The sequence below is a fragment of the Procambarus clarkii genome, chromosome 32, assembly GCF_040958095.1.
Source record: "Procambarus clarkii isolate CNS0578487 chromosome 32, FALCON_Pclarkii_2.0, whole genome shotgun sequence".
NCBI classification, from domain to species: domain Eukaryota; kingdom Metazoa; phylum Arthropoda; class Malacostraca; order Decapoda; family Cambaridae; genus Procambarus; species Procambarus clarkii.
In genome coordinates, this window is record NC_091181.1 from 16,396,430 (window position 1) to 16,463,163 (window position 66,734).

General features: G+C 38.7%; 1 protein-coding gene across 1 annotated transcript; it reads left to right on the forward strand.

Moving 5' to 3' along the window:
• Window positions 1-10,371: 10,371 nt before the first annotated feature.
• On the forward strand, window positions 10,372-59,112 carry LOC138370448 (NADH-ubiquinone oxidoreductase chain 5-like). Its single transcript, XM_069334817.1, has 28 exons — window positions 10,372-10,401; window positions 11,420-11,597; window positions 43,995-44,064; window positions 44,481-44,733; window positions 45,215-45,373; window positions 45,611-45,817; window positions 45,962-46,153; window positions 46,282-46,392; window positions 47,266-47,473; window positions 48,404-48,546; window positions 48,738-48,864; window positions 49,795-49,937; window positions 50,129-50,255; window positions 50,549-50,685; window positions 51,154-51,461; window positions 51,606-51,671; window positions 51,864-52,103; window positions 52,307-52,423; window positions 52,525-52,762; window positions 53,105-53,211; window positions 54,930-55,136; window positions 55,494-55,687; window positions 56,030-56,103; window positions 56,623-56,781; window positions 56,979-57,132; window positions 57,444-57,539; window positions 58,411-58,499; window positions 58,732-59,112. The coding sequence occupies exons 1-28, from the start codon at window positions 10,372-10,374 to the stop codon at window positions 59,110-59,112; spliced, it is 4,515 nt and encodes a 1,504-aa protein (XP_069190918.1).
• The last annotated feature ends 7,622 nt before the right edge of the window (window positions 59,113-66,734 follow it).

Here is a 66,734-nt window from a genome sequence, read left to right on the forward strand (position 1 = left end):
CTTTTGTTGACTCTGAGATTGACTATGGTGTCTTAGAGAACAACTTTGGATGACTTAGAGAATAACTTTAATGAACGAAAGTGAGTTAGAGATTACCATTGATGACTCTGAGAATACATTTAAGGACTCTGAGAATACCTTTGAGGACGTGAGAATACCTTTTGATGACATAGAGAATAACTTTTTTTGTCTTAGATAATACCTTTACATGTCTCTGAGAATACCGTTTGATAACTCTGAGAATAACTTTTGATGACTCTGAGAATACCTTTGATGAACGAACATATCTTACAGAAAAACTTTGATGACTGATATTAATTTTTGAGGACTGAGATTAACTTTTTGATAGCTCTGAGATTAATTTTTAATGTCTCTGGGATTAACTTTTATGACTTAGAGAATAACTTTGATGAACGAAAGTGACTTAGAAATTACCTTTCATGTCTTAGAGAACATTTATTGATGACTTTGAGAATGACTTCGATGAACGAAGGTGAGTTAGAGATTACCTCTCATAACTCTGAGAATAACTTTGATGAAAGAAGATGTCTATGAAAACAACATTGATGTCTCCGAGATTAACTTTGGTGACTTAGAGATTCACTTTTGAGGACACGAGAATACCATATGATGACTATGAGAATGACTTTGATGTCTTAGAGAACAAATTTTGGTGACTTTGAGAATAATTTTGATTACTGAGATTACCTTTGATGACTCTGAGAATGACTTTGATGAACAAAGATGTCTTAGAAAGCATCTCTGATGAACGAAAGGTTACTTAGAGAATAACTTTGATGATTGAGATTAACTTTTTGATAGCTCTGAGAATAACTTTTGTGAACATGAGTACTATTTGGACGTTTTTGAGTGTGTCTTTGATGTCTCGAAGAACATTTTTTTTGTCTTTGAGTGCATCTTTGATGTCTTTGAGTATGTCCTTGATGTCTCAAAAAGTGTCTTTGACTATACTTCTTACTTAACGACAAATAATTTTTGTTACGAAAGTGCTGAAAGAAGTTACATTTAACTATTTTTTAGCGAAGTGAAAGGTTACTTTAGTTAAGAACAGTGTTGGAAGGAGGCTACACTTGACTATTTTCAGTTGAGAGAAGTGATATTATCGTTAAGAAAAAGCAAGAAAATATGATGAACAAGGCTATTTCAATTGATTGACGATGGATAAAGTTAGTTATGAATAGTATTGGAACGTTTCTTTTGACATTTTTTTTAGCTGAGAGAAAGGTTAAGAACAGTGTTGAACGAGGCTAATCCTGACTATTTTTAGTTGATTGGATAATAAGTTTATTTGAGAAATGAAGAAAATGACTATTTCAGATGATTGACGCATACTTTTAGTTAAAAACGAGAAAAGTTTGTCTTGGTACATTTGATCCTAAAGAACATGTAAGAGAATATGTTGAATGCAATAAACTTGTGGGGAATATGAACTTGCAGAGAACATGAAAACATGACAACGAATATTGGGAGTACAAAGAATGAACAATGAATTTGTGAAGAATATGCTAAGAACATGAGGGGAATTTGTAGAGAACATGAACGAGAGTGAGATGAACACAGTGAATATGTGAGGAATGTGAACTTGTGAAGAACATGCTGAGAATATGACAAAGATCACTGAAAAAATGGAGAAACTGGTGATAATTATGAGCTGAACATTCTGTGAACATTTGGAGAACATGGAGTGAGCAAACAAAATATAGAAGAGAATGGGAAGAACACAGTGAAGAACACTGTGTGAAGGGCGTGGGAAATAAGGACAAATAGGAGTTGGGGAAGGTAAGAGATGAGAAGGTAGGAGTAAGGTTTGATTTTTGACCGTGTGATTATTGCTTCTTTGAGCAAATGAAGGGTATTGAAGGTAAGGTGCGATCTCACAGCGTGAATATTAGCACGTTGGTGATTATTTACATAGCTGAGTAAAAAAAGGTATTAAAGGACATGATGTTTACATTTGATAGACCTCTTACCATTTTCAGATCACTTGATCTGAAAATAATTTTGATGAACATTGAACTAAGGCAAGGAACATGAGTTGGAACTCCGTAATTTGCTTTTTTATTTATTTTACAGGGAGGTCTGAAGTGTAGTTGAGTTTTAAAATCTCAGGGGAATAGGTCGGGTATTGACAGAGTTGTAACAGTAAAGTAGGCGGAGGACAGGAGCTGGAGCTCCGCAATTGTTTAGATCTTACTTACTCGGTTAGAAGTACGGTGGGTTTAATTTTTAGAAAAATTTATTGGTTATTAACGAACATACGAGAGAGAACTATGGCTGAAGACAGGAGCTAGAGTTCGATATCTGCTTTGATTTTTATTTCCTACGTTTAAAATATGACTGTTTAAAATTTCAGGGAAATAGAACAGTTGATATTGAATCTACGTGAGAGAACTATGGTAGGGACAGAAGCTGGAGCTGTATAACTGACTTAATCTTGTTTACTGTGTCTGAAATACAGCGTGTTTAAATTTCAGGGACATTGGACTGTTAGTAAATGAATGAATCTATGACAGGAGACTAAGGCAGGAACAATAGCTAGACCTCGGTAATTGTTCGGATCTTATTTACTACGTCTGAAATATGACTGTTTAAAATTGGGCTATTAGTAGCGAAAATGTGGTCTCTGACAAATTTGGGTTATCAATTGAACTCTGATGAAAATTGGTCTGAAAATGGTCTCTGAATATTTGAGCTCAAACTGGACTCTGTAAATTTTTAGGTGTTTACTACTGTGACAATATTTTAATTTCCTCCATAAGAACTCTTTTAAGAACTCAGGTGTAAGTAAAACTCTGCATTATTTCGGTCTGAAATTGGGCTCTGACTAATTTTAGGCCTTTACGGGACTCTGATTATTTTAAGGCATAAATTGGACTCTGACGATTTCTGTCTACATCTGGACTCTGATGAATTTATGTCTACAACTGGACTCTGACGAATTTTCGGTGGTCTCAGGACTCTGACTATTTCTCTATCGTTAATTGGACTCTGACGAATTTCTGTCTACAACTTGACTCTGATGAATTTTGGGGCAAACACTGGACTCTGATTATTTTCTTTCATAAATTAGTCTCTGGTTATTTTTGGGTATAAACTGGACTCTGACAAATTTGGGGCCTAAACTGGACTCTGATGAAATTTGAGCTTAAACTGGTCTCTGACTAATTTTCGGCCTACAACTGGACTCTGATTAATTTTGGGTGTTTACGGGTCTTTGTTAGATATCAGTTTTACAGCTGAACTCTGTCTTATTTTGGTCTGCAACTGGTCTATGAAGAATTTCTGTCTACAACTGGACTCTGGCGAATTTTCGGTCTTTTTACAGGTGAAAGACACGGCTAAAATGTCTATTTTCTTTAACAAAACTTCTATGACAATATTCTCTGATAATGGTCTTTTTCCAAATATCGTTCATAAACTCTGAAAAATTTTAATTTCTCCTATAAGAACTCTTATCAAACTTTTATGAAAATATTTAACTCATAAGAACTCTTAATAAACTTCTATGAAATTATTTTCCTCATTAGAACTCTTAATAAACTCCTGTGATTACACGAACTCTGAAATATTTTCTTAAAACTGAACTCTGAAAAATTTTGAATTTTCCCCATAAGAACTGTTAACAAACTTCTATGAACATATTTTCCCCTTAGGAACTCTTAACAAACTTCTGAGATTGCTTTATCTGAAAATAGTCTTTGAATAATATATGCGATTTTAAAAACAAACAAAAATTGTCCGTAGAGTTTACCTTGAACCCCCGGCATCTCACAGATGATTTTTACCCCCCCCCCCCCGAAAAAAATGCACTTCCTACTACTGTCATGCTCTCTCCCTTGGGGTCCGTGCTCATGCTCCCGTGGTAGCAGGGTAGGACTGGGTGAGAGATTTGATTGTTGTGGAATAAATATTTCTTCATTTATTGAGTTTTCTCCTCACGTAGTCTATCATGTCTTGTATAGATTATTCTCATGAGTTCTGTTTCCATGTTATTCCATATTATACTTATTTGACTTTCAGTAGTCTCCGTTCCAGTACGTTAGTGATATTCCCCCCCTTTATTTCTATTTACATAGCCTTGATTGTTAATATATATTCGAAGAAAATAGTGATTGGTGCTCATCTTACCATTTCATGGACAATGTTTTAAGGAGTTCCAGGTAAACTCTACGGACAATTTTTGTTTGTTTTCAAAATCGCATATTTTTCAAAGACTATTTTCAGATAAAGCAATCTCAGAAGTTTGTTAAGAGTTCTTAAGGGGAAAATATGTTCATAGAAGTTTGTTAACAGTTCTTATAGGGAAAATTCAAAATTTTTCAGAGTTCAGTTTTAAGAAAATATTTCAGAGTTCGTGTAATCACAGGAGTTTGTTAAGAGTTCTAATAAGGAAAATAATTTCATAGAAGTTTATTAAGAGTTCTTATGAGTTAAATATTTTCATAGAAGTTTGATAAGAGTTCTTATAGGAGAAATTAAAATTTTTCAGAGTTTATGACCGATATTTGGAAAAAGACCATTTTCGGAGAATATTGTCATAAAAGTTCTGTTACAGAAAATAGACATTTTAGCCGTGTCTTTCACCTGTAAAAAGACCGAAAATTCGCCAGAGTCCAGTTGTAGACAGAAATTCTTCATAGACCAGTTGCAGACCAAAATAAGACAGAGTTCAGGTGTAAAAGTGATATTTAACAAAGACCCGTAAACACCCATAATTAATCAGAGTCCAATTGTAGGCCGAAAATTAGTCAGAGACCAGTTTAAGCTCAAATTTCATCAGAGTCCAGTTTTGGCCCCAAATTTGTCAGAGTCCAGTTTATACCCAAAAATAAACAGAGACTAATTTATGAAAGAAAATAATCAGAGTCCAGTGTTTTCCCAAAAATTCATCCGAGTCAAGTTGTAGACAGAAATTCGTCATAGTCCAATTAACGACAGAGAAATAGTCAGAGTCCCGAGAAGACCGAAAATTCATCAGAGTCCGGTTGTAGACATAAATTCATCAAAGTCCAGTTGTAGGCAGAAATTCGTCAGAGTCCAATTTATGCCTTAAAATAATCAGAGTCCCGTAAAGGCCTAAAATTAGTCAGAGCCCAATTTGAGACCGAAATAATGCAGAGTTTTACTTACACCTGAGTTCTTAAAAGAGTTCTTATGGAGGAAATTAAACTATTGTCAGAGTAGTAAACACCTAAAAATTAACAGAGTCTAGTTTGAGCTCAAATATTCAGAGACCATTTTCAGACCAATTTTCATTAGAGTTCAATTGATAACCCAAATATGTCAGAGACCACATTTTCGCTACTAACAGCCCAATTTTAAACAGTCATATTTCAGACGTAGTAAATAAGATCTGAACAATTACCGAGGTCTAGCTCCTGTTCCTGCCTTAGTCTCCTGTCATAGATTCATTCATTTACTAACAGTCCAATGTCCCGGAAATTTAAACACGCTGTATTTCAGACACAGTATTTAAGATCTAGTCAGTTATGCAGCTCCAGCTTCTGTCCCTACCATAGTTCTCTCTCGTAGATTCAATATCAACTGTTCTATTTCCCTGAAATTTTAAACAGTCATATTTCAAACGTAGTAAATAAAAATCAAAGCAGATATCGAACTCTAGCTCCTGTCTTCAGCCATAGTTCTCTCTCGTATCTTCGTTAATAACCAATCAATTTTCCTAAAAATTAAACCCACCGTACTTCTAACCGAGTAAGTAAGATTTAAACAATTGCGGAGCTCCAGCTCCTGTCCTCCGCCTACTTTACTGTTACAACTCTGTCAATACCCGACCTATTCCCCTGAGATTTTAAAACTCAACTACACTTCAGACCTCCCTGTAAAATAAATAAAAAAGCAAATTACGGAGTTCCAACTCATGTTCCTTGCCTTAGTTCAATGTTCATCAAAATTATTTACAGATCAAGTGATCTGAAAATGGGAAGAGGTCTATCAAATGTAAACATTATGTCTTTTAATACCTTTTTTTACTCAGCTATGTAAATAATCACCAACGTGCTAATATTCACGCTGTGAGATCGCACCTTACCTTCAATACCCTTCATTTGCTCAAAGAAGCAATAATCACACGGTCAAAAATCAAACCTTACTCCTACCTTCTCATCTCTTACCTTCCCCAACTCGTATTTGTCCTTATTTCCCACAGTGTTCTTCACTGTGTTCTTCCCATTCTCTTCTATATTTTCTTTGTTCAATCCATGTTCTGCAAATGTTCACAGAATGTTCAGCTCATAATTTTCACCAGTTTCTCCATTTTTTCAGTGATCTTTGTCATATTCTCAGCATGTTCTTCACAAGTTCACATTCCCCACATATTCGCTGTGTTCATCTCACTCTCGTTCATGTTCTCTACAAATTCCCCTCATGTTCTTAGCATATTCTTCACAAATTACTTGTTCATTCTTTGTACTCACAATATTCGTTGTCATGTTTTCATGTTCTCTGCAAGTTCATATTCCCCACAAGTTCATTGCATTCAATATATTCTCTTACATGTTCTTTAGGATCAAATATACCAAGACAAACTTTTCTCGTTTTTAACTAAAAGTATGCGTCAATCATCTGAAATAGTCATATTCATCATTTCTCAAATAAACTTATTATCCAATCAACTAAAAATAGTCAGGATTAGCCTCGTTCAACACTGTTCTTAACCTTTCTCTCAGCTAAAAAATGTCAAAAGAAACGTTCCAATACTATTCATAACTAACTTTATCCATCGTCAATCAATTGAAATAGCCATGTTCATCATATTTTCTTGCTTTTTCTTAACGATAATATCACTTCTCTCAACTGAAAATAGTCAAGTGTAGCCTTCTTCCAACACTGTTCTTAACTAAAGTAACCTTTCACATCGCTAAAAAATAGTTAAATGTAACTTCTTTCAGCACTTTCGTAACTAAAATTATTTGTCATTAAGTAAGAAGTATAGTCAAAGACACTTTTTGAGACATCAAGGACATACTCAAAGACATCAAAGATGCACTCAAAGACAACAAAAATGTTCTTCGAGACATCAAAGACACATTCAAAAACGTCCTAATACTACTCATGTTCACAAAAGTTATTCTCAGAGCTATCAAAAAGGTAATCTCAATCATCAAAGTTATTCTCTAAGTAACCTTTCGTTCATCAGAGATGCTTTCTAAGACATCTTTGTTCATCAAAGTCATTCTCAGAGTCATCAAAGGTAATCTCAGTCATCAAAATTATTCTCTAAGTCACCAGAATTTGTTCTCTAAGACATCAAAGTCATTCTCATAGTCATCATATGGTATTCTTGTGTCTTCAAAAGTTAATCTCTAAGTCACCAAAGTTAATCTCGGAGACATCAATGTTGTTTTCATAGACATCTTCTTTCATCAAAGTTATTCTCCGAGTTATGAAAGGTAATCTCTAACTCACCTTCGTTCATCGAAGTCATTCTCAAAGTCATCAATAAATGTTCTCTAAGACATGAAAGGTAATTTCTAAGTCACTTTCGTTCATCAAAGTTATTCTCTAAGTCATAAAAGTTAATCCCAGAGACATTAAAAATTAATCTCAGAGCTATCAACAAGTTAATCTCAGTCCTAAAAAATTAATATCAGTCATCCAAGTTTTTCTGTAAGATATGTTCGTTCATCAAAGGTATTCTCAGAGTCATCAAAAGTTATTCTCAGAGTTATCAAACGGTATTCTCAGAGACATGTAAAGGTATTATCTAAGACATAAAAAGTTATTCTCTATGTCATCAAAAGGTATTCTCACGTCCTCAAAGGTATTCTCAGAGTCCTTAAAGGTATTCTCAGAGTCATCAATGGTATCTCTAACTCACTTTCGTTCATTAAAGTTATTCTCTAAGTCATCCAAAGTTTTTCTCTAAGACATCATAGTCAATCTCACAGTCAACAAAAGGTATTCTCATGTCCTCAAAAGTTATTCTCTAAGTCATCAAAGTTAATCTCTAAGTCATCAAAGTTAATCTCTAAGTCATCAAAGTTAATCTCAGAACTATCAAAGTTGTTCTGTAAGATATCTTCGTTCATCAAAGTTATTCTCAGAGTCACCAAAGGTAATCTCTAATTCAACTTTGTTTATCAAAGTGGTTCTCTAAGACTTCTTCATACAAAACATTTCTCTCCAAAATGTAACTAGTTCAGCTTTTCATATCAAACTTGCACTTCTGTTAAAATATATATCTAACCTAATCCATTCTAACCTATTCCTCCCCTAACTGATGTTACTTACCTAACTTAAGCTAACTAACCTATCCCAACCTAAGCTAACTAACCTATCCCAACCTAAGCTAACTAACCTATCTTAACCTAATGTAATTTACCAAACTTAACCTAACCTAACTTAACCTACCTAATCTAACTTAACCTAACCTAAGCTAACTTAACAAACCTAACCCAACCTATCCTAACCTAACTTGCATAACCTAACCTAACTTAACCCAACCCAATCTAACTTAACCTACCCTAATCTAACTTACCCAACCTAACCTAACCTATCTTAACCTAATTTAAGCTAGCTTAACTAACCTAACCAAACCCAACATATCCTAACCTAACTTGCAAAACCTAACCTAACTTAACCCAACCCAACCTAACTTTACCTAACACAACCTAAACCTAACCTAACTTAACTAACCTAACCTATCCAAACTTAACCCAAACTAACCTAACTTAAATTGCATAACCTAACATAAATTACCTAATCTATCCTAACCTAACTTAACTTAACAGAACCTAACGTAACCTAACTTAACTTAATGTAACCTAATGTAACTTACCTAACCTAACCTAGCTTAACTTAACTAAATGTAACTTACTTAACCTAACTTAACTTGCATAACCTAACCTAACCTAACTTAACATATCATAACCTAACCTAACTTGCATAACCTAACAAATTACCTAACCTAACCTAACTTAACCTAATCCAACCTAACCTAACTTAACCTAACCTAAGCTAACTTAACTAACCTAACCTAACCCAACCTAACTTGCATAGCCTAACCTAACTTAACCCAACCCAATCTAACTTAACCAACCCTAATCTAACTTACCCAACCTAACCTAACCTAACTTAACTAACCTAACCTAACCCAACATAACCTAACCTAACTTAACCCAACCCAACCTAACTTTACCTAACACAACCTAAACCTAACTTAACTTAACTAACCTAACCTATCCTAACATAACCCAACCTAACCTAACTTAATTTGCATAACCTAACCTAACCAAACTTAACTTGCATAATCTAACAATAATTACCTAACCTATCCTAACTTAACTTGCATAACCTAACTTAACTTAACCTAACCTATCTTAACTTAACCTAACCTAATGTAACTTACCTAACCTAACTTAATAAAACATACCTAATCTAACTTAACTTGCATAACCTAACCTAACTTAACTTGCATAACCTAACTTATCTTATTCTAACCTAACTTAACCTATCATAACCTAACCTAACTTGCATAACCTAACCTATCCTAACCTAACCTAACTTAACCTAACCTAACCCAACCTAACTTAACCTAACCAAACTTAACCTAACCTTACTTACATAGTCCAACTTACATAAATATTCCTGCTTGTTTTTTTGTGTTTCGCCAATCAATGTCTCATATTCATTTCTTCGTTTCAGTGGTTATTTTTCTCAAATGGTCATTTATGCATTTCAAGCGCTATTTGTTAGAGATTGGGTGTTTAAGCATTTCAAATAATATTTGTTATATATAGGCCTTTACTCTTTTCAAGGGTTAATTTCTCAAATGGTCATTTATGCAATTCATGGGTTATTTGTTAAAGTTAGGGTATTTTAGCATTTAAAAGGATATTTGTTGGAAATGTCAGTTTATGCACTTTGTATCCTTTTTACTTAAAATTCGTCATGTTGCTCATAGGTTGTATTTATTATGTTTGTTATAATTGTTCTTATTCTTTCCCCATTTAACCTAGCCTCTTGTGATCTTAGTGTATTTATTAGGTTTTTTATAATATGTTCTTATTTTTTGTCCTTTAACCTAAACTTTCAGATATAGTTTATCGTATTGGACATATTTGTTGAATATGTTATCCTTATCCTAACCTTTCAGATGTAGTTTTGTTTCTCCTTTTTGTATATTTTACCCAAACCCACCTTCCCACTTAACCTTCCCTCCTTCTTTTACTTTGTTTTCACATATAAGATCATTTATTATCTTAGTAATAATATAAGTACAGTAAAAAAGAGACAGATCTACTAAGACTTGAAACTGAGAAAAAGAAAACAAGAGAGAGAGAAAGGGGGAAGGAAGGAAGAAGGGGAAGGGGAAGAGAAGGATGAATAGAGATGGAGGAAGATGAGAGAAGAGGAGGAAGAGTAAACAAAGTAAAAGGAGGGAAGGATAAGTGGGAAGGTGGGTTTGGATATAATACACATAAAGGAGAAACAAAACTACATCTGAAAGGTTATGCAAGTTAAGTTAGGTTAGGTAAGTTACATTAGGTTAGGTTAAGTTAGGTTAGGTTGGGTTAGGTTAGGTAAGTTACATTAGGTTAGGTTAAGTTAGTTTAGGTTAAGTTAGGATAGGTTAGGTAATTTATGTTAGGTTATGCAAGTTAAGTTAGGTTAGGCTAGGTTAAGTTAGGTTAGGTTAGGTTATGCAAGTTAGGTTAGGTTAGTTACATTAGGTTAAGTTGGGTTAAGTTAGGTTAAGTTAGAGCTAGGTTTAGGTTAGGTTGGGTTAAGTTAGGTTATGCAAGTTAGGTTAGGATAGGTTAGGTTAGTTAAGTTAGCTTAGGTCAAGTTAGGTTAGGTTGGGTAAGTTAGGTTAGGTTAAGTTAGGTTGGGTTAAGTTATGTTAGGTTATGCAAGTTAGGTTAGGATATGTTAGGTTAGTTCAGTTAGCTTAGGTTAGGTTAAGTTAGGTTAAGTTAGGTTAGGTAGGTTACGTTAGGTTAAGTTAGGCAATTTACGTTAGGTTAGGTTAGGATAGGTTAGTTAGCTTAGGTTGGGATAGTTTAGGATTGGTTAGTTAGCTTAGGTTAGGTAAGTTACATCAGTTAGGGGAAGAATAGGTTAGAATAGATTAGGTGAGATATATATTTTAACAGAAGTGCAAGTTTGATATGAAAAGCTGAACTAGTTACATTTTGGAGAGAAATGTTTTGCATGAAGAAGTCTTAGAGAACCACTTTGATAAACGAAGTTGAATTAGAGATTATCTTTGGTGACTCTGAGAATAACTTTGATGAACGAAGATATCTTACAGAACAACTTTGATAGCTCTGAGATTAACTTTGATGACTTTGAGATTAACTTTTGAGGACATGAGAATACCTTTTGTTGACTCTGAGGTTGACTTTGATGTCTTAGAGAACAACTTTTGATAACTTAGAGAATACCTTTAATGAACGAAAGTGAGTTAGAGACTACAATTGATGACTCTGAGAATACCTTTGAGGACTCTGAGAATATCTTTGATGAATCTGAGATTACCTTTGAGGACTCTGAGAATACCTTTGATGACGTGAGAATACCTTTTGATGACATAGAGAATAACTTTTATGTCTTAGGTAATAACTTTTGATGTTTCTGAGAGTACCGTCTGATAACTCTAAGAATAACTTTTGATGACTCTGAGAATACCTTTGATGAACGAAGATATCTTACAGAAAAACTTTGATGACTGATATTAATTTTTGAGGAGTGAGTTTAACTCTTTGATTGCTCTGAGATTAATTTTTAATGTTTCTGGGAATAACTTTTATGACTTAGAGAATAACTATGATGAACAAAAGTGACTTAGAAATTACCTTTGATGTCTTAGAGAAACACTTATGATGACTTTGAAAAATGACTTTCATGAACGAAGGTGAGTTAGAGATTACCTTTGATGACTCTGAGAATAACTTTCATTAAAGAAGATGTCTATGAAAACAACATTGATGTCTCAGAGAATAACATTGATGTCTTAGAGATTAACTTTGATGAACGAAAGTGACTTAGAAATTACCTTTGATGACTGAGATAAACTTTTGATGACTCTGAGAATGACTTTGATGTCTTACAGAACAACTTTTATAGCTCTGAGAATAACTTTTAGTGACTTAGAGATTAACTTTGATGACTTGGAGATTAACTCTGATGACTTAGAGATTAACTTTTCAGGACATGAGAATACCTCTTGATGACTCTGAGAATGACTTTGATGTCTTAGAAAACAACTTTTAGTGACTTAGAGAATAATTTTGATGACTGAGATTACCTTTGATGACTCTGAGAATGACTTTGATGAACGAAGATGTCTTAGAAAGTATCTCTGATGAACGAAAGGTTACTTAGAGAATAACTTTGATGATTGAGATTAACTTTTTGATAGCTCTGAGAATAACTTTTGTGGACATGAGTAGTATTTTGACGTTTCTCAGTGTGTCTTTGATGTTTCAAAGAATATTTTTGTTTTTGTTGTCGAGACATCTATGATGTCTCGAAGAATATTTTTGTTGTTTTTGAGTGCATCTTTGATGTCTTTGAGTAAGTTCTTGATGTCTCAAAAAGTGTCTTTGACTATATTTCATACTTAACGAAAATAATTTTAGTTTCGAAAGTGCTGAAAGAAGTTACATTTGACTATTTTTTAGCGAAGTGAAATGTAACTTTAGTTAAGAACAGTGTTGGAAGGAGGCTACACTTCACTATTTTCAGTTGAGAGAAGTGATATTTTCGTTAAGAAAAGGCAAGAAAATATGATGAACATGGCTATTTCAATTGATTGACGATGGATAAAGTTAGTTATGAATAGTATTGAAAAGTTTCCTATGACAATTTTTTAGCTAAGAGAAAGGTCATTTTAGTTAAGAACAGTGTTGAACGAGACTAATCCTTAATATTTTTAGTTGATTGGATAATAAGTTTATTTGACAAATGATGAAAATGACTATTTCAGTTGATTGACGAATACTTTTAGTTAAAAACGAGAAAAGTTTGTCTTGGTACATTTGATCTTAAAGAACATGTAAGAGAATATGTTGAATGCAATGAACTTGTGGGGAATATGAACTTGCAGAGAACATGAAAACATGACAACGAATATTGTGAGTACAAAGAATGAACAAGTAATTTGTGAAGAATATGCTAAGAACATGAGGGGAATTTGTAGAGAACATGAACGAGAATGAGATGAACACAGTGAATATGTGGGGAATATGAACTTGTGAAGAACATGCTGAGAACATGACAAAGATCACTGAAGAATGGAGAAACTGGTGAAAATTATGAGCTGAACATTCTGTAAACATTTGCAGAACATGGAGTGAACAAAGAAAATATAGAAGAGAATGCGGAGAACACAGAAAATATACAAATACATTAGGATTATTGAAGGTTTGGATAAGTTGGGAAATGGGCGAGATGAAGTGGGAGACAAGGGATGAGAAGGTTAGGGGGAAGTGAAGGGCGTGGGAAAATAAGGGCAAATAGGAGTTGGGGAAGGAAAGAGATGAGAAGGTAAGAGTAAGGTGTGATTTTTGACCGTGTGATTATTGCTTCTTTGAGCAAATGAAGGGTATTGAAGGTAAGGTGCGATCTGACAGTGTGAATATTAGCACGTTGGTGATTATTTACATAGCTGAGTACAAAAAAGATATTAAAGAACATGATGTTTACTTTTGATAGACTGGAGAGGGACTTGATCTGAAAATAATTTTTATGAACATTGAACTAAGGCGGGGAACATGAGTTAGAACTCTTTAATTTGCTTTTTGATTTATTTTACATGGGGGTCTGAAGTGTAGTTGGGTTTTAAAATCTCAGGGAAATTGTTCGGGTATTGGCAGAGTTGTAACAGTAAAGTAGGCGGAGGACAGAAGCTGGAACTCATTAATTGTTTGGATCTTATTTACTCGGTAAGAAGTACGGTGGGTTTAATTTTTAGGAAAATTGATTAGTTATTAACGAAGATACGAGAGAGAACTATGGCTGAGGACAGGAGCTAGAGTTCGATAACTGCTTTGATTTGATTTACTACGTTTGAAATATGACTGTTTAAAATTTCAGGGAAATAGGACTTTTGGTATTGAATCTACGAGACAGAACTATGGTTGGGATAGGAGCTGGAACTGTGTAACTGATATGATCTTATTTACTGTGTCTGAAATACAGCGGGTTTAAATTTCAGGGAGATTGGACTGTAAGTAAATGAATGAATCTATGACAGGGGACTAAGGCGGGAACAGAAGCTAGAACTCGGTAATTATTCGGATTTTATTTGCTACATCTGAAATATGACTGTTTAAAATTGGGCTATTAGTAGCGAAAATGTGGTCTCTGACAAATTTGGGTTATCAATTGGACTCTGATGAAAATTGATCTGAAAATGGTCTCTGAATATTTGAGCTCAAACTGGACTCTGTTAATTTTTAGGTGTTTACTACTCTGACAATATTTTAATTTCCTCCATAAGAACTTTTAAAAACTCCAGTTTAAGTAAAACTCTGCATTATTTCGGTCTCAAAGTGGACTCTAACTAATGTTAGGCCTTTACGGGACTCTGATTATTTTAGGGCATAAATTGGACTCTGACAAATTTCTGTCTACAACTGGACTCTGACGAACTTTTGGTCTTCACAGGACCCTGACTATTTTTCTGTCGTTAATTGGACTCAGACGAATTTCTGTCAACAACTGGACTCTGATGAATTTTTCGGCAAGAACTGGACTATGATTATTTTCGGGCATAAATTGGTCTCTGATTAGTTTTCGGTATAACCTGGACTCTGACGAATTTATGGGTCTAAACTGGACTCTGATGAAATTTGAGCTTAAACTGGTCTCTGACTAATTTTTGGCCTACAGCTGAACTCTGACTAATTTTGGGTGTTTATGAGTCTGTTAAATTTCAGTCTTACAGCTGAACTCTATCTTATTTTGGTCTGCAACTGGTCACTGATGAATTTCTGTCTACAACTGGACTCTGGCGAATTTTCGGTCTTTTTACAGGTGAAAGACACGACTAAAATGTTTGTTTTCTTTAACAAAACTTCTATGACAATTTTCTCTGAAAATGGTCTTTTTCCAAATATCGGTCATAAACTCTGAAAATTTTGAATTTCTACTGTAAGAAACATACTCTTATACACATACTAGTATAGTATATCTTAACATATACTAGATATGTTAAGAAATTACTGTTTTGCCTCTTATAGAAAAAAAAAGATGGTTTAAATCTCCTTTCTTATCTCATGTGCATGAACTGACGAGTTTTAATTTATGAACTAGAAGACAGCCTCTTTCTGAGTACTGCTACATACTGTTGTTAAATGAGGAGGGCTCCCGGATGGAGCCCTCAATATGTAACATATCTGTGTTACGAGGATGAGGAGGAAATTCCTGACAAAGCCCTCAGAATACTACAGATATTATAAATACTAAATACTATAAATACAAAAGCCACAAGCTCCTGCTACTTCCTCTGACACTATACTATGGCAGGTCACTAACTGAAGGTCACTAACTAACCTGTCGGAAAACCTGAAACCATTTAATAATATTACATGCAATAGTTAGATAATGTTGCTGGTGTTGTATAAACAAGTTACCCATAGAAAATATAGCTTGTAGTGTAATTTTCCGTCAATAAAAAAAGGAATATCATTGCCAAGTAGTACTATAAATTCACCACCTATTCTGTTGGGAATTATTCTTAAATAAATCAGTCTTTGGACTTTTACCTTCATAAAAACATCACATATAAATTTACTTAATTATCAGTATCAAAATAAAGTAAATGTGACCCTTCTATCACTTATTGACATTGGACAAGGATAGCCAGTGGTGAGGAAGAGGTCAGCCATTGTTAAGACCAGAGTCGTTGGAGCGAGTACAGCTCCTATAATTTCTCTTGGACGAAGTGTTATGGAGATCAGAGTAGTGTTCTGCCATCATCAACATGCTGTCAACAACCACAAGGGAAGTGTCTTTCCGAAAATCGTTTATCTGATCACTTTTGGCCATTAATGTTAGGTAGATATTGGGCGAACCGGTGGGAACACAAATAATCGACTCAATAAAGGTAATTAAGCCTTGGTCCTTATCTTATCTATTATACAGTGTTTTCTCTGATATAGCTGTCATATAATAGGATTCCGGCTTTACAGCTAGCGCCCTTTAACAGGAACAAGAAGAGGAAGCAAGACTTGATACATCAATTACTGGGTGATGGAAGCTAGCCTTAAACGAGGATAATTTGGTGTCTACATCCTAGTTATATCTGGTGGACTAAGCCTGCTGTACAGTAAGATAAGGCACCTCCAATGTATACTAATATATGTAGTTAATACTGTAGTTTGATTGGCTGCATATATATAAATTTAATATAACCCCCCCCCCCAATGTGTAAGGATCGAGTTGTGAGATTATTGCAGAAATACAGACCACTTAACATCATACCAATTGCTATCAAAATATATAAATTAACGTAAACATAAATTCTATATAAATTCATATAAATTAAATATATATAAATCCCACAGGTCGGTTCCCACATTATTTGGTCCTTCGAACCTAGATTATTTGTTCATCTTCGAGCCGGATGACAGATTATTTGGTCATCTCTGTATGGGATGAACCAGTTAACCAGTGGTTCATTAAATACACTGGTACTAGTGCAGTGTGATTTATACAATAACAATACAAAGCCAGTCAAAGACCGGCGGCGTAGCCTCCAACGAGTTCAAGAGCCCCTCAGCTCAGTTCAGCCTTACTCAGCGGTTTCATGGTCAACCACCGATTTGGTGGGTTGTTACTCCGTGAGATGACAGCGCCTATGTTAAAGCCAGCCAAATTAGTGGCTGTGTCCTCACAAGATTATTCACGGATTTTGTGGTGTTAATTTCGCGAAAGATTTGCCACGAATTTTGTGATGTTAATTTTGCGAGGTCACTAATAATATTTAATACTTCTTGATAATATTAGAAGTTTCATAGAGGCTAATTAAGAGGCTATCATCAATAGTTGTGTATATTATTTTTCTTAAATAGAGAATTATTTGATATATATTGCACTAGTGTTCACAATATAATATTTACCAATTGCCAACCCAAAACAGGGTAGGATATTACTATTGACTAGTTGAACTATTTATTGTTCATCCTAGTCCCATTATTACCATAGTCTAGTTGTACTATATTGAACAACCTAGCACCATTATTGAATGGTGCAAACCCTATTTTGGGTGTAATTTTTATCATCTCGAGTTGAGTGGTGTATATATAATTATTTACTTATGATCATTACACCTTTGAGTGATTAATTGGTGTTTATACAATTCTAGGGTGATAATTGAGGAGCTAACCTAAAGGTACTTCCAGTGACACTAGTTTATCACTCAAATCATTAGTGTGTATTATTGTATATATATATATATATATATATATATATATATATATATATATATATATATATATATATATATATATATATATATATATATATATATATATATATATATATATATATATATAATGTGTATTAATTTTAAGTGCTAACCTCTACTAGAGTTAGGATTATAGCCTAGTGATGGAAGAATTTAAACCTAGGCTACCATCAGTACTTCCTCACAATTTATGAGCCAGTGGTGTCCAACAAGTGACCATGACTAATCCAAAGAAAGCAAAGCTTGCTTTATAAGCACGTAAACGTCAACTGACAAGAGATCTCGACCAATATGAACAGTTGTTATATGAGCCTGTAATTAATTATCGTCGGTTGAAAATACCACTATTACAGATTCAAACTCAATTGCATATATTGAAAGTAAATAAGAAACCTTACCAAAATCAAGTCCACGACGACGACGACATAGTAGTTGAAGATGTGGAACCATTCTTGTCTGACCTAGCACAATATGAAGAAGAAACTCAAGCCAGGTTGGAACATTTACACAGGATAATTGAATCAGAACAAATAGCCAGTACATCAAATAAAGTAGATTATGTTATGGATGATCTGGATCTTTTTGAAAATAAATGTCAAGCCAGATTAGATCCTTTAATCAACGAGGATAAAGCTTCACCCAATATTATACCACCAGAAATTAAGCAGTTCTCAGACAATTTATCCAGTCTCTGTGGATTCTGAAAACCCAATACCTGAGGCTAGTAAATTAACATGCCTCCAAACTGAAATTAGAGGTGAAGCTGAACCAGTAGTAGAAAATATAAATGAAAATAGCGACAGCACTAATTTCCCAGTCCAGCCTTCTAGGAATAATGCTGGCAATGAGAAAACTGTCATACATCTAGTACTACAATTGCTGGATTTACCTCAACCTGATCAGACTGCTGACTCATTACAATCCTTCAGCATGGAGTTTGAGTCACTACTAAGAACATTCAGTCTTAAGGTTGATATAACTACTAGTGAATGGATTACCAAAGTAGTCCTTCAACAAAAATTGTCCAGCGATATACTCGATGAATTATACGCACAAGAACATAACACCATCCTGACAGTACAGGACATCACTGAAGGTTTACATTCCATCATAAACAAACGACGTGCAAATGAGGAAGTTAAAGCCTCATGCAAGCCTTCAGAAATAGAAAATAAGAGTCAATTAAAGGGTAAAACAACTATCTCAAATAAACATCAGTCAATTGCACTCACATCAAGTTGCAGAAAATCTGGCAATGCAGCAGAATCCTCCAAGCCTACTGTTACTAGTTCACCCAAACCGGTAACTTCCAAACGTGCAGTAGGCTGGGGGACATGTATGTTCTGCAAAAAGAAACATTCAACATACTGTTGTGTTAATTATCCAACCAGAGACACTCGTATTAAGCGACTCCAGAAATTAGGGAGATGTTCATGGTGTCTCAAGTCACACAACATAGACTATTGTGATACCCAATTCAACACCTGCAACAGGTGTAGAAGAGATAGGCACCATGCAGCACTGTGCAAACATACGAAATTAATGTATTCAAGACCCAAGGTGGAAGATAGCATTCCCACCACAATACAGTACTGCAAGGTGCAACAAACAACGAGTGTCCAATCGGCAAAGTCTAAAGGTAATACGACTTTGCCTACTGCCCAAATTACCATCCTGAATAAGAGGGCCAAGGTCCATACCCATGGGTTGTTTGACCAAGGGTTCCAGAGAACATGTCACTAAAAAGTTGGCAGATGAACTACTACAATTAAAGCATGTAGCCCACACGACAATCATCATCTCAGGGTTTCTAACAGATGCAGGACCTCAGGTCTACCAGGTGGTACAACCATCAGTACGTTTAGGCAGGTACGTCTGTCAAGTACAAGCCATTGTGGTGGACAAAATACCAGCAGACCTACAAGTTCAAGGTCTGAGAGCAATGGCCAAATTCCTGAGAAATAAGAGGAATAAAATTGGCAGATAATATTAAGTTTGATCACCTCACCGACTTCTGTATCCTTGTAGGGACAGACTACTACCATCGATTCATCGGTAGCCCTACTAAATATCAGGGCATAACCATGCTAAACTTTGCAGGAGGTAAATTACTCTCAGGCCCAGTATTAAGCCTGAAGAGACCTATGCCTGCAGATAAACAATACCAATAGAAATCTAAATTTGTCAGCTGATTATATTTCTCCAGTAGCATTATACTAAGGAGATTACAGCTGACTATAGCAACAGAGGTTGATGTTAATATCATCATTTAAAGCTGAAGCTGAGTTCATGAGGCCTCGGTGGCAAATCAGTGAACAGTAGCCTAAACAGCTACAAGTCATTGCGACCAATGTCACTGAACCCACCTGCAGTCTCAGAACCATACTTAGCTTTAATGATGGGCTATTCAATCCTCTGAATCAATTAACTAAATTAAACCCCAATAAATCTGACGACTGATTTTGATACATTTATTATTTAATCAAGATGAATTCCATGGGCCTCAGTGTATATATATCAGCGACCAGTAACCTGAACAAGCTTCAAGTTATATCTAATGTCACTGATCTCACTGCAGTCCCTGAATCATACTTGACTGTAGTACTTGATCACATTCAGTCTTCTGGGTTAAATAATATGTATTTAGGCTATAATTTTAGCCTTTCAAGAGTTACAGGAAATGAAATTGCATTAGACTTCTAACCCCTGCAACTCGAGTACGGGACATCTGTCCTGTATGAAAAGATGCACAAAGGTGTGATTACTAACAACTAACATCAAATTAATCTAATAATTCGAAGGAAGAGTATCGGTGTTCGTCTGTTCTATAGGACTGCGACCCGTGAGCAGCCCCCCCCCCCCCCGGGGAATTATGTCTGAAAACCCCACACCATTTAATAATATTACATGCAATAGTCAGATAATGTTGCTGGTGTTGTATAAACAAGTAACCCATAGAAAATATAACTTGTAGTGGAATTTTCCATCAATAGAAAACGGAATATCATTGCCACATAGTACTATAACCTTCTATCACTTATTGACATTGGACAAGGATAGCCAGTGGTGAGGAAGAGGTCAGCCATTGTTAAGACCAGAGTCGTTGGAGCGAGTACAGCTCCTATAATTTCTCTTGGACGAAGTGTTGTGGAGATCAAAGTAGTGTTCTGCCATCATTAACATGCTGTCAACAACCACAAGGGAAGTGTCTTTCCGAAACCAGTTTATCTGATCATTTTTGGCTGTTAATGTTAGGTAGATATTGGGCGAACCGGTGAGAACACAAATAATCGACTCAATAAAGGTAATTAAGCCTTGGTCCTTATCTTATCTATTATACAGTGTTTTCTCTGATATAGCTGTCATATATTAGGATTCCGGCTTTACAGCTAGCGCCCTTTGACAGGAACAAGAAGAGGAAGCAAGACTAGATACATCAGTTACTGGGCGATGGAAGCTAGCCTCAAACGAGGATAATTTGGTGTCTACATCCTAGTTATACCTGGTGGACTAAGCCTGCTGTACAATAAGATAATTCACCTCCAATGTATACTAATATATGTAGTTAATACTGTAATTTGATTGGCTGCATATATATAAATTTAATATAAACCCCCCTATGTGTAAGGATCGATTTGTGAGATTATTGCAGAAATACAGTCACTTAACATCATACCAATTGCTATCGAAATATATAAATTAAGGTAAATATAAATTCTATATAAATTCATATAAATTAAATATATATCAATCTCACAGGTCGGTTCCCACACTACCCAGATTTGTTTCAAATTGTGGAGAAGACCTATATTGTCACCAAGATGGTAACTCAAGGTTCAGTAAACACCTGTTGTCTCGTGTTCACACCCTCAAACTGAGCAACATGTCACTTACCCCATCTCTCATTTAACTTGTGAGTCCTCCACTGTACTTCCCTTTATGTTCACTCTTTGTTATTTGGTCTACAGGTCGAGGTTATCATCTCTCTCTTTCTCAACTAGAGCCCTCAAAGGGACAAGAGTAAACAAAGATATCTAACAGGCAATAATTTATTACAAAAGAAAAGAAACAATAAAAATTTAATGGTGCCTTGGACGCGGTCCTAAACTTGCAGCCCGTAGCTTAATCATAGTCGCCTCAGTGTTCAGCTTCTCCACAGATTAGGCTATTCTATCACATACATATAAATTTGTTATCAATATAATAAAACTCGTGTCTCTAAATATCACAAACACTTTTTTGTTATAGTCACTAGTTATTAGGAACATGCATAACTATTTGAAACAATGCATAAACAATTACTTAAGAATATGGTACAATTTCAATGTTCATGATCACTGCTTTAGCAATTCTTCTTCTTCTTCTATGGAGTCTCACTAGGCTACCGTTCTGTTCTTCGTCAATCTTGTTGGGCACAGGCGACAATGTCATCATGACATGTAGCCTAGGCTTTAACATGAAGCCACATTGTTATCATGATATGAAGCCTAGGCCTTAACATGAAGCGATATTGTTATCATGACATGAAGCCTAGGCTTTAACATGAAGATCAATAAAAACGAGGAACACTCTCACCTCCATTCACTGAGTCTAATATACCTATACAATGAACTCCTCACACAAACAAACAAAGACATCCAACGATCTCTGTGGATTAATCTTAGGGTATTTATATGGAGGCTCATCTTATGGTATTTTTCAAGAATATCACACCACATGTTCTGTAAGCCTCTAATGACGAGTCTGAACTGATGGCTGATCACATGTGGGGATGATGTGTTCACTCTGAGGTAACAATCCTATGTCACCATCCCCTCTATGTCACCATCCCCCCTATGTCACCATCCCCTTCTGTCACCATCCCCCTATGTCACCATCTCCCCCCCCCCCTCCTATGTGAACATGCATGGAAACTTTCTAAGCTTGTCACTGATCTACCATTCAGTTGGATTTAAATGTCCCAAATTTAATTATATTATTTTGTGAAGTGTCTCAGATTTTTGGGGAGAGCTTGAGCAAACCCGGGGGTCTGGGAGGCAGAGTAGAAGGGATCTCCAGAAGCCATCTACATCATACACGGAAGGCAGCTACAAAAATAAAAAAGAATAAAGGTTCTGGGAGTGGATATTATTCCGTCACTGACACCAGCGGCGTGAGTTTAACAGGTTAACATCAGCAGTGTATGTGACGCTGGGAAATATAAGAACATCATTTAGAAACCTGTATCAGGACTCTTATCAAAAGGATCTACACAACATTTATTAGACATTACTGGAATACTTATCGCCGGCATGGAATCCGCACTTTGTGAAGCATAATGCCAAAATTGAAAAAGTACAAGGTTTGCAACACGATTAGGGCCAGAGCTAAGATAGTTAAGCTAAGAAGATAGGTTATGGGTACTAAATCTCACAACCTTAAAGAACAGAAGGAAAAGAGGGGATATGATCGCAACATACAAGATACTCAGGGGAATATATAAGGTGGACAGGGATATTGTCTTCAGATTTTGAGAGAATGCAGGACAAGAGAACATAGATAGACATTGGAAATTTAAATGAGCCGAAGGGACGTAAGGAAGCACATATATCCTGTACAAGCAATTTGCAATTGGAATAATGTTCTAAAAGAAGTTGTGGTATCCACCTCAATCCACAATTTTAAGGCCTGATTCGACAAAGCAGTTTAAAGTCTGAATAGTTAAGAAGAAACGCAGCAGGTACAAAATGCCTATTTCCCTTTTTCATATTGTAAGATTTTCCTTGTCATAAACAATATACAAATGTTAGAAAGAGAATCCGAAATCTATATTATCCTTTTATCAAAACTTCATTATACAAAATGGGTTACAACATTGGTTACAAGCAAGTTACACGGCTAGTTGTCACAGGTTGTCGAGTTCTTCCAGCTCCTCAGAAGGCGGGCAGGAACCATGGATGCAGAGAGCGTTTCCTCTCTGAATCGCCACACTAAGGCTCTGAAAGAGGAAACTGGCGGCTCTAGGGTCCCGTGTTGTTTCAATTAGCTTAGAATCCAGCTCATTAGAAAAACTAGCAGCATTTTTACCCCAGGTATCATGTGTCTCAGGATATTGGGACGAAATTGTAGTGGTGATCAAGATCTCTGTAATTACGAGACATGGCTGCTACCCCGGAGAGTGGCAGCACCGCCTGGGTATGCAATACTGAAGTCAATAAAGGTGTTGGCTAAAGTTGAAATGCACGTGTTGTCCCACACCAACTTCCTACCATTCTTCCATGGGCTCGCTGTGATCCCGTCTGGCCAGCGTTGTGGGGCATTAGATAACGAGAGTCTCTCTTTGCTGGACAATCGGCTGTGGTAAAGGTTCTTTTAATAATGTCATTGACCTCACCGTGTCTTGCATCCCATCCTCCTGTGCTTTGGCAGAGCAGGCCATGCTGGCCTTACCTGTCGGTTACTGCCTCGCCACAAGTACACCTATATTCAGTGTGGATTGGAACAGCAAGGTAAAGAGCCAAAGAAATTCGGAGGGCCTGCGGTGTGAGACGCGTGCCGGTTGCTAAAAGGAAGTCACTTTCTAGGGAGCTGCTACAGCTCTAAGTCGGGTAGTGTCATGTGGTGTTGTTGCAACTTCTTGGCATGTTGCAGCTGCTTGGTCTACAATGAGGCCATCTCAGCTGGATTGCTTGTGGGATTCAGAAGGTGGTGGTTGGATATATATATATATATATATATATATATATATATGTCGTACCTAGTAGCCAGAACGCACTTCTCAGCCTACTATTCAAGGCCCGATTTGCCTAATAAGCCAAGTTTTCCTGAATTAATATATTTTCTCTAATTTTTTTCTTATGAAATGATAAAGCTACCCATTTCATTATGTATGAGGTCAATTTTTTTTTATTGGAGTTAAAATTAACGTAGATATATGACCGAACCTAACCAACCCTACCTAACCTAACCTAACCTATCTTTACAGGTTAGGTTAGGTTAGGTAGCCGAAAATGTTAGGTTAGGTTAGGTTAGGTAGGTTAGGTAGTCGAAAAACAATTAATTCATGAAAACTTGGCTTATTAGGCAAATCGGGCCTTGCATAGTAGGCTGAGAAGTGCGTTCTGGCTACTAGGTACGACATATATATATATATATATATATATATATATATATATATATATATATATATATATATATATATATATATATATATATATAAAAGTTTGTGAGGGTACCACCTCTGGTGTCAATGTGGGGACCCATAGCCTCGGAGAAGAAAATAAAAAGTATTCAGAGGAGACCTTGTGGTTTCTCACTGAACACCAATATTATCTTCTCCTACCACCCCCATTCTTTTGTATGTACACATATATGTTTACTTTATTTGAACTTTGTTACAAAAAAGGAGTTACATATGGGTTACAAAGATGGTTATTATAGGTTGTCGAGTTCCTCCAGCTCCTCAGATGGCGGGCAGGAACCCTGGATGCAGTGCGCATTTCCCCTCTGTATTGCCACACTGAGGCGCTGGAAAAGAAAGCTTGCAGCTCTTGGGTCCCTTGTTGTTTCTATGAGCCTAGAACCCAGTTCCTTCAAAAAACTGGTAGCACTTTTACCCCAGGCGCCGAGAGTCTCAGAAGCAATGGGGACAAAATTGTAGTGGTGATCCAGTTCACTATACTTACGGGATTTGGATGCTTCCCTGTGGGTGGCAGCGCCACCTGGTTGTGCAACACTGAGGGTAATGTAGGTGTTAGCCAGGGTTGATACGCACGTGTAGTCCCATACCAACTGCTTGCCATTCTTCCAGGGGTTCACTGTGATACCATCCGGGCGACCAATAAGATATATATATATATATATATATATATATATATAATAAGAAATATATATATATATATATATATATATATAATAAGAAATATATATATATATATATATATATATATATATATATATATATATATATATATATTTATATATATATATTTATATATATATATATATATATATATATATATATATATATATATATATATATATATAATATTATAAAGAATACCACCTCTAGCTGGAAGAAGGGGGACCCATAGCCTCGGAGGAAACCACGCATAACGCATTAGAGGGAATGTTTAGATCCCCTCCAATACAGTTTCTGTGTGCTTTTCTCCTACCACCCCCTTCCTTTTTTTTTATTTTCTGTGCTTTATTATGCATTTGATGGTTACAAGATATACATGGGTTGATACAAAAATAATAATGCAAAAAGGTTCTGAAAGGTTATGGATCTCTTGAAAAACACAACAATGGGAAACATTGATGAATGTCACAGACGGGTTCGATCATTGTTGCAAGTCAAACACTTCTTCGAATTCCTCTGAAGTTGGACTAGTGCCCAAGACGCAACAGGCATTTCCCCTCTGAATCGCAACACTGAGGCGCTGGAACAAGAAACTTTTTGCTCTCTGGTCTTTTGTAGCGCTGATCAATTTGTCCCCCAATTCCTTCAGGAACTTCAATGCACATTTTCCCCACGAACCGAGGGTCTCCGAGCCGATCGGAACAAAGCTGTAGCAGTGTGCTAGACCTCTGTATTTAATAATTTTCTGCGATTCCCTGAAAGAAGCAGCACCACCGCTTTCACGTGTGCTGTAGTGGAGGTAGGTACTGGCCAGTGTGGCAGCGCACGTGTAGTCCCATACCACTTGCTTACCATCCTTCCAAGGTAGCAAGGTGACCCCATCAGGGCGCTTCTGAGGGTCGTTAGGTCTGGATAAGTGTGGTTCTCTTTGTGCCGGGCAGCGGGCTGTGGCGAGGCTCCTCTTGATGATGTCGTTGACTACTTCATGTCTTGCAATTTTACCCTGTGATTTACGTCATACCAGACCATGACGACCATAATGGTCTGCCATCGCAGTTCCGCAGATGCACCTATGTTCGGTGAGGATGGGGGCGGCAAGGCGAAGGGCAACTCCAATGCGGAGAGCGTCATGACTGAGGCGAGTTCCCAGGGCTGCATTGGGCACATCAAATAAAAAATCCCCGGCGTGGGGTGCTGTTACCGCTAGGAGGCGGGCTTTGTTTTCAGCATCAGCGTTGTCAATCATTGCTGTGACAGTCTTTTCCATTATGGGGCTATCCCAGTGGGCCTGCTTGTGGTCTTTTGGGACTTGCGGTCGGGGTTGAGGGTGTGCAATGGTGTCCCATTGTCTGGCTGCTTCCATGAATGTTTGATCATGAGTTCCCGCTGTGTCTCTCATACGCTCTGGTAGGATCTGCCCTACCAATTCGTTGGCTGCTGTACATGAGGATAAGAATGCTGGAAGTGCTACCTCAGTTGCCTTTCGTATGCCTATCCCTCCAAATCTCACTGGTAGTGTTGCTTGGTCCCACTGACTGCCATCTAAATCTAGGTTGAGCGCCATCCTGAATATTGACCTGGGGAGCTCATCATATTGATGTAGAAGTGGGTTGCCAAAAGTTCGTGCACACCTTAAGAAGTATGTTAGCCTGGGCAAGGTAAGGCACTTTGTGAGAAGGTAGAGGGCATCGTGGGAGTCCAAGTCCCCAATTCTCTCTTCCATCCTCTTTAGGTCTCTAAACTTTTCGTCAAGGACTGCAGTAATGGCATTGTGGCCCAGAGGTGCTCCGAGTAGTGTGCTGTCGGTCGGTTTAACGACTGAGGCTTCTGGTAAAACTGATTTCACTGCTCTAATGATTACTTCACTGGATGCAATAATTTCGCACTTGGAGGGGTTAAGAACGAGACCCATGGACTCCCCCCGTGTCTTCACCAGCTGTAGGTCTTCTAGCAGGGAATCTTGTGTGCCTGCCAGAGTGCCATCATCCAGGAACCAGATGTTGAGCTCGCTGGACAGTCTGGTTGTAATTTCTCGAACCGCTATGCAAAAGAGGAAGGGTGCAAGTGGGTCTCCCTGTTGAATTCCCTCTGCTGAGGTGACTTCATGTTTGCCAAACAGGAGGGTTGAGTCTTTGCTGTAGCCTGCTGACACAAACGGGAGAATGCTTGGGCAATGTTCCTGGACTGCAGTGAGGATTGCTTTCCTTTTGACCGAGTTGAAAGCGTTTTTAAAATCTAATTTTACTACTGCCTGGTCTTCAGTAAGAGAGCTAATGTAGGCTCGTGCAGCATGAGCCGCTGCTTCACAGCCTTGGGGGACTCCAAACCCCAGCTGGTTGGGTTGCAGCATTGTGGCTGCTTCCATTCGGATACTTCTGACAGCAGCCCTTGCAACTAGGCGGCGAAGGGTATTACGAACGGCAATGGGTCTGATCCCTCCCCCCTTCTTTTTCAGGGCACATAGGGATGCACCAAAGAAGAATGGTTTTATTTCATCAGGGATTAACCCGGCGAGGCAGTTGTTGACAAACGTTGTGATTTCTGTCAGGAGCGCTTCTGCAGCTGGGCCAAGAACAGGGTTCACCATTTCCTTCACATGTTGAGGTCTTACCCCTGTGTAGCCTCCTGAGGAGCCCGGGGAAAATGAAACGATAGCTTTATAAACCTCTGACTTCCGGAGGACGAGAGGCTCCTGGTTAGGGGCGAGCCTGACCTGTGGGGGAGGTCCACCTACGGCCCTGAGGGGGTGTTTTTCTCTCAGTGCTTGGGCTGTGGTTTCATCCCTGGGCAAAAATTTTTCCTCACTTGTGATCAGTCTGAGTGCCCCTACTGTATTGCCCTCTTCAATTTTCTTGCTGACTTGGGTACCTAATTTTCTGTTGTCGCTGATTGTCGTACTTGGTCTGCCTCGGCGGTGTTTGGTGTGTTTGGGGAGGCGGACTAGGTTGTCAGCCCTAGGAAAATCCCTAATTGCTTTATTGACGGATGAGGCCAGTGTCTTGCCTCCTCTGTCTGGTACACCTAAGCATGCATTGCCAAAAAGTAACAGATTGTGCCAGGCTTTGATGGTATCAGGTGCATCAAGGTTATTTGACCCCTCTGTTGTCTTTTATATATATAATATATATATATATATATATATATATATATATATATATATATATATATATATATATATATATATATATATATATATATATATATATATATATATAAATATATATATAAATATATATATACATATATATATATATATATATATATATATATATATATATATATATATATATATATATATATATATATGTCGCACCTAGTAGCCAGAACGCACTTCTCAGCCTACTATGCAAGGCCCGAATTGCCTAGTAAGCCAAGTTTTTCTGAATTATTATATTTTCTCTAATTTTTTTCTTATGAAATGATAAAACTACCCATTTCAGTATATATGAGGTCAATTTTTTTTTATTGGAATTAAAATTAACGTAGATATATGACCGAACCTAACCAACCCTACCTAACCTAACCTAACCTATCTTTATAGGTTAGGTTAGGTTAGGTAGCCGAAAAAGTTAGGTTAGGTTAGGTTAGGTATGTTAGGTAGTCGAAAAACAATTAATTCATGAAAACTTGGCTTATTAGGCAAATTGGGCCTTGCATAGTAGGCTGAAAAGTGCGTTCTGGCTACTAGGTACGACATATATATATATATATATATATATATGCGAACAAGCCTGAATGGTCCCCAGGACAATATGCAACTGAAAACTCACACCCCAGAAGTGACTCGAACCCATACTCCCAGGAGCAACGCAACTGGTATGTACAAGACGCCTTAATCCACTTGACCATCACGACCGGACATAATGAGGTGATAGCCGAGGCTATTTGAACCACCCCACCGCCGGCACTCGGATAGTAATCTTGGGCATAGCATTTTACCAAATCACCTCATTCTTTGGGGCACACGTGAGGAACACAAATGCGAACAAGCCTGAATGGTCCCCAGGACAATATGCAACTGAAAACTCACACCCCAGAAGTGACTCGAACCCATACTCCCAGGAGCAACGCAACTGGTATGTACAAGACGCCTTAATCCACTTGACCATCACGACCGGACATAATGAGGTGATAGCCGAGGCTATTTGAACCACCCCACCGCCGGCACTCGGATAGTAATCTTGGGCATAGCATTTTACCAAATCACCGCATTCTTTGGGGCACACGTGAGGAACACAAATGCGAACAAGCCTGAATGGTCCCCAGGACAATATGCAACTGAAAACTCACACCCCAGAAGTGACTCGAACCCATACTCCCAGGAGCAACGCAACTGGTATGTACAAGACGCCTTAATCCACTTGACCATCACGACCGGACATAATGAGGTGATAGCCGAGGCTATTTGAACCACCCCACCGCCGGCACTCGGATAGTAATCTTGGGCATAGCATTTTACCAAATCACCTCATTCTTTGGGGCACACGTGAGGAACACAAATGCGAACAAGCCTGAATGGTCCCCAGGACAATATGCAACTGAAAACTCACACCCCAGAAGTGACTCGAACCCATACTCCCAGGAGCAACGCAACTGGTATGTACAAGACGCCTTAATCCACTTGACCATCACGACCGGACATAATGAGGTGATAGCCGAGGCTATTTGAACCACCCCACCGCCGGCACTCGGATAGTAATCTTGGGCATAGCATTTTACCAAATCACCTCATTCTTTGGGGCACACGTGAGGAACACAAATGCGAACAAGCCTGAATGGTCCCCAGGACAATATGCAACTGAAAACTCACACCCCAGAAGTGACTCGAACCCATACTCCCAGGAGCAACGCAACTGGTATGTACAAGACGCCTTAATCCACTTGACCATCACGACCGGACATAATGAGGTGATAGCCGAGGCTATTTGAACCACCCCACCGCCGGCACTCGGATAGTAATCTTGGGCATAGCATTTTACCAAATCACCTCATTCTTTGGGGCACACGTGAGGAACACAAATGCGAACAAGCCTGAATGGTCCCCAGGACAATATGCAACTGAAAACTCACACCCCAGAAGTGACTCGAACCCATACTCCCAGGAGCAACGCAACTGGTATGTACAAGACGCCTTAATCCACTTGACCATCACGACCGGACATAATGAGGTGATAGCCGAGGCTATTTGAACCACCCCACCGCCGGCACTCGGATAGTAATCTTGGGCATAGCATTTTACCAAATCACCTCATTCTTTGGGGCACACGTGAGGAACACAAATGCGAACAAGCCTGAATGGTCCCCAGGACAATATGCAACTGAAAACTCACACCCCAGAAGTGACTCGAACCCATACTCCCAGGAGCAACGCAACTGGTATGTACAAGACGCCTTAATCCACTTGACCATCACGACCGGACATAATGAGGTGATAGCCGAGGCTATTTGAACCACCCCACCGCCGGCACTCGGATAGTAATCTTGGGCATAGCATTTTACCAAATCACCTCATTCTTTGGGGCACACGTGAGGAACACAAATGCGAACAAGCCTGAATGGTCCCCAGGACAATATGCAACTGAAAACTCACACCCCAGAAGTGACTCGAACCCATACTCCCAGGAGCAACGCAACTGGTATGTACAAGACGCCTTAATCCACTTGACCATCACGACCGGACATAATGAGGTGATAGCCGAGGCTATTTGAACCACCCCACCGCCGGCACTCGGATAGTAATCTTGGGCATAGCATTTTACCAAATCACCTCATTCTTTGGGGCACACGTGAGGAACACAAATGCGAACAAGCCTGAATGGTCCCCAGGACAATATGCAACTGAAAACTCACACCCCAGAAGTGACTCGAACCCATACTCCCAGGAGCAACGCAACTGGTATGTACAAGACGCCTTAATCCACTTGACCATCACGACCGGACATAATGAGGTGATAGTAGCCTCGGCTATCACCTCATTATGTCCGGTCGTGATGGTCAAGTGGATTAAGGCGTCTTGTACATACCAGTTGCGTTGCTCCTGGGAGTATGGGTTCGAGTCACTTCTGGGGTGTGAGTTTTCAGTTGCATATTGTCCTGGGGACCATTCAGGCTTGTTCGCATTTGTGTTCCTCACGTGTGCCCCAAAGAATGAGGTGATTTGGTAAAATGCTATGCCCAAGATTACTATCCGAGTGCCGGCGGTGGGGTGGTTCAAATAGCCTCGGCTATCACCTCATTATGTCCGGTCGTGATGGTCAAGTGGATTAAGGCGTCTTGTACATACCAGTTGCGTTGCTCCTGGGAGTATGGGTTCGAGTCACTTCTGGGGTGTGAGTTTTCAGTTGCATATTGTCCTGGGGACCATTCAGGCTTGTTCGCATTTGTGTTCCTCACGTGTGCCCCAAAGAATGAGGTGATTTGGTAAAATGCTATGCCCAAGATTACTATCCGAGTGCCGGCGGTGGGGTGGTTCAAATAGCCTCGGCTATCACCTCATTATGTCCGGTCGTGATGGTCAAGTGGATTAAGGCGTCTTGTACATACCAGTTGCGTTGCTCCTGGGAGTATGGGTTCGAGTCACTTCTGGGGTGTGAGTTTTCAGTTGCATATTGTCCTGGGGACCATTCAGGCTTGTTCGCATTTGTGTTCCTCACGTGTGCCCCAAAGAATGAGGTGATTTGGTAAAATGCTATGCCCAAGATTACTATCCGAGTGCCGGCGGTGGGGTGGTTCAAATAGCCTCGGCTATCACCTCATTATGTCCGGTCGTGATGGTCAAGTGGATTAAGGCGTCTTGTACATACCAGTTGCGTTGCTCCTGGGAGTATGGGTTCGAGTCACTTCTGGGGTGTGAGTTTTCAGTTGCATATTGTCCTGGGGACCATTCAGGCTTGTTCGCATTTGTGTTCCTCACGTGTGCCCCAAAGAATGAGGTGATTTGGTAAAATGCTATGCCCAAGATTACTATCCGAGTGCCGGCGGTGGGGTGGTTCAAATAGCCTCGGCTATCACCTCATTATGTCCGGTCGTGATGGTCAAGTGGATTAAGGCGTCTTGTACATACCAGTTGCGTTGCTCCTGGGAGTATGGGTTCGAGTCACTTCTGGGGTGTGAGTTTTCAGTTGCATATTGTCCTGGGGACCATTCAGGCTTGTTCGCATTTGTGTTCCTCACGTGTGCCCCAAAGAATGAGGTGATTTGGTAAAATGCTATGCCCAAGATTACTATCCGAGTGCCGGCGGTGGGGTGGTTCAAATAGCCTCGGCTATCACCTCATTATGTCCGGTCGTGATGGTCAAGTGGATTAAGGCGTCTTGTACATACCAGTTGCGTTGCTCCTGGGAGTATGGGTTCGAGTCACTTCTGGGGTGTGAGTTTTCAGTTGCATATTGTCCTGGGGACCATTCAGGCTTGTTCGCATTTGTGTTCCTCACGTGTGCCCCAAAGAATGAGGTGATTTGGTAAAATGCTATGCCCAAGATTACTATCCGAGTGCCGGCGGTGGGGTGGTTCAAATAGCCTCGGCTATCACCTCATTATGTCCGGTCGTGATGGTCAAGTGGATTAAGGCGTCTTGTACATACCAGTTGCGTTGCTCCTGGGAGTATGGGTTCGAGTCACTTCTGGGGTGTGAGTTTTCAGTTGCATATTGTCCTGGGGACCATTCAGGCTTGTTCGCATTTGTGTTCCTCACGTGTGCCCCAAAGAATGAGGTGATTTGGTAAAATGCTATGCCCAAGATTACTATCCGAGTGCCGGCGGTGGGGTGGTTCAAATAGCCTCGGCTATCACCTCATTATGTCCGGTCGTGATGGTCAAGTGGATTAAGGCGTCTTGTACATACCAGTTGCGTTGCTCCTGGGAGTATGGGTTCGAGTCACTTCTGGGGTGTGAGTTTTCAGTTGCATATTGTCCTGGGGACCATTCAGGCTTGTTCGCATTTGTGTTCCTCACGTGTGCCCCAAAGAATGAGGTGATTTGGTAAAATGCTATGCCCAAGATTACTATCCGAGTGCCGGCGGTGGGGTGGTTCAAATAGCCTCGGCTATCACCTCATTATGTCCGGTCGTGATGGTCAAGTGGATTAAGGCGTCTTGTACATACCAGTTGCGTTGCTCCTGGGAATATGGGTTCGAGTCACTTCTGGGGTGTGAGTTTTCAGTTATATATATATATATATATATATGTCGTACCTAGTAGCCAGAACTCACTTCTCAGCCTACTATTCAAGGCCCGATTTGCCTAATAAGCCAAGTTTTCCTGAATTAATATATTTACTATAATTTTTTTCTTATGAAATGATAAAGCTACCCTTTTCACTATGTATGAGGTCAATTTTTTTTTATTGGAGTTAAAATTAACGTAGATATATGACCGAACCTAACCAACCCTACCTAACCTAACCTAACCTATATATATAGGTAAGGTTAGGTTAGGTAGCCAAAAAAAGCTAGGTTAGGTTAGGTTAGGTAGGTTAGGCAGACGAAAAAGCCTTAATTCATGAAAACTTGGCTCATTAGGCAAATCGGGCCTTGCATAGTAGGCTGAGAAGTGAGTTCTGGCTACTAGGTACGACATATATATATATATATATATATATATATATATATATATATATATATATATATATATATATATATATATATATATATATATATATATATATATATATATATATATATATATATATATATATATATATATATATATATATATATATATATATATATATATATATATATATGTTGTACCTAGTAGCCAGAACGTCGTACTCGGCCTACTATGCAAGGCCCGATTTGCCTAATAAGCCAACTTTTCCTGAATTAATATATTTTCTCCAATTTTTTTCTTATGAAATGATAAAGCTACCTATTTCATTATGTATGAGGTCGATTTTTTTTATTGGAGTTAAAATTAACGTAGATATATGACCGAACGTAACCGACCCTACCTAACCTAACCTAACCTATCCTTATAGGTTAGGTTAGGTTAGGTAGCCGAAAAAGTTAGGTTAGGTTAGGTTAGGTAGGTTAGGTAGTCGAAAAACAATTAATTCATGAAAACTTGGCTTATTAGGCAAATTGGGCCTTGTATAGTAGGCTGAGAAGTGCGTTCTGGCTACTAGGTACGACATATATATATATATATATACATATATATATATATATATATATATATATATATATATATATATATATAAATATATATATATATAAATATATATGTCGTACCTAATAGCCAGAACGCACTTCTCAGCCTACTATGCAAGGCCCGATTTGCCTAATAAGCCAAGTTTTCCTGAATTAATATATTTTCTCTAATTTTTTTCTTATGAAGTGATAAAGCTACCCATTTCATTATGTATGAGGTCAATTTTTTTTATTGGAGTTAAAATTAACGTAGATATATGACCGAACCTAACCAACCCTACCTAACCTAACCTAACCTATCTCTATCGGTTAGGTTAGGTTAGGTAGCAGAAAAAGTTAGGTTAGGTTAGGTTAGGTAGGTTAGGTAGTCGAAAAAACATTAATTCATGAAAACTTGGCTTATTAGGCAAATTGGGCCATGCATAGTTGGCTGAGAAGTGCGTTCTGGCTATTAGGTACGACATATATATATATATATATATATATATATATATATATATATATATATATATATATATATATATATATATATATATATATATATATATATATATATATATATATATATATATATATATATATATATAAATATATATATATATATATATATATATATATATATATATATATATATATATATATATATATATATATATATATTAGTATATTTTGGTAGCAGTCGTTCCTGTAGACATATATTATTAAATATGACAGAAAAAGTAAGATTAATAATTCTAACACGAATTTTCTCAATCTTTCGTACATTACGCTTCACTGTTGGAGGTAAATCAAAAATCACTTCTCCAAAATTCATTTTTATTTCTAGTCTGACGCAACACGGGCGCGTTTCGTAAAACTTATTACATTTTCAAAGACTTCACAAATACACAACTGATTAGAACTTGCGTTTCCCTGATTTTATATCTACATTTGAGTGAGGTGGGAAGGGTGATGTGGCATTACATTTGAGTGAGGTGGGAAGGGTGATGTGGCATTTAACACAAGACAGAACACTAGGGGATATTAATAGGGTATTAAAAGTATCAACACAAGACAGAACAGAAACAATAGGTATTGAATAGAAGTGTTTGTAGAAAGCCTATTGGTCCATATTTCTTGATGCTTCTATATTGGAGCGGAGTCTTGAGGTGGGTAGAATATAGTTGTGCAATAATTGGCTGTTGATTGCTGGTGTTGACTTCTTGATGTGTAGTGCCTCGCAAACGTCAAGCCGCCTGCTATCGCTGTATCTATCGATGATTTCTGTGTTGTTTACTAGGATTTCTCTGGCGATGGTTTGGTTATGGGAAGAGATTATATGTTCCTTAATGGAGCCCTGTTGTTTATGCATCGTTAAACGCCTAGAAAGAGATGTTGTTGTCTTGCCTATATACTGGGTTTTTTGGAGCTTACAGTCCCCAAGTGGGCATTTGAAGGCATAGACGACGTTAGTCTCTTTTAAAGCGTTCTGTTTTGTGTCTGGAGAGTTTCTCATGAGTAGGCTGGCCGTTTTTCTGGTTTTATAGTAAATCGTCAGTTGTATCCTCTGATTTTTGTCTGTAGGGATAACGTTTCTATTAACAATATCTTTCAGGACCCTTTCCTCTGTTTTATGAGCTGTGGAAAAGAAGTTCCTGTAAAATAGTCTAATAGGGGGTATAGGTGTTGTGTTAGTTGTCTCTTCGGAGGTTGCATGGCTTTTCACTTTCCTTCTTATGATGTCTTCGATGAAACCATTGGAGAAGCCGTTATTGACTAGGACCTGCCTTACCCTACAGAGTTCTTCGTCGACTTCCTTCCATTCTGAGATGTGGCTGAGAGCACGGTCGACGTATGCGTTAACAACACTCCTCTTGTACCTGTCAGGGCAGTCGCTGTTGGCATTTAGGCACATTCCTATGTTTGTTTCCTTTGTGTAGACTGCAGTGTGGAAACCTCCGCCCTTTTCCATGACTGTTACATCTAGAAAAGGCAGCTTCCCATCCTTTTCCGTCTCGTAAGTGAAACGCAGCACGGAACTCTGCTCAAATGCCTCCTTCAGCTCCTGCAGATGTCTGACATCAGGTACCTGTGTAAAAATGTCGTCAACATACCTGCAGTATATGGCCGGTTTCAAGTTCATGTCGACTAAGACTTTTTGCTCGATGGTACCCATGTAGAAGTTTGCAAACAGGACACCTAGGGGAGAACCCATGGCGACCCCATCTGCTTGCTTATACATGTGCCCATCCGGGCTCAAGAAGGGTGCCTCTTTAGTACAAGCTTGGAGTAGTTTCCTCAGAATACTTTCTGGCATGTCAAGAGGAGTACAGGCTGGATCACGATACACTCTGTCGGCTATCATTCCGATTGTCTCGTCCACAGGTACGTTGGTAAACAGCGATTCTACGTCCAACGAGGCTCTTATCCCTGTGGCCCGTGCGCCCCGCAGTAAGTCCACAAATTCCTTTGGAGACTTCAGGCTGAAGGCGCAAGGAACATAAGGAGTCAGCAGGCCGTTGAGTCGCTTCGCCAGTCTTCTAACCAAAGTCGGGCTCTTACCAGCCCTATCAAACCCCCCATACATTACATCCTCCTATGATGGAGTGATAGACGGCCGACAGGCCTTAATAAAAACATATATCAGAGGATACAACTGACGATTTACTATAAAACCAGAAAAACGGCCAGCCTACTCATGAGAAACTCTCCAGACACAAAACAGAACGCTTTAAAAGAGACTAACGTCGTCTATGCCTTCAAATGCCCACTTGGGGACTGTAAGCTCCAAAAAACCCAGTATATAGGCAAGACAACAACATCTCTTTCTAGGCGTTTAACGATGCATAAACAACAGGGCTCCATTAAGGAACATATAATCTCTTCCCATAACCAAACCATCGCCAGAGAAATCCTAGTAAACAACACAGAAATCATCGATAGATACAGCGATAGCAGGCGGCTTGACGTTTGCGAGGCACTACACATCAAGAAGTCAACACCAGCAATCAACAGCCAATTATTGCACAACTATATTCTACCCACCTCAAGACTCCGCTCCAATATAGAAGCATCAAGAAATATGGACCAATAGGCTTTCTACAAACACTTCTATTCAATACCCATTGTTTCTGTTCTGTCTTGTGTTGATACTTTTAATACCCTATTAATATCCCCTAGTGTTCTGTCTTGTGTTAAATGCCACATCACCCTTCCCACCTCACTCAAATGTAATGCCACATCACCCTTCCCACCTCACTCAAATGTAGATATAAAATCAGGGAAACGCAAGTTCTAATCAGTTGTGTATTTGTGAAGTCTTTGAAAATGTAATAAGTTTTACGAAACGCGCCCGTGTCGCGTCAGACTAGAAATAAAAATGAATTTTGGAGAAGTGATTTTTGATTTACCTCCAACAGTGAAGCGTAATGTACGAAAGATTGAGAAAATTCGTGTTAGAATTATTAATCTTACTTTTTCTGTCATATTTAATAATATATATATATATATATATATATATATATATATATATATATATATATATATATATATATATATATATATATATATATATATATATATATATATATATATATATATATATATATATATGTCGTATCTAATAGCCAGAACGCACTTCTCAGCCTTCAGCCTACAATGCAAGGCCCGATTTGCCTAATAAGCCAAGTTTTCATGAATTAATGTTTTTTCGACTACCTAACCTACCTAACCTAACCTAACCTAACTTTTTCGCCTACCTAACCTAACCTTACCTATAAAGATAGGTTAGGTTAGGTTAGGTTAGGTAGGGTTGGTTAGGTTCGGTCATATATCTACGTTAATTTTAACTCCAATAAAAAAAAATTGACCTCATACTTCATGAAATGGATAGCTTTATCATTTCATAAGAAAAAAATTTGAGAAAATATAATAATTCAGGAAAACTTAGCTTATTAGGCAAATCGGGCCTTGCATAGTAGGCTGAGAAGTGCATTCTGGCTACCAGGTACGACATATATATATATATATATATATATATATATATATATATATATATATATATATATATATATATATATATATATATATATATATATATATATATATGTCGTACCTGGTAGCCAGAATGCACTTCTCAGCCTACTATGCAAGGCCCGATTTGCCTAATAAGCCAAGTTTTCATGAATTAATTGTTATTCGACTGCCTAACCTACCTAACTTAACCTAACCTAACTTTTTCAGCTACCTAACCTAACCTAACCTATAAAGATAGGTTAGGTTAGGTTAGGTAGGGTTGGTTTGGTTCGGTCATATATCTACGTTAATTTTAACTCCAATAAAAAAAAATTTACCTCATACATAATCAAATGGGTAGCTTTATCATTTCATAAGAAAAAAATTAGAAAAAATATATTTATTCAGGAAAACTTGGCTTATTAGGCAAATCGGGCCTTGCATAGTAGGCCAAAAAGTGAGTTCTGGCTACTAGGTACGACATATATATATATATATATATATATATATATATATATATATATATATATATAGATAGATATAAATACATATATATATATATATATATATATATATATATATATATATATATATATATATATATATATATATATATATATATAAATATATATACATATAACTGAAAACTCACACCCCAGAAGTGACTCGAACCCATACTGCCAGGAGCAATGCAACTGGTATGTACAAGGACGCCTTAATCCGCTTGACCATCACGACCGGACATAAGGAAGTGATAGCCGAAGCTATTTGAACCACTTCTTCACCGGCACTCGGATGGTAATCTTGGGCATAGCATTTTATCAAATCACCTCATTCTTTAGGGCACACGTGAGGAACACAAATGCGAACAAGCCTGAATGGTCCCCAGGACTATATGCAACTGAAAACTCACACCCCAGAAGTGACTCGAACCCATACTGCCAGGAGCAACGCAACTGGTATGTACAGGGACGCCTTAATCCGCTTGACCATCACGACCGGACATAAGGAAGTGATAGCCGAAGCTATTTGAACCACTTTCCCGCCGGCACTCGGATGGTAATCTTGGGCATAGCATTTTATCAAATCACCTCATTCTTTGGGGCACACGTGAGGAACACAAATGCGAACAAGCCTGAATGGTCCCCAGGACTATATGCAACTGAAAACTCACACCCCAGAAGTGACTCGAACCCATACTGCCAGGAGCAACGCAACTGGTATGTACAGGGACGCCTTAATCCGCTTGACCATCACGACCGGACATAAGGAAGTGATAGCCGAAGCTATTTGAACCACTTCCCCGCCGGCACTCGGATGGTAATCTTGGGCATAGCATTTTATCAAATCACCTCATTCTTTGGGGCACACGTGAGGAACACAAATGCGAACCAGCCTGAATGGTCCCCAGGACTATATGCAACTGAAAACTCACACCCCAGAAGTGACTCGAACCCATACTGCCAGGAGCAACGCAACTGGTATGTACAGGGACGCCTTAATCCGCTTTACCATCACGACCGGACATAAGGAAGTGATAGCCGAAGCTATTTGAACCACTTCCCCGCCGGCACTCGGATGGTAATCTTGGGCATAGCATTTTATCAAATCACCTCATTCTTTGGGGCACACGTGTATGTATGTTCCTCACGTGTGCCCCAAAGAATGAGGTGATTTGATAAAATGCTATGCCCAAGATTACCATCCGAGTGCCGGCGGGGAAGTGGTTCAAATAGCTTCGGCTATCACTTCCTTATGTCCGGTCGTGATGGTCAAGCGGATTAAGGCGTCCCTGTACATACCAGTTGCGTTGCTCCTGGCAGTATGGGTTCGAGTCACTTCTGGGGTGTGAGTTTTCAGTTGTATATAGTCCTGGGGACCATTCAGGCTTGTTTGCATTTGTGTTCCTCACATGTGCCCCAAAGAATGAGGTGATTTGATAAAATGCTATGCCCAAGATTACCATCCGAGTGACAGCGGGGAAGTGGTTCAAATAGCTTCGGCTATCACTTCCTTATGTCCGGTCGTGATGGTCAAGCGGATTAAGGCGTCCCTGTACATACCAGTTGCGTTGCTCCTGGCAGTATGGGTTCGAGTCACTTCTGGGGTGTGAGTTTTCAGTTGTATATAGTCCTGGGGACCATTCTGGCTTGTTTGCATTTGTGTTCCTCACGTGTGCCCCAAAGAATGAGGTGATTTGATAAAATGCTATGCCCAAGATTACCATCCGAGTGCCGGCGGGGAAGTGGTTCAAATAGCTTCGGCTATCACTTCCTTATGTCCGGTCGTGATGGTCAAGCGGATTAAGGCGTCCCTGTACATACCAGTTGCGTTGCTCCTGGCAGTATGGGTTTGAGTCACTTCTGGAGTGTGAGTTTTCAGTTGTATATAGTCCTGGGGACCATTCAGGCTTGTTTGCATTTGTGTTCCTCACGTGTGCCCCAAAGAATGAGGTGATTTGATAAAATGCTATGCCCAAGATTACCATCCGAGTGCCGGCGGGGAAGTGGTTCAAATAGCTTCGGCTATCACTTCCTTATGTCCGGTCGTGATGGTCAAGCGGATTAAGGCGTCCCTGTACATACCAGTTGCGTTGCTCCTGGCAGTATGGGTTCGAGTCACTTCTGGGGTGTGAGTTTTCAGTTGTATATAGTCCTGGGGACCATTCAGGCTTGTTTGCATTTGTGTTCCTCACGTGTGCCCCAAAGAATGAGGTGATTTGATAAAATGCTCTGCCCAAGATTACCATCCGAGTGCCGGCGGGGAAGTGGTTCAAATAGCTTCGGCTATCACTTCCTTATGTCCGGTCGTGATGGTCAAGCGGATTAAGGCGTCCCTGTACATACTAGTTGCGTTGCTCCTGGCAGTATGGGTTCGAGTCACTTATGGGGTGTGAGTTTTCATTTGTATATAGTCCTGGGGACCATTCAGGCTTGTCTGCATATATATATATATATATATATATATATATATATATATATATATATATATATATATATATATATATATATATATATATATATATATATACTGTTGTGAGGAGAATGTGTCCACAGTGAAAAATTAATAGATAACGACTAGAGCGCTTTCGGGTTTCCTTTCTAAGCCTGCACTGTAGGAAAACTGAGAGAGACAGGGGGTTGTGATGGAATGGGGTTTTGTTCACTACCAGTAACACTTCCTTCATCAGCCTTGATAGCCTCATGTCAGCTTGGAACAACTGATATTTGTTCACGACGTCTTGCAATAACTAATCAATATAAATGCAAAACTTCAATTGTTTGTTCACGATTGGAGATGAAAAATATGAATGTCAGTAAGGAGAAGCAGGTAATCCATGAAGGATGGACTGCAATAACGCACATCTCTGTGTAAAGTGTCATGACAGTGGCGCTGGGACTCCTTCTAGACGTGAGACTAGTCCTTCTGGGATTCATTTGTAGAGTATTGTAGGAGGAGTGAGTTGTTCAGTGAAGAGCCTCTAGATGATCCATGCATTATGTCAGATACTATCGTTGAGTATATATCTAGGCAGTTTTGTCAAGGTCCGTGCTTCTGCGGCGTCTGGTGTTGACGTTGCCTTCTGTCTGCCAGCGATGGACCCACCTGTAGACGGTGGTGACGCTGACGCCTGTCTCCCTGGCGATGGACCGCAGAGACATGCCGCTCGCCCACAACCACACGAACCTGGCTCTCTCAGCCCAGGCTGTTGGCTTGGCTGCCCGCCGCCACTCCATCATCTTCCTGTGTGAGCAATGGAGTAATGGTTCACACCAGCGTTCCATATTATCTTTAAAGATGACGTAATGTCTCGTGTCAAATGTAATAACATATAGTTACAGCCGCTGTTTGTGGCTGATAACATTTTTTCATAATTAATTCGACTGAAAAATAAAGATATAAATGTACTTTTTATACAGGTAGTGGCCCAATAACCTTCGCTTCCCGACTTTTATTTCGCTAATTCCAACAACAAGAAGAACAAAATTATTTCCACATAACCCAGCTGCCATGAAGGTTAATATGGTCACTAACACACCTCGACAACACCCTAAGGGTCAAGATGGTCACTAACACACCTCGACAGCACCCTAAGGGTCAAGATGGTCAATAATACACCTCGACAACACCCTAAGGGTCAAGATGGTCAATAACACACCTCGACAACACCCTAAGGGTCAAGATGGTCAATAACACACCTCGACAACACCCTAAGGGTCAAGATCAGGGGTCTCCAAACTATGGCCCGCGGGCCACATCCGGCTCGCCACATAATTTCATCCGGCCCTCCAAACAAATCCCTGTGTGGTGGCCTTGAAAAAATAATTATCATACGAATGGCATCGCAGAATTATTCAAAGCTGGGGCTGCTGACTGGTGGCGCTCAACCCGAGTCAGTTTTCCTCTCTCTCGATAGTGTGACGCACAGATACTAATACTGGTAGGTATGTGTTGTGCATTACAACCAATCAGTTGTGTATAACTGTATATTGTGGGGGTGGAAGGCGAGTGGGGCTTCGCTGCTTCCGTTTCAGGGAGCACAAACACTGTACAATATTCTTTTCTCTGTACTTTGACAATGCCTTTATCTTAGTTATACAAAATAGCAATTTCATTTTTTATTCCTCCGGCCCGCATAAATATGGGAAATATATAATGTGGCCCTTACATTGAAAAATTTGGAGACCCCTGGTCAAGATGGTCAATAACACACCTCGACAACACCCTAAGGGTCAAGATGGTCAATAACACACCTCGACAACACCCTAAGGGTCAAGATGGTCAATAACACACCTTGACAACACCCTAAGGGTCGTCAAGATGGTCAATAACACACCTCGACAACACCCCTAAAGGTCAAGATGGTGTGAGTGGCTACAGTTCTGATGAGTGACTTAGCTGAGGAAGACACTGTACTGATGACAGTATGAGTGACAGCTGAGGACACAGCAGAGGTGACAGTACGAGTGACAGCTGAGGACACAGTAGAGGTGAGAGTACGAGTGACAGCTGAGGACACAGTAGAGGTGACAGAACGAGAGACAGCTGAGGACACTGTAGAGGTGACAGTACGAGTGACAGCTGAGGACACAGTAGAGGTGACAGTATGAGGGACTTAACTGACTTAAATGAGTGACTTAACTGACTTAAACATATTTATTCACTGACTGTTCAGCATATACTTGTCAAGAGTCTCTTCCCCCATTTCACATATTCGTTATTCTTTTGTCAAGTTATATCTGGTCTTTTAAATCTCTGTTGATATTTCTCTGATCAGATATATCTCGGAGCTGATATATCTCTGATCAGATATATCTCAGAGCTGATATATCTCTGATCAGATATATCTCTTAGCTAATATATCTCTGGTCATATGTATCTCTGAGCTGATATATCTCTGATCAGCTACATCTCTGAGCTGATATATCTCTGATCAGATATATCTCTGAGCTGATATATATCTGATTAAATATATCTCTGAGCTGATATATCTCTGATCGGCTATATCTCTGAGCTGATATAACACTGAAATAATGGTCACCCTGTCCTTTTACAGATAATGTCTTTTTCGCCCGTATTAGCCCTAAGGCTAAAAATTGCCGTGCAAGAATATTAGAGCAAGTCGCGTAAGAAACTTACTGTAAATGTCGTTTTCTGTTTTGGGTACTCTGCCTTAATCTGATAGGTTGGGAAAGTACACATTAAATTAACAGTTTTCATGACGTTTTGAAATCTTAGGAGAATTGGTGCTCTCCAAACCTAACCTAACCTAACCTAACCTAACTTGACCTAACCTAATCTAACCTACCCTAACCTAACCTACCGGAGGATCCAAAACGTGTTGCTCTCATAACCTGGTATTTAAAAGGTTACTAACCTTCTAAATACCTAACCTGATCGACCTACATTTCTAGTAGTTTATATCTCCGATCTGTTATATTTTTGATCTGTTATATTTCTGGCCTGCTATATCTCTGGACTATTATATCTCTGGTCTGTTATATCTCAAGTCTGTTACATCTCTGGCATGTTATATCTCTAGCCTGTTATATCTCTGGCCTGTTATATCTCTGGCCTGCTATCTCTGGCCTGTTATATCTGTGATCTGTTATATCTCTGGCCTGTTATACATCTGGCATGTTATATTTCTGTCCAGTTATATCTCTGGCCTGTTATATCTCTGCTCTGCTATATTTCTGGCCTGTTATATCTCCGGCCATTTATATATCTGGCCAGTTATATTTCTGGCCAGTTATATCTCTGGCCTGTTATATCTCTGGCCTGTTATATCTCTGGTCTGTTATATCTCTGTTATTTTATATTTCAGGCCAGTTATATCTCTGGCCTGCTATATCTCTGGCCTGTTATATCTCTGATCTGTTATATCTCTGGTCTGTTATATATCTGGCCTGTTATATTTCTGGCCAATTATATCTCTGGCCTGTTTTATCTCTGCTCTGCTATATTTCTGGCCTGTTATATCTCTGGCCTGTTATATTTCTATTCTGTTATATCTCTGGCCAGTTATATATCTGGTCTGTTATATTTCTGGCCTGTTATAACTCTGGTCTGTTATATTTCTGGCGTGTCATATCTCTTGTCTGTTATATCTCTGCCCTGTTATATCTTTAGCCAGTTATATCTTTAGCCAGTTATATCTCTGGCCTGTTATACCTCTGGTCTGTAATATTTCTGGCCTGTCATATGTCTGGTCTGTTATATCTCTGGTCTGTTAAATATCTGCATTGCTATATCTCTGGCCAGTTATATCTCTAGCCTGGTACATCTCTGGTCTGTTATATATCTGGCCTGTTATATCTCTGGTCTGTTACATCTCTAGCATGTTATATCTCTGGTCTGTTATATCAAGAGCCTGATATATCTCTGGTCTGTTATATGTCTGGCCAGTTATATCTCTGGCCTGTTATATCTCTGGTCTGTTATATCTCTGGTCTGTTATAACTCTAACTTGTTATGTCTCTAGCCGGTTAAATTTCTGGTCTGTTATATCTCTGGTCTGTTATATCTATGGTCCGTGAAATCTGAATAGTTATATCTTAGGTCTGCTATATCTTTAACCTGTTATAACTCTGGCCTGTTACATATCAAGACAGCTGTATCTCTGGTCTGTTATATCTCTAACCTGTTAACAATGGCCTTTTATATATCCAGACAGCTATATCTCTGGTCTGTTACATCTCTGGACAGTTATATCTGTGGTCTGTTATATCTCTAACCTGTCATATCTCTGGCCTGTTATATCTCTGGCCAGTTAGATCTTTGGCCGGTTGTATGTATGGTCTGTTTTACTTCTGGCCTGTTATATCTCTGGTCTGTTATATCTCTGGTCTGTTATATCTCTGGTCTGTTATATCTCTGGTCTGTTATATCTCTGGTCTGTTATAACTCTGGTCTGTTATATCTTTGGCCTGTTATGCCTCTGGTCTGTTATATTCCTAGCCTGTTATATTTCTGGTCTGTTATATTTCTGGCCTGTTATATCTCTGGTCAGTTATATTTTAGGCCTGTTATATCTCTGGCCAGTTAGATCTATGGCCGGTTATATCTCTGGTCTGTTTTACTTCTGGCCTCTTATATCTCTGGTCTGTTATATCCCTGGTCTGTTATATCTCTGGTCTGTTATATCTCTGGTCTGTTATATCCCTAATCTCTTATATCTCTGGTCTGTTATATCTCTGGTCTGTTATACCACTGGTCTGTTATGTCTCTGGTCTGTTATATTTCTATCCTGTCATATCTCTGGTCTGTTATATTTCTGCCTGTTATATCTCTGGTCTATTATATCTCTAACCTGTTATATCTCTGGCCTGTTATATCTCTAGCCAGTTATATATCGGGCCAGTTATATCTCTGGCTTGTTATATCTCTGGTCTGTTATATCTCTGGCCTGTTATATCTCTGGTCCGTTAAATCTCTGGTGTGTTATATCTATGGTCTGTTATATATTTTGTTTGTTATATCTCTGTCCTGTTATATCTCTGGTTTGTTATATCTCTATCCTTTTATATCTCTGGTCTGTTATATCTCTGGTCTGTTATATCTCTGGTCTGTTATATCTCTGGTCTGTTATATCTCATGTCTGCTATATCTCTGGGCTGTTATATCTCTGGTCTGTTATATCTTATGTCTGTTATATCTCTGGGCTGTTATATCTCTGGTCTGTTATATCTCTATCTTGTTATATCTCTAACCTGTTATATCTCTGGTCTGTTATATTTATGATCTGTTATACCTCATATCTGTTATATCTCTGGTCTGTTATATCTGTGGTCTGTTATATTACATATCTCTGGTCTGTTATAACTCTGGTCTGTTACATCTCAGATCTGTTATATCTCAGGTCTGTTCTATCTCTGGCCTGTTATATCTATGATCTGTTATATCTCTGGTCTGTTATGTCTCTATCCTGTTATATCTCTGGTCTGTTATATCTCTAACATCTTATATCTCTAACATGTTATACCTCTGGTCTGTTATATCTCTGGTCTGTTATATCTCTTTGGTCTGTTATATGTCTAACCTGTTATATCTCTGGTCTGTTATATCTCTAGTCTGTTAAATTTCTGCGTTGTTATATCTCTGGCCAATTATATCTGTAGAATGTTACATTTCTGGCCTGTTATATATGTGGCCTGTTATATCTTTGGTCTGTTATATCTCTGGCACGTTATATCTCTGATCTGTTATATCTAAGGCCTGTTATATCTCTGGCCTGTTATATCTCTAGCCTGTTATATCTCTGGTCTGTTATATCTCTGGTCTCTTATATCTCTGATCTCATATATATCTGGTGTGTTATATTTCAGGCCAGTTATATCTCTGGCCTGCTATATCTCTGGCATGTTATATCTCTGATCTGTTATATCTCTGGCCTGTTATATATCTGGCATGTTATATTTCTGGCCAGTTATATCTCTGGCCTGTTATATCTCTGTTCAGCTATATTTCTGGCCTGTTATATCTCTGGCTTGTTATATTTCTGGTCTGTTATATCTCTGGCCAGCTATATCTCTGGTCTGTTATATTTATAGCCTGATATATCTCTAGTCTGTTATATTTCTGGCCTGTTATATCTCTTGTCTGCTATATCTCTGCCCTATTAAATCTTTAGCTAGTTATATCTCTGGCCTGTTATATCTCTGTTCTATTATATTTCTGTCCTGTTATATCTCTGGTCTATTATATTTCTGGCTTGTTATATCTCTGGTCTGTTGTATTTCTGGCCTGTCATATCTCTGGTCTGTTATATTTCTGGCTTGTTATATCTCTGATCTGTTATATCTCTGGTCTGTTATATCTTTGGCCAGTTATATCTTTATCCAGTTATATCTCTGGCCTGTTATATCTCTGGTCTATTATATTTCTGGCCTGTTATATCTCTGGTCTGTTATATTTCTGGCCTGTTATATCTCTGGTCTGTTATATTTCTGGCTTGTTATATCTCTGGTCAGTTATATTTCTGGCCTGTTATATCTCTGGTCTGTTATATCTCTGGCCTGTTATATCTCTGGTGTTATATTTTTGGCCTGTTATATATCTGGTCTGTTAAATTTCTACATTCTTATATGTCTGGCCAGTTTTATCTCTAGCCTGTTACATCTCTGGTCTGTTATATATCTGGCCTGTTATATCTCTGTTTTGTTATATCTCTGGCATGATATATGTCTGGTCTGTTATATCTATTCCCTTTTATATCTCTGGTCTGTTATATCTCTGACCTGTTATATCTGTGGTCTGTTGTAACTCTGGTCTGTTATATCTCTGGTCTGTTATATCTGTGGTCTGTTTTATCTCAAGCCTGTTATATCTCTGGTCTGTTATTTCTCTGGTCTGTTATATCTCTAGTCTGTTTTATCTCTGGTCTGTTTATATTTCTTATGCTTGTTATATGTCTGGTCTGTTATATCTTTTGTCTCCTATATCTCTAACCTGTTATGTCTCTAGGCGGTTATATCTCTAACCTGTTATATTTCTGGCCTCTTATATCCCTAACCTGTTATATCTCTGGCCAGTTATATCTGTGGTCTGTTATATCTCAGGCCTGTTATATCTCTGGCCAGTTACATTTCTGGCCAGTTATATCTCTGGTCTGTTTTACTTCTGGCCTGTTTTATCTCTGGTCTGTTATATCTTTGGCCTGTTATGTCACTGGTCTGTTATATTTCTAGCCTTTTATATCTCTGGTCTGTTATATTTCTGGCCTTTAATATCTGGTCTGTTATATCTCTGGTCTGTTATATCTCTGGTCTGTTATATCTTTGGCCTGTTATATGTCTAGCCAGTTATATCTCAGGCCTGTTATATCTCTGGCCTGTTATATCTCTGTTCAGCTATATTTCTGGCCTGTTATATCTCTGGCTTGTTATATTTCTGGTCTGTTATATCTCTGGCCAGCTATATCTCTGGTCTGTTATATTTATAGCCTGATATATCTCTAGTCTGTTATATTTCTGGCCTGTTATATCTCTTGTCTGCTATATCTCTGCCCTATTAAATCTTTAGCTAGTTATATCTCTGGCCTGTTATATCTCTGTTCTATTATATTTCTGTCCTGTTATATCTCTGGCCAATTATATTTCTGGCTTGTTATATCTCTGGTCTGTTGTATTTCTGGCCTGTCATATCTCTGGTCTGTTATATTTCTGGCTTGTTATATCTCTGATCTGTTATATCTCTGGTCTGTTATATCTTTGGCCAGTTATATCTTTATCCAGTTATATCTCTGGCCTGTTATATCTCTGGTCTATTATATTTCTGGCCTGTTATATCTCTGGTCTGTTATATTTCTGGCCTGTTATATCTCTGGTCTGTTATATTTCTGGCTTGTTATATCTCTGGTCAGTTATATTTCTGGCCTGTTATATCTCTGGTCTGTTATATCTCTGGCCTGTTATATCTCTGGTGTTATATTTTTGGCCTGTTATATATCTAGTCTGTTAAATTTCTACATTCTTATATGTCTGGCCAGTTTTATCTCTAGCCTGTTACATCTCTGGTCTGTTATATATCTGGCCTGTTATATCTCTGTTTTGTTATATCTCTGGCATGATATATGTCTGGTCTGTTATATCTATTCCCTTTTATATCTCTGGTCTGTTATATCTCTGACCTGTTATATCTGTGGTCTGTTGTAACTCTGGTCTGTTATATCTCTGGTCTGTTATATCTGTGGTCTGTTTTATCTCAAGCCTGTTATATCTCTGGTCTGTTATTTCTCTGGTCTGTTATATCTCTAGTCTGTTTTATCTCTGGTCTGTTTATATTTCTTATGCTTGTTATATGTCTGGTCTGTTATATCTTTTGTCTCCTATATCTCTAACCTGTTATGTCTCTAGGCGGTTATATCTCTAACCTGTTATATTTCTGGCCTCTTATATCCCTAACCTGTTATATCTCTGGCCAGTTATATCTGTGGTCTGTTATATCTCAGGCCTGTTATATCTCTGGCCAGTTACATTTCTGGCCAGTTATATCTCTGGTCTGTTTTACTTCTGGCCTGTTTTATCTCTGGTCTGTTATATCTTTGGCCTGTTATGTCACTGGTCTGTTATATTTCTAGCCTTTTATATCTCTGGTCTGTTATATTTCTGGCCTTTAATATCTGGTCTGTTATATCGCTGGTCTGTTATATCTCTGGTCTGTTATATCTTTGGCCTGTTATATGTCTAGCCAGTTATATCTCAGGCCTGTTATATCTCTGGCCTGTTATATCTCTGTTCAGCTATATTTCTGGCCTGTTATATCTCTGGCTTGTTATATTTCTGGTCTGTTATATCTCTGGCCAGCTATATCTCTGGTCTGTTATATTTATAGCCTGATATATCTCTAGTCTGTTATATTTCTGGCCTGTTATATCTCTTGTCTGCTATATCTCTGCCCTATTAAATCTTTAGCTAGTTATATCTCTGGCCTGTTATATCTCTGTTCTATTATATTTCTGTCCTGTTATATCTCTGGTCTATTATATTTCTGGCTTGTTATATCTCTGGTCTGTTGTATTTCTGGCCTGTCATATCTCTGGTCTGTTTTATTTCTGGCTTGTTATATCTCTGATCTGTTATATCTCTGGTCTGTTATATCTTTGGCCAGTTATATCTTTATCCAGTTATATCTCTGGCCTGTTATATCTCTGGTCTATTATATTTCTGGCCTGTTATATCTCTGGTCTGTTATATTTCTGGCCTTTTATATCTGGTCTGTTATATCTCTGGTCTGTTATATCTCTGGTCTGTTATATCTTTGGCCTGTTATATGTCTAGCCAGTTATATCTCAGGCCTGTTATATCTCTGGCCAGTTAGATCTCTGGCCTGTTATATCCCTGGTCTGTTTTACTTCTGGCCTCTTATATCTCTGGTCTGTTATATCTCTGGTCTGTTATATCTTTGACCCGTCACGTCTCTGGTCTGTTATATTTCTAGCCTGTTATATCTCTGGTCTGTTATATTTCTGCCTGTAATATTTCTGGTCTCCTATATCTCGAGTCTGTTATATCTCTGGCCTGTTATATCTCTGGCCATCTATATCTCGGGCCAGATATATCTCGGGCCAGTTATATCTCTGGCTTGTTATATCTCTGGTCCGTTAAATCTCTGGTGTGTTATATCTATGGTCTGTTATATCTTTTGTTTGTTATATCTCTAACCTGGTATATCTCTTGCCTGTTATATCTGTATCCTGTTATATCTCAAACCAGTTATATCTCTGGTCTGTTATATATCTCATGTCTGGTATATCTCTGGTCTGTTATATCTCTAATGTGTTATATCTCTGGTCTCTTATATCTCTATCCGGTTATATCTCTAACTTGTTATATCTCTGGTCTGTTATATCTCTGGTCTTTTATACCTCATATCTGTTATTCATCATATCTGCTTTATCTCTGGTCTGTTATATCACATATCTCTGGTCACTTATAACTCTGGCCTGTTATATCTCTGATCTGTTATATCTCAGGTCTGCTTTATCTCTGGGCTGTTATATCTCTGATCTGTTATATCTCTGGTCTGTTATGTCTCTGTCCTGTTATATCTCTGGTCTGTTATATTTCTAATCTGTTATATCTCTAACTTGTTATATCTTTAACCTGTTATATCTATAACCTGTTATATCTCCGGTCTGTTGTATCTCTGGTCTGTTATATCTCAGGTCTGTTATATCCCTCTGGTCTGTTATATCTCTGGTCTGTTATATCTCTGGTCTGTTATATCTTTGGTCAGTTAAATTTCTGCATTGTTATATCTCTGGCCAGTTATATCTCTGGCCTGTTACATCTCTGATCTGTTATATATCTAGCCTCTTATATCTCTGGTCTGTTATATCTCTGGTATGTTATAACTCTGGTCTGTTATATCTTTGGTTTCTTATATCTCTGGTCTCTTATATCTCTGATGTGTTATATTTTAGGCCAGTTATATCTCTGCTCTGCTATGTATCTGGCCTGTTATATCTCCGATCTGTTATATCTCTGGCCTGTCATATATCTGACCTATTATATTTCTGGCCAGTTATATCTCTGGCCTGTTATATCTCTGCTCTGCTATATTTCTGGCCTGTTATATCTCTGGCCTTTTATATCTCTGGCCAGTTACATTTCTGGCCCGTTATATCTCTGACCTGTTATATCTCTGGCCTGGTATATTTCTGGTCAGTTATATCTCTTGTCTGTTATATCTCTGCCCTGTTACATCTTTGGCCAGTTATATCTCTGGCCTGTTATATCTCTGATCTATTACATTTCTGGCCTGTTATATCTCTGATCTGTTATATTTCTGGCCTGTTATATCTCTGGTCTGTTATATTTCTGGCCTGTTATATCTCTGATCTGTTATATTTCTGGCCTGTTATAGCTCTGATCTGTTATATCTCTGGCCTGTTATATCTTTCGCCAGTTATATCTCTGGCCTGTTATATCTCTGTTTATTTATATTTCTGGCCAGTTATATCTCTGGTCTGTTATATCTCTGGTCTGTTAAATTTCTGCATTGTTATATATCTTGTCAGTTATATCTCTAGCCTGTTACATCACTGGTCTGTTATATCTCTGGCATGTTATATCTCTGGTCAGTTATATTAATTGCCTGTTATATCTCTGGTCTGTTATATCTCTCACCTGTTATATTTCTGGTCTGTTGTATCTCTGGTCTGTTATATCTCTGGTCTGTTATATCTCTGGTCTGTTACATCTCTGGTCAGTTATATCTCAAGGTCTTTTATATCTCTACTCTGTTATATCTCTGCTCTGTTATATCTCTTATGCCTGTTATATCTCTGATCTGTTATATCTCTGCTCTGTTATATCTCTGGTCTGTTATATCTTTGGTCTGTTATATCTCTGGTCTGTTATATCTCTGCTCTGTTATATCTCTTATGCCTATTATATATCTGGTCTGTTATATCTCTGAACTGTTATATCTCTGGTCGGTTATATCTCTGCTTGTTATATCTCTTGTCTGTTATATCTCTAATCTGTTATATCTATGGTCCGTTAAATCTCTGGCCAGTTATATCTTTGGTCTGTTATATCTTTAACCTGTTATAGCTCTGGCCTGTGATATATCCAGACAGCTATATCTCTGGTATGTTATATCTCTAACCTGTTATATCTCTGGCCTGTTATATCTCTAATCTGTTATATCTTTGGCCAGTTATATCTGTGGTCTGTTATATCTCTAACCTCTCGCATCTCTAGCCTGTTATATCTCTTGCCAGTTACATCTCAGGCCTGTTATATCTCTGGCCAGTTAGATTTCTGGTCGGTTATATCTCTGGCCTGTTTTATTTCTGGTCTAGTATAGCTCTGGTCTGTTATATCTTTGGCCTGTTATGTCTCTAACCTGTTTCATCTCCAACCTGTTAAATCTCTAACCTGTTATATCTCGGGTCTATTATATCTCTGGTCTCTTATATCTCTGGTCTGTTATATCTCTCTGGTCTGTTATATCTCTAACCTGTTATATCTCTGGTCTGTTAAATCTCTGGTCTGTTAAATCTCTGGTCTGTTAAATTTCTGCACTGTTATACCTTTGGCCAGTTATATCTCTAGCCTGTTATATCTATGGTCTGTTATATATCTGGCCTGTTATATCTCTGGTCTGTTATATCTCTGGAATGTTTTATCTCTGGTCTGTAATATCTATGGCCTGTTATATCTCTGATCTGTTATATCTCTAGCCTGTTATATCTCTGGTCTCTTATATCTCTGGTGTGTTATATTTCAGGCCAGTTATATCCCTGGCCTGCTATAACTCTAGCCTGTTATATCTCTGATTTGTTATATCTCTGGCTTGTTATATATCTGACCTGTTATATCTATGGCCTGTTATATCTCTGCCCTGTTATATTTCTGGTCTGTAATATCTCTGGCCTTTTATATCTCTGGCTAGTTATATTTCTGTCCAGTTATATCTCTGGTCTGTTATATCTCTGCCTTGTTATATTTCTGGTCTGTTATATCTCTGGCCAGTTATACCTCTGGTCTGTTATATTTATGGCCTGTTATATCTCTGGTCTGCTATATCTCTGGCCTGTTATATCTCTGATCTGATATATCTCTCGTCTGTTATGTCTCTATCCTGTAATATCTCTGGTCTGTTATATCTCTAACCTCTTATATCTTTAACCTGTTATATCGCAGGACTGTTATATCTCTAACCTCTTATATCTTTAACCTGTTATATCGCAGGACTGTTATATCCCTTGTGTGTTATATCTCTAACACTGTTATATCTCTGGTCTGTTATGTCTCTGGTCTGCCATATCTCTGGCCTGTTATATCTCTAACCTGTTTTTTCTCTGGTGTGTTATATCTCTAACCTGTTTTTTTCTCTGTTTTGATATATCTCTCGTCTGTTTTATCTCTAGCCTGTTATATCTCTGGTCTGTTTTATCTCTCACATGTTATATCTCTGGTTTGTTATATCTCTATCCTGTTATATCTATGGCCTGTTATATCTCTGGCTTCTTATATCTCTGGCCTGTTATATCTCTAACCCGTTATATCAGTGGCATGTTATATCTCTGGCCTGTTATATCTCTGGCCTGTTATATCTCTGGCCTGTTATGTCTCTAACGTGTTATATCTCAGGCATGTTATATCTCTGGCTTGTTATATCTCTGGCCTGTATATCACTAAACTTTTAAATCTAACCTGCTCTATCTCTAACCCTTTTATATATCATATCTCTGGTTTGTTATATTTCTGTTTTTTTATATCTCTGGTCATTTATATCTCTGATCTGTTATACCACTGGCCTGTTATATCTTTGGCCTGTTATATATCTGGTATGTTATATCTAACCTGTTATATCGCTGGCCAACTATATCTCTGGTCTTTTATATCTCTGGTCTACTATATCTCTGGTCTGTTATATCTGTGGTCTGATATATCTCTGGTCTGTTATATATCTGGTCTTTTATATCTCTGGTCTGTTATATCTCTGGTCTGTTATATTTTACCTGTTATATCGCTAGCCATTTATATCTCTGGTCTATTATGTCTTTGGTCTGTTATATGTCTGGTCTGTTATATCTGTGGTCTGATATATCTCTGGTCTGTTATATCTCTGGTCTGATGCATCTCCGGTATGTTTTATCTCCAACTCGTTATATCTCTGGTCTGTTTTATCTCTGGTCTGTAATATCTTTGGTCTGTTATATCTCTGGTCTGTTATATCTCTGGTCAGTTATATCTCTGGACTGCTATATCTGTAACCTGTTATATCTCTGGTCTGTTATTTCTTTGGTCTGTTGTATCTCTGGTTTGTTATATCTCTAACCTGTTATATCTTTGGTCTGTTAGATCTCTGGTCTGTTATATCTCTGGTCTGTTATATCTCTTGTCTGTTATATCTCTGGTTTGTTATATCTCTGGCCTGTTATATCTCTAGTGTGTTATACCTTTGGTCTGTTAAATCTCATGTTTGTTATATCTCTGGGCTGTTATATCTCTGGGCTGTTATATCTCTGATCTGTTATATCTCAATACTGTTATATCTCTAACCTGTTATATCTCTGGTCTGTTATATCTCTTGGCAGTTATATCTCACATCAGTTATATCTCTGGTCTGTTATATCTGTGGCCTGTTATATCACATATCTCTGGGCTCTTAAAACTCTGGCCTGTTATATCTCTGATCTCTTATATATCTGGTCTGTTATATTTCTGGCCTTTTATATCTCTGATCTGTTATATCTCTGGTCTGTTATGTCTCTATCCTGTTATATCTCAGGTCTGTTATATCTCTAACCTGTTATATTTCTATCCTGTTATATCTCTAACTTATTATATCTCGGGTCTGTTATATCTCTGGTCTGTTATATATCTGTTCTGTTATATCTCTAACCTGCTATATCTCTTGTCTGTTATATCTCTAACCTGTTATATCGCAGGACTGTTATATCCCTTTTGTGTTATACCTCTAACCTGTTATATCTCTGGTCTGTTATATCTCGGGTCTGTTATATCTCGGGTCTGTTATATCTCTGGTCTGCCATATCTTTGGGCTGTTATATCTCTAACCTGTTATTTCTCTTGTGTGTTATATCTCTAACCTGTTATTTCTCTGTTCTAGTATATCTCTGGTCTGTTATATCTCTGGCCTGTTATATCTGTGCTCTGTTTTATCTCTCGCATGTTATATCTCTGGTTTGTTATATCTCTATCCTGTTATTTTTATGGCCTGTTAAATCTCTGGCTTTTTATATATCTCTGGCCTGTTATATATCTAACCTGTTATATCAGTGGCATGTTATATCTCTGGCCTGTTATATCTCTAGCCTGTTTTATCTCTAACGTGTTATACCTCAGGCATGTTATATCTCTGGCCTGTTATATCTCTGGCCTGTTATATCTTTAAACTTTTAAATCTAACCTGCTATATCTCTATCTCTGTTATATATCATATCTCTGGTCTGTTATATTTCTGGTCTTTTATATCTCTGGCCTGTTATATCTCTGATCTGTTATACCACTGGCCTTTTATATCCTTGGCCTGTTATATATCTGGTCTGCTATATCAAACCTGTTATATCGCTGGCCAACTATATCTATGGTCAATTATATTTCTGGTCTATTATATCTGTGGTCTGTTACATCTGTGGTCTGATATATCTTTGGTCTGTTATATCTCTGGTCTTTTATATCTCTTGTCTGCTATATCTCTAGTCTGTTATATCTCTTGTCTGTTATATCTCAGGTCTGTTATATCTCTGGTGTATTATATCTCTGACCTGTTATAACTCTGGTCTCTTATATCTCTGGTCTGTTATATCTCTAACCTGTTATATCTTTGGTCTGTATGATCTCTGGTCTGTTATATCTCTGGTTTGTTATATCTCTGGTTTGTTATATCTCTGGCCTATTATAACTCCGGCCTGTTATGTCTCTGGCATATTATATGTCTGGTCTGTTATATCTCTAACCTGTTACATCTCTGATCTGTTATATCTCTGGTCGGTTATATCTCTCGCAAATTATATGTCTGGTCAGTTATATCTCTTGTTTGTTATATCTTTGGTCAGTTATATCTCTGGCCTGTTATAACTCCGGCCTGTTATATCTCTGGTCTCTTATATCTCTACCCTGTTATACCTCTAACCTGTTATATCTCTGGTCTGTTATATCTCTTGGCTGTTATATCTCATATCAGTTCTGATCATATCAGTTATATCTCTGGTCTGTTATATCTGTGGCCTGTTATATCATATATATCTGGGCTGTTATAACTCTGGCCTGTTATATCTCTGATCTCTTATATCTCTGGTCTGTTTTATCTCTGGCCTGTTATATCTCTGATCTGTTATATCTCTGGTCTGTTATGTCTCTATCCTGTTACATCTCTAGTCTGTTATATCTCTAACCTGTTATATTTCTAACCTGTTATCTCTCTAACCTGTTATATGTCGGGTCTGTTATATATCTGGTCTGTTATATCTCTAACCGGTTATATCTCTGGTCTGTTATATTTCTAACCTGTTATATCGCAGGACTGTTATATCCCTTTTGTGTTATATCTCTAACCTGTTATATCTCTGGTCTGTTATATCTCTGGTCTGTTATATCTCTGGCCTGTTATATCTCTGGTATGTCATATCTTTGGCCTGTTATATCTCTAACCTGTTATTTCTCTGGTGTGTTATATCTCTAACCTGTTATTTCTCAGTTCTGGTAAATCTCTCGTCCGTTATATCTCTGGCCTGCTATATCTCTGGTCTGATTTATCTCTCGCATGTTATATCTCTGGTTTGTTATATCTATGGCCTGTTATATCTCTGGGTTGTTATATCTCTGGCCTGTTATATCTCTAACCTGTTATATCAGTGGCATGTTATATCTCTGGCCTGTTATATCTCTGGCCTGTTATATCTCTAACGTGTTATATCTCAGGCATGTTATATCTCTGGCCTGTTATATCTCAGGCCTTTTATATCTCTAAACTTTTAAATCTAACCTGCTGTATCTCTAATCCTGTTATATATCATATATCTAATCCTGTTATATATCATATCTCTAATCCTGTTATATATCATATCTCTGTTCTGTTATATTTCTGGTCTTTTATATCTCTGGCCTGTTATATCTCTGATCTGTTATACCACTGGCCTGTTATATCTTTGGCCTGTTATATATCTGGTCTGTTATATCTAACCTGATATATCGCTGGCCAACTATATCTCTGTTCTATTATATCTTTGGTCTATTATATCTGTGGTCTGTTATATCTGTGGTCTGATATATCTCGTGTCTGTTATATCTCTGGTCTGTTATGTCTTACCTTTTGTATCGCTTGCCATTTATATCTCTGGTCTATTATGCCTTTGGTCTTATATATGTCTGATCTGTTATATCTGTGGTCTGATATATCTCTGGTCTGTTATATCTCTGGTCTGATATATCTCCGGTATGTTATATCTCCAACTCGTTATATCTCTGTTCTGTTTTATCTCTGGTCAGTTATATCTCTGGACTGTTATATCTCTAAATTGTTATATCTCTGGTCTGTTATATCTATGTTCTGTTATATCTGTTCTGTTATATCTCTGGTTTGTTATATCTCTGGTCCAGTATATTTCTGGCCTATTATATCTTAAACCTTTATTTCTCTGGTTTGTTATATCCCTGATCTGTGATATCTCTAGTCTGTTATATCTCTTGTCTGTTATATCTCAGGTCTGTTATATCTGTGGTGTTTTATATCTCTGACTTGTTATAACTCTGGTGTGTTATATCTCTGGTCTGTTATATCTCTAACCTGGTATATCTTTGGTCTGTTAGATCTCTGGTCTGTTATATCTCTGGTCTGTTATATCTCTTGTATGTTATATCTCTGGTCTGTTATATCTCTGGTTTGTTATATATCTGGCCTGTTATAACTCCGGCCTGTTATATCTCTGGTCTGTTATATCTCCAACCTGTTACATCTCTGGTCCGTTATATCTCTGGCAAATTATATGTTTGGTCTGTTATATCTCTGGTCAGTTATATCTTTGGTTTGTTATATCCCTGGCCTGTTATAACTCCTGCCTGTTAAATCTCTGGTTTGTTATATCTCTAACCTGTTACATCTCTGGTCTGTTATATCTCTGGTCTGTTATATCTCTATCCTGTTACATCTCTGGTCTGTTATATCTCTGGTCTGTTATATCTCTGGTCTGATATATCTCTGGTCTGTTATACCTCTGGTCTTTTATATCTCTGGTCTGTTATATCTCTGGTCTATTATATCTCTGTCCTGTTATATCTCTGACCTGTTATATCTCTGATCTGCTATATCTCCGGCCTGTTATATCCCTGGCCTGTTATATATCTAACCTGTTATATCTCTGTATTAACGTAAAGGTTTTTTGTTTAGTTGTGTGTTTAATATATACATAGAAATACATGAGTGGCAGGTAATGTTTTTAGAGGCGCCAGTCTTTCTGCCTAAAAGTCACACCTCTAAGGTGTTAATGACCACTAAGTGACCAAGGTCAGGTCGTGTGAAGTTGACATGGTTTCTGCTAAGCTCATAAATTTAGCCACGTAGACAGATGGGTCCTTCAAACAAGCCGCCAGTTTAATATGTGGCTTGTAAGAGTGCCTGGGGCTATCTACTTGTGGGCAGAGTTAGCTAGTTGGTCCCCAAAAATACTCAGGGTTAGGCTGTCGGCCGGACGGGGGGTGACCCTGCCTGTCAACTAGAGACCATCACTCCCCCCCCCCCCCATCTCCTCTCTATTCAGCTTAGGCTCAGCCCTCGGTGAGTGAACATTAAGGTGACTTACTCGTGTTTACTAGTGTTGTGTAACTGTCAGGGGCGGACGGCTGTAGTGGTCTCGAATTCTTGTCTAATGATTCACTTTGGATAATAATAGTGAACCTTCAGTTTGATTGCTTGAATTATGATATCTATCCTGATAAATATACCTGATGAATTTATTGAGAAAAATGCACTTGGTTCACTTTACTTGTAATCTGATTTTAATTGTTCCTAGATCTGGGATTTTTGGATACAATATGCACACTAGAGTGTAGTGTACTCTTGAGACTATTGACTTAAAGATTTTGTATGGAACATGATTCCAGTTGACACATGTTAATAACACCTTTGCTAATGTTGTGATACAGATAAGTTCTATTCCTTGTCTTGTATGTAATAAACTAGAATGGAGGGTGGCAGCTGTTGCAACTTCTATTTATCTTCCCTTTTACCTCTACCTCTACCACTACTTCCTACTCACTCCCCACTCCCTCTCCTCTCCATCCACCTCACTTCCACTTTCCCTTTCACCTGAAAACCCTCCTTACTCCTCCCACCTACCCCTCCCTCCTCTCTACCTCCCTCACCCCAATCCCCTCACTAATTACTTCATTATTCATCTCTTTCCCTTTTTTTTTATGCATTCGTGGCAGGGAAGTGTTTTAGAGTTCTCTAGAGTTTGGGGGTAGCTGACCAAGTTACAATGTATTGTGGTCGTGATACCTAGGTAATCAAATATCTAGGTCACAAGGTGTTGAACTGGAGAGGTTGCAGTAAGAACTTTGGGGAAACTCTAGAATAGTTAACTGGGGGGAGGGATAATGGACAAAAGAGAGCTATTTCCCTCAGCCCCCGTTACATCTCTGGTCTGTTATATCTCTGGCCTCTTATATCTCTGGTCTGTTATATCTCTGGCCTGTTATATCTCTGGTCTGTTATATCTCTGGTCTATAATATCTCTGGTCTGTTATATCTCAGGGTTGATCAACATAGAATCATACCGCTCTTCCTCAGATCCTTAAAAAACAGCAATGTTTCTCTGTCACTGTGTCCTGCACGTTATATTAACTGTAAATGTAAATGGGAGACTTTTACACGCTGGTAAATGTAAGATTGTTATTAATACAGTCAAATGGACGTCATTCGGTCACAAGAAAATAGAGTATTATTTTTTAAGTAGTAAAAATTGAGATTTGAACTTATATACTAAAGAGAATACTATTGATTTACTTACAAATTTTATTATTGTTTAACTATTAAATACGGGATTATCCTCTAATAGCAAAGAGAAGGTAACTGTGAGGAGTTTCATTAGTAAACGTCACAGAGCTCATCCCGTGCCCAGCTTTCATCTCACATCCGAAGGTATACATGTGTTCCCTATGGGTTTTGTCTCGGTTTTTGTACTGGCTGACACCATCTCTCGTGTTGTTCTTCATGATGAACAACATGTCTTCTTTATTGACACGTGTGTTGCTGACCTGTGATGCTAACACCTGTGTTGATGACCTGTGGTGCTGACACCTGTGTTGATGGCCTGTGGTGCTTACACCTGTGTTGATGACTTGTGGTGCTGACACCTGTGTTGATGACCTGTGGTGCTGACACCTGTGTTGATGACTTGTGGTGCTGACACCTGTGTTGATGATCTGTGATGATGACATCTCTGTTGATGACCTGTGGTGCTGACAACCTGTGTTGATGATCTGTGGTGCTGACACCTGTGTTGATGACCTGTGGTGCTGACACCTGTGTTGATGACCTGTGATGCTAACACCTGTGTTGATGACCTGTGGTGCTGACACCTGTGTTGATGACCTGTGGTGCTGACACCTGTGTTGATGACCTGTGGTGCTGACACCTGTGTTGAAGGCCTATTGTACTGACACCTGTGATGCTGACACCTGTGATGCTGACACCTGTGTTGATGACCTGTGGGGCTGACACCTGCGTTGATGACCTGTGGTGCTGATACCTGTGTTGATGAGCTGTGGTGCTGACACCTGTGTTGATGGCTTGTGGTACTGACACGTGTGCTGCTGGCCTGTGGTGCTGACACCTGAGTTGATGTCCTTTGGTGCTGACACCTGAGTTGATGTCCTTTGGTGCTGACACCTGTGTTGATGACCTTTGGTGCTGACACCAGTGTACTAATCTAGGTGTAATTACCTAGTTATGCTTGCGGGGGTTGAGCTTTGGCTCTTTACTCCCGCCTCAAAACCGTCAATCAGCTGGTGCACAACATACTGAGCCTACTGGGCTCTATCATACATACATTTGAAACTGTGTATAGAGTCTGCCTCCACCACATCACTGCCTAATGCATTCCATTTATTAACTACTCTGACACTGATCAAATTACTTCTAATGGCTCTGTGGCACATTTGGGTACTCAATTTCCACCTGTGTCCCCTTATTAGCGTCCCACCCGTGATGGTACGTGATGTATGGATGACTCATGTATTGATACATGTGTGGATGACTCATGTATTGATACATGTGTGGATGACACATGGTATTGATACATGTGTGGATGACACATGGTATTGATACATGTGTGGATGACACATGGTATTGATACATGTGTGGATGACACATGGTATTGATACATGTGTGGATGACACATGGTATTGATACATGTGTGGATGACACATGGTATTGATACATTTGTGGATGACACATAGTATTGAAACATGCGTGGATGACACATGGTATTAATACATGTATGGATGACACATGGTATTGATACATGTGTGGATGACACATGGTATTGATACATGTGTGGATGACACATGGTATTGATACATGTGTGGATGACACATAGTATTGATACATGTGTGGATGACACATAGTATTAATACATGTATGGATGACACATGGTATTGATACATGTGTACTCACTTAATAGTACTCACCTGATTGTGCTTGCGGGGGTTGAGCTCTGGCTCTTTGGTCCCGCCTCTCAACTGTCAATCAACTTATGTACAGATTCTTGGGCCTACTGGGCTCTATCATATCTTCATATGAACCTGTGTATGGAGTCAGCCTTCACCACATCACTTCCTAGTGCATTCCACCTGTTAACTACTCTGACACTGAAAAAGTTCTTTCTAACTTCCCCGTGGCTCATTTGGGTAATCAGTTTCCACCTGTGTCCCCTTGTTCTCGTACCACCCGTGTTAAACAGTTCATCTTTATCTACCCTGTCAGTTCCTCTGAGAATTTTGTAGGTAGTGATCATGTGTGGATAACACATGGTGATGACACCTTTGTGATTGGCCTGCGATATTAAAATGTGATATTTCAATCATCACAAAAATATCAGTAAGACATTTGTACAATTGCCACATTGGCTCCTATCACACCGGCCTGCAACTGGCTCCTAGCACACCGGCCTGCAACTGGCTCCTAGCACACCGGCTGGCAACTGGCTCCTGACACGCCGGCCTGCAACTGGCTCCTAGCACACCAGCCTACAACTGGCTCCTAGCACACCGGCCTGCATCTGGCTCCTAGCTCACCGGCCGGCAACTGGCTCCTAGCACACCAGTCTGCAACTGGCTCCTAGCACACCGGCCGGCAAATGGCTCCTAGCACACCAGCCTGCAACTTGCTCCTAGCACACCGGCCTCCAACTGGCTCCTAGCACACCGGCCTGCAACTGGCTCCTGACACACCGGCCGGCAACTGGCTCCTGACACACCGGCCTGCAACTGGCTCTTGACACGCCGGCCTGCATCTGGCTCCTAGCACACTAGCCTGCAACTGGCTCCTAGCACACTGGTCGGCAAGTGGCTCCTAGCACACCAGTCGGCAACTGGCTCCTAGCACACCGACTGGCAACTGGCTCCTAGCACACCGGCCGGCAACTGGCTCCTAGCACACTAGCCTGCAACTGGCTCCTGACACACCAGCCTGCAACTGGCTCCTAGCACACCAGCCTGCAACTGGCTCCTGACACACCGGCCTGCAACTGGCTCCTAGCACACCGGCCGGCAACTGGCTCCTAGCACACTAGCCTGCAACTGGCTCCTGACACACCAGCCTGCAACTGGCTCCTAGCACACCAGCCTGCAACTGGCTCCTGACACACCGGCCGGCAACTGGCTCCTAGCACACCAGCCGGCAACTGGCTCCTAACACACCGACTGGCAACTGGCTCCTAGCACACCGGCCGGCAACTGGCTCCTAGCACACTAGCCTGCAACTGGCTCCTGACACACCGGCCGGCAACTGGCTCCTAGCACACCAGCCGGCAACTGGCTCCTAACACACCGACTGGCAAATGGCTCCAAGCACACCGGCCGGCAACTGGCTCCTAGCACACCGGCCGGCAACTGGCTCCTAGCACACTGGCCGGCAACTGGCTCCTAGCACACCGGCCGGCAACTGGTTCCTAGCACACCGGCCGGTAACTGGCTCCTAGCACACCGACACGAAAACCACTATTTTCAGAGAAAAAACTTGCTAGTTGATAATTGAACCAGAGCAAAGAAACACATGATCTAAGCACTCATCTGATTAGAGTGAAGACTAGAGTGAAAAGTCAGTAAAGAAATCAAAACTATGTATCAAGCTTCACATAACGTATCCACAGCTCGTTATAGCTCAGTAAAGCCGTTCACACTCAGCCCAAAATTTAAATAGGAATCTTACTCTTGAGTCGGTGATGGGAGAAGGGTCCAGCGAGGTGGTGTTGACGGTGGGCAGCGAGGCGGAGGAGTGACAACACGCTGTGTGTGGTGAGGCTTTATACTGGCCAGCGTCTCTCAGCACAGCAGCGCCCACCCCGTAAAAAGTGAGCACAGCGGCACCCACCCCGCAAAAAGTGAGCACAGCAGCGCCCAACCTGCACTCAGTGAGCACAATAAGCCCCAAGTTACGGTTTAGGATAAGAAAAATTGGGTAATGGTAATTGTATAGTTTTAGTGATTCATAACCCTTTCTGACTAAGGTTAGATTAAGGATGGTTAAGTTCAACTTATGTAGAGAAAATTCCCATTATTAACATATTTTTTATTAACCCAGGTAATAGAGGTTAGGTTGGGGATGGTTGTATTGATATGAAAAACAAAATAACATGGCTAAGAATATGATGCAATATTGAACCAAGATCCATGCATCAGAGGTTAGGTCCAGGACGGTTGGGTTGATACACAAACAACACTTTTCCCCATATATATAATAAATTTGAAGTTAGATAAAGGGAGGTTAGGTCCAGGACGGTTGGGTTGATGTGTAAAAACAAAACACTTACCCAACAATATAGCTGCAATATTGAACATAAATCCAAGTTTAATAGGCGAGGAGTAGTTAAGTTCATATCCAAAACATCAACTTTCTAGGAATTTGGTAGCAATGTTCAACAAAGATCCAAGCAGGTTAGGCACTGTGTGGTTAGGTTCATATCCAAAAACTTCACTTTTTCAAGAATATAGATACAATATTCAACAAAGCTCCAAGACCTCTGCAGGTTAGGTGCGGGGCAATTAGGTTCATATCCAAAAAACATAACTTCTCTGAGTATATGTTGTATCAGAGGTTAGGTCCGAGGTGGTTGATTTGTGCTAATTTAGGTTGGAATAGGCGAAAAACGTGGCTAAAATGGACATTTGCTGCGCTATGTTACAAAACACTTGGGTATATTTGGTGAAAAATGGCGTAAATTAGGCTGAATTTAGGTTGGACAGCATAAATCTCACCAATTTTTAATCAAATCTAGCTTTGTATATGTTAGGATAGGGTTGTGGAGGATTGGTTGGAATAGATTAAAACTCTGCTAAAATGGGCTTTGGCAGTGCTATGATACAAAGCATTTGGGTATATTTGTTGGAAATTGGCTTAAATTAGGTGGGATGGCTTAAATTAAACCAACTTTAATCAAATCTAGCTTTGGATATGTTAGGTCTGGTTAGGTTAGGTTGTCTAGGGCAGGTTGGAAAAGGTAAAAACCTGGCTAAAATGGGCTTTGGCTGTGCTATGTTACAAAACATTTTTGGGTATATTTGTGGAAATTGTCTTAAATTAGGTTACATTTAGATGGGATAGTGCAAATTTTGCCAACTTTAATCAAATCTAGCTATGGATATGCTAGGCTAGGTTAGGTGAGGATCTGTAGGGTAGGATATATAATATCTTAGGGGTTATGAATTAACATATTCAATTTTTTTTTGTAAATTTACCTATTTTGGGGTTCTAGCTATAGCTAACTCATGTATTGACAGAGGTGACATAGGCTTGCATGTGAGGATATGGGATGCTCAAATTGAGTTAGTTTAGCTTTTGCTAGGTTGAATTTGGTTAAATTTCTATAGTGTAAGTATAATTTTGTATAGATTTTTATAGAATTTAGCTTCTAATTGGTTGCATTTTTTGATAGGTTATAGTACATTTGCTTAAAATTATCATAGAATTTATTGACTTCACCTAACCTCACTTGTCCCTAACATAAGTAAGGCAAGAACCAATAAGTCTGTTTGAGGGTGTGTCTAAATAAATATGGGTGACATGATTGAAGAGGACGTAACAAAGGGGTATTAATAAGACACTAAAAACAATGGACATATGCTAGATGAATAGTTTAGCACTAATAATGTTGAAACATTTATGGTAAATGTGTTTTTATATTGAGCTCATAGGATGTCAGACTTGCCAGTCATTCATGTGAAATTCTAACTTTTGGGGGGTTGTTTAAACTCGACATATTATAAATGATGACCAAAACAAACCTAGAAAAAATATAATGCAAATTGTGTATTGTTTTACCTAGTTGGTTGTGATTGTAACTGTGCAAATAGCACAATTATTATACATGTGCAAGTTGTGTATTAATTGTGCAGATACTGTATATTGCATAAGTCGTATGATGATTGCTATTATGTATTAATTATATTCAAATTGTGTATTGTTTGTGAAATTTGTGTATTAATTGTGAATGTTTTGTACGTGTATGTGTGGAATGTAGTAGTTGTGCTCTTTTGGGTTAGTAATGTATTGATTATATTTCGTGCAAGTTGTGTATTAATTGTGCATATATTGT

What these genes read in the sequence shown, in the direction of transcription:
- LOC138370448 (XM_069334817.1), top strand. Translation starts at nt 10,372, where the DNA reads ATGGAGGAAGATGAGAGAAGAGGAGGAAGA. An exon ending in ATGAGAGAAGAGGAGGAAGA is followed by an intron (nt 10,402 to 11,419) that starts GTAAACAAAGTA and finishes TTGATAACTTAG; the next exon opens with AGAATACCTTTAATGAACGA. An exon ending in TCTGGTCTGTTATATCTCTG is followed by an intron (nt 52,424 to 52,524) that starts GTCTGTTAAATT and finishes ATCTCTGGTCAG; the next exon opens with TTATATTAATTGCCTGTTAT.